A 72089-nucleotide genomic window follows, 5' to 3' on the forward strand; every position below is an offset into this window, starting at 1 on the left:
TGGCACTTACATGAAGTTGAATAAATCTGAGCACAAGCTGCATGTGAGGAGCTTCTGGCCTATTGTCGAGGATTCATGTAGAGGCATTATAGAGTGGTTAGAAGCATATAGAAAGGCATTCTAGTATATGGTTAAACTCATTGCTTTTGAAGTCAGACTGCTTGGCTTCATATCCTATCGTCTCCACTAATTAGTAGCTCAAGCTCACTGAAGCTCAGTTTTATCATTTGTAAGTGGGAATAATTATAGGTCCTGCTTTAGGATTTTTTAAAAACTTTTTTTATTTTTAAAAAACTTATTTATTTTAGGGAGAGAAGGAGAAAGAGAGAAAGAGAGAGAGAGCAGGGGGAGGAGCAGAGGAGAGAGAGAGAGAGAGAGAGAGAGAGAGAAAATCCTCAAGCAGGCTCCCTGCTGAGTGCAGAGCCTGACCTGGGGCTTGATCCCAGGGCCCCAGAGATCATGACCTAAGCCAAAATCAAGAGTCAGATGTTTAACTGACTGAGCCACCCAGGTATTCCTGGATTATTCTGATTACAAATGAACTGATATATGTCAAGTGTCTGATTCATAATACACATTCAATAAATGTGCCAGTTATTATTATTACATATTAAGAACTACTGTAGATTATCGACATTCATGGAAAAAATATTTGCTAGGAGACTTTTGGTAGTCCACAAATTTGGGAACAATGCCATAATATAGCTTTGGTAGCAAATTTTTCTTTATTTTACTACAAGTTACTACTTTTGGGAGGATGGGGCAACTAAGTCTCAATGAGATGCTGTAGTTTCACAAACCCACTCTCCACCCCATAAGGCAATGTTTAAATTTGCATTTAGCAAATGACAGATTGTTTCTTGCCATGGACTTTTGGAGTTAGACAGGAAAAGTGAAAAATAGGACTATTATATTTCAGACAATGTTGAAGGTGCTTAAGACAACAAAGCCACACAAGAATGCCCATTTGCACAGGAAACAAGAGGTCGGGGAGCACAACCCAACAATTCTCCTGTGATGAACTTGGAAATTCAGCTCTGCCCCACTTCCTAGGTGAGATGGGCATAGGTGGGGGTTTCAGGAACGGAGGTGGGATGGGAAGTGTTTAGCTGGCCCAAACCTGAGGCTCAGTTAGGCTTGGCATTCTGCGGTGACCCCCATTTTTCTGAGATAGGTGTTTATTTTAAATGAATATAAGCGGAAAATTTTGCACACTTAAGAATGGAAGGGTAAGGTAAATTCAAGGCAAAATAGAGATCCAGGCCCAGCTGCCCTTCAGTGCTCTAACCTCTTTTTTTACATCTGCTGAGAGCTCCCTTCTTTCTTAAAGGACTCCTCACTCTTTCCTATCTGTGCCCTTCCTTTCATCAATTTCTGCTTCAGCAAAAAAATTTGACATTAGCTGTTTATATTTCATAGTGAATTCAAGCCATCATGTTACCTCTCTCAGAAGTGCTTACCCTGTAGCCTCAGGTATGGGTGGCAACTGATGTTATGTTGGTTTTGACTTTACTCCTACGCAAGGTGCGGTATGCTGGGGGCTCCATTGTAGAATTCAGTGGAAGAAACTTCAGCCCAGAAGCAGTTTTAATTCACTGATCTTACTTTGGTCAAATAAAATGTCACTTGTACTGGGAAAAGGAACAATGTTTGTAAGCAAATCAAGAAAGACCCTCTACCCAACAATGGGTGGGGGCTTTTTTTTTTTTTTTTTTTTGCTTGGGATGACAAGCAAAGGAAGGAAGATAAAGGAAAAGAAGAGGAGAAAGCAGAGAAGGAGGAGGAAAACTGAAGAAGAAAGACCAGAAGGAAGAGAACGAGAGGAAGCATCACCACCTTCTCCTGGCAGGTAAGGACAGAGAACCCAACCCAGATGACAATATGGCGACGAGGTGCTGGCAGGCGTGAGAGCTTCGTGGTATAAACAGGTGCCATGGAGAACAACTGAGTTTAGAATTCCTTTCCCTTTTCTTTGCTTTAAAATAAAATCTTTGCCTTGTAAAGGAATTTTAAAAGCAGCTTACCACTCTTACCACTTTTCTCATTTCTCCCATTTTTACCTCAACATTTGCTAGCTTAAAAGACACACCAAAAGCAACATGCACATACACACACTCCATTTGAAGACTTTTTTGGACTTCCTTGTTTGATTTTTTTCCTTTCCGCTCATTACCTAGTCCTTGCTCTTGCTAAATGATTTATTTGAAGATTTTAAAGGTCAAAGTTTGTTATATTGTTGCCTCTAAAATGTGCATTAAAAAATAGAACCAAGACCATCCTGAGGAAGTAGCTAGGTGCTGTGCACAACCTGGAAGTTGCTTCAATCTCTACTTGCAGGATTTAAAATTTTGCTTTTTACCAAAGATAAAGCTGGGGCGGGGGAGGGGGGCGGGGAGAAAAGAAGAACAGAGCATTGTCAAAGCAAAGGAAAGAAATCTGAAGTGTCCAAAAGTGTTGTGTTAGCTTTTCTTTTTGACAGATTAAAATAATCCAAGGACCTGAGACACAGCAACCTTAGAGATAGGGTGGTGTTGGAAATGATAAAATAGTTTAAAAACGGTTTTCCTAAAAAATAGCTCTACTCATACTTAAAAGGGCAAACTGATGCTGTTGTAGAGGAGACGGAATGTGGAGCTTGAGGGAACCTGGTACCCGAGTCACAGGTCAAAATGAAAAATTTAATGAGTTAGTGGCTTGCATCCAACCTGATGTAGTGTAGACTATGATGACAAAAATGCCACTGATACAAGTCACACCTTCTAATCAAGTAATCTGGGGAAGGACTCCACTTGTCTGCTAGGTGCTACTGCTCTGAGGGGTGGAGGACTTGGGGTTTCTCCCAGCATAATGTTGGTCACCAGGAGCCTGGTTCACCTGGCATTAGTGGTAACTTTTCTCCTCCCTCCAGCCCTGGAGGCTGACCCAGAGATTTTTTTTTAAAGAGGTATGGCTAAACTTTGTTAGAGAAAGCATGGAGATAAAAATTCACATGACAAGAGCCTTCTGCTGCTCCTTGTTTCTTCCTAGGTGCCAAGCTCCGGACCTGGTGCTTTATTCATTTTCATGATCTCTCACCCTTGCAAGTCAGGTAACACAAACATCTTTAGCCTAACTTCCAATCTGTGGAGGGAGAAAGATTCTTTCCTGTGTAGACTTCAGGTTAATCCTTGTCCCTACCCAAGGCCTTTCCTTGCTTTAGGGAACCACTGGTGATGGAGCTGACAGTGGGTAGGAAGGTAGGGGAGTAGGGACGCTAGCTCAGTCAGAGCCTACATATTAGGGTCCTAGGAGGCAGTGCTGAGGTCACACAACTAACTCCCCAAACAATGCGAGCCAGCTGTACAGAGTTCTGTGAGTTTCTGCCTTACATTGGAGCTCTCTGTCTGGGAAACAAATGGAGACTATAAAAGCTATACTGGTTTTGTCATGTGATGTGACTAGTGCAAGAGGGTCCTCATGTACTCTCCTCCTGGGCCACTCATAGCCACTGGTAAGTAGAACTTCGAGGTGGTGCCTGGAAATGATCATGCGGGTAGGGTCTGTAGTTAGTCACCTGGATCTGAACTACAGCTTGACCCTTATCAAACTTGGGTGGATCATCTAACTTTTTTGAATCTCAGGAATTCCTCTGCAAATGAGTATTGAATGAGATGCATATATATACAAAGTACTTAATGTAGTGCCTGGTACTTGGTAAACATTTAGGAAAAGTTACTCATAATTATTATTCTGACCATCCGTCTGAGAGCCTGTATATAGCCTGTGCTACATGAACTACATGCTTCTGATTATTAACTTTGTTAATGTTGTTGTAAATATATGATGGTGCTGAATATTTTCCTTTTATAGATATGCTGTTGCAATGGTCTCATCCTTCACTTATATTTTCATTCTTATACTTTTTAATACTTTCTTAAGATATGAATTTTTAGGCAATTTCATATAAAAATAAAAATACTAAATTAAATATACATATACAATGACAATATAATACATAATATAAATATATAAGTAAATATATGTACATGCCTAGATATATTTGCATTAGAATATGAGATTTTATCAAGCTTGTCTATTATTTTTGTTGACCTCATCAAATATAATTGTTTACAGAAATTGTTAGTTTATTATAATCTTTCTTTGTGCACAGGGATGCCTGGGTGGCTCAGTTGGTTAAGTGGCTGACTGGATTTCTGCTCAGGTCATGATCTCAGGGTCGTGATATTGAGCCCTACATGGGCCTCCACTCTCAGCAGGGAGTCTGCTTGAGATTCTCTCTCCCTTGCCTTCTGCCCCTCCCTTCGCTTTTATGTGTGCTCTCTCTCTCTCTCAAATAAATCTTGAAAAAAAAATCTCTTTTGGGCACAAAAAATGGTAAACAATGTGGCAAATAAAGCTCATAATCCTTATTTAGATTTATCCATGTGCTGTGCTACATATAAGTGTGTGCAAGTGTGTATATGTATGTAGGTGTATATATGTAAACATGTATGATGGCCACCTTAAATCAAGAAATTTAAAATTTTAATTTAGTCTTAAATTTCTTGGACAAAAATAAACCAATTATACATTTTTTAATGTCATTCACATTGCAGAAAACCTATTCACTAGTAATGTAGTTTTTTTTTTTAATTTTTTTTTTTACTAGTAATGTAGTTAATAAAATTATTTCTGAAATTTTTCTGTATCTAGAGAAGTGGTTTCCTCCCCAAAATTTGCCATTTTGTCATCTTATTTGATTTGGTTAATTTCCAGAACTCTCTGTCTATTGATGAGGTAATTTAAATAGGATTTGTTATCGTAGAAGGAAGACCTTTCCCTAAATTCCCTTCATGAGAAAGTTGGTGAACTATTTTCTTTGAGAACATGAATTATTTTCCTTTGGGGGACTGTTTTCTGACAAAGGGGAATTTAGCTTTTCATGCAGAACCTCCAAATTTGTTAAAAACTAGTTTAATAATCTTCACTTCCTGTGTCAGTGTGAAAAAAGTTTTTGAGTACCATAGTTAATCCATGGTCCACTAAATGCAATGGATTGACCACTGTATCAATAGGAGGTGCACTTGGTATTTTTTGAAAAAATGTTGAGCCTACAGAAAAGTTGAAACAGTAATATAATTTGATAATCTTCACCAGATGCAATGATTTTTTAAAAAAAAATTTTGCCACTTTTGTGCACACACACACACACACACACGCAAACATTTATGTTCTTTGACTTGGATTTGTCTAAAGTGTTTCCTCGTGATAAGATTCAGGCAGCACAGCAGACATTGCAAACCTTGTAGGTGAGATAAGAAGATGACAATTGTCCCCTTTTATAAAAGTAATGAAGAGGGGCAGAGGTCATCCCTCAGGTCAGGTGACAGGGGGTGACTGTTGCATGTTTGGGGAAGGGCCTAGGGAGTTAGTCACTTAGGGAATTAGTGGATGAAAAGGGCAAGATAGGTCTAGGACCATACCACTCTGAACACACCAGATCTCACCCAATCCCGGAAGCTAAGCAGGGTTAACCTGGTTGGTACTTGGATGGTAGAAAGCTGACACAGAAAGAGGGTGGCTCCTGCCAACCGGTGCATTTAAATATTCTAATATTCTTGAGTCTAATACGCATGCATCATTAGTTCATGAAACTGTCCCCCTCCTATGTCTCCAAGGCAAAATCTATGATGCTGTCCCTAACATACCATTCACATCTCCTAGATTGACCTTCCGAAGGCTTGTTTTTTCCCTTGAAGGGTATCTTTGATAGTTATTTACATCATGCATGACTTAAATAAAAAGATTTGTGGATTGGGGTAAGGGTAGGGGAGGGAATCATACTATGATTGCTCCAAGCCTTGTACTTAACTAACGTCAGCTCGAAACTTTTTTTTTCTTATTTTAAAATTGCAATTTTCTAGGGGCTGGAAGTGGGGGATTACTTAGGAGGAGAGTTGAGAAGAGCATCTGAAGAAACCATGACTGAAATCCTTCAAGAGGAGATGAAATCAAGATGAGACTGGGGCCAAATGCCTGAAGTCCTAAGGTTTCTAGGAAATATTCTACACAATAGATTGTTCTCCTTAAAGTAAAAATTAAACAGTAAATGACAGAAAAATAAATGATCAACTTCAGACAACTTTCCAGATTTATCTAGTGATTTTTCTTATTCTAAGCTTTTGTGCCCTAGGGAATATCACCTCTGCGGCCAAGATCTTAGAAAATTGATTGCAAAAAAATAGTGACTCAACTCTGAAAAGTAATGGCAAACAGCTCTCACATAAATACAGGGAGGGCGGAAGGCCCTGTGACTTACTCTCACACTGTGTCTGAGTCTCTGAGCCAGATCAGAGGACACAATGGGAGCTACTAGGATTTTTTCCTCTAGATGATTCCTCCGTAGGCCATGGGCACATCCATGTGACAACAATCTGGCCACCTCTGGCGGTGCTCCAGGACCCAGAATCTCCTCTCTAACAGCAGAAACATCAGAGGAGGGGGGAGACACATTAACGAATTCACTGAAAAGATTGAGTTGCTACTTTCTGCTGTTGTCAATGGCTTTTTGAAGGTCACGGCTGAGTTCATGGGAAAAGCGGCACAATGGCTGTGAATTTATTACTGATATAATTTCCATCCCTGTCTTCCTGTAGCCCCACTGGCAGGTGGCTTCTGCAGAAGTCCTAAAGAAGTTCAGCCTCAGGATGCCCTGGTGGGGTTGGCATGATGTGAAATGAGCTACATACCCCCCAACACCGTCCTTATCAGTAGCTTCGATAGAGCAGCATCTGCCCCCACAAAAAGTCAAGGGCAAAGGTCATCTGGCATTCCAAGGGAACTCTTCGCTGCAGGGAGCCTCCTAATTGGCTGGTATTGATCGGCAAATTGTGTCCCTGCTGTGATTAATTCTAGCCCCCCCCAAACTCCCTCAGCATGAGCGTGATAGGTCAGGGTTTGGGGCCTCTAAGCATCCTTTACAAATGGAGCTGAGGCCCGTAAAGGTGCCAGTGAAAGATTGCAGCTTGTTAACTCTCTCCCGGCCGCTAGTGCTGAGCCAGGAAGCCAGCTCCATTCAGCTTGCTTTCCCTAATAGCGGCTTAATGGGATGCTAATGTGAGGAACAGAAGTTATCAGATGGCTTGTACGATTTATGATGGATTTATTACCACTCTGAGTTCCCTCGATGTTCAGTGCATCCTTTGCCCATCCATCCCTGTTATTGGCCTTAGCAAATGGTTTCATAATTAATTAATTTTTTTCCTGAAGGGGGTTAAATTATTTTTGCCCTGCTGCTTTTCCTCCCTATGTAATTCCCTGTGGATGATCCTTCTCTGTGTGCCCATCAAAGGTGGAGTGTTCTAACTCAGGGCTGTTCTCTCCAGCCTCCTCTCTTTCCTACCTTTCCTGCCAGCCAAGGCTTATACTCTTCTTTCTAGAAATAGGGGTTCTCAAACTTGATCCTTCACTGGAATTACCTGGGAGAGCTTTTGCCTCGATCCCGTTCCCCAGAGAGTCTGATTTACTTGGCCTGGGGGTACTGCCTGGAGTTTCGGAGTTTGAGAAGCTCCACAGCAGATTCTAATGTGCAAAGATGGGAACCATTGAAGGAGTAGATAAATTCCTCTTAACTGCTACCTCCCCCATGACGCCTTTTTGGTGTCTATCGATGGACATGATCTCTCGCCCTTGGAATCCGTGTAACACTCCGTATATGTCCTTGGAATCTATACAGTACTTGGAAATTTCCAGTGACGACATCTTTACAGTTTACCTGTCTGTGAACTTGTCTAATAGTCACTATTAGACCATGAGCTTCCTTGGGCAGGTCAGTGCCTGAACAATCTTCTTCCTGGTGTGATGCCTTGCACTGAGCCGGAACTCAGTAAACAGTTGCCCACCTGAGTCTTACCAGTGACAGCACTCTGTGGGAAATGTGCCCCCAGACCCCAGTCTCACACACATCTTGGCCGATAATGAGGGGATTCTTCTATGAATTTGAAGATAGATTTTCCCCGCCAGTGTGTCCCTGCTGCCTTCTACCGTTCCTTCTCACTAGGGTGGCTACATGTCCTGGTTTGTGGGGACAGTCACTGTTACGCCTTCTCTCCCAGCATCATTGTGAATAGCACCTCTTTTTACTTTTTAAGGTGTTCCAGTTTGGATGACAAATTATATGGTTCCTCTACTTCTCACCCTCCTCCTGCCCTCTTTCTTCAAGTCAGCCTAGAAAAGACAAACTTCTCCAGGGCTTAGACCTTCTTTACATGGTAAGCTTAAGTAACCTTCAGAAAGGTCTGTACTGATACCGTATAATTCCATGTGTAAGAAATGATAAAACAAGCAAAACTAATCTCTAGCATTAGGAGTCAGGACAGTGGTTTTCTTTGGGGTCTTCCAATGCTTGGAATGGGACACATAGGGGGCACTTTCCAGATGCTGGAAATATTCTGTTTCTTTAGCTGAGTGTTGGTTACACAGGTGTGCTTGTGAAAATTCATTACATGGCAACACTTATCCCATTTTCTGTATGCATGTTATACTTCCATAAATTTTTTTAAAGGGAAGGCTAAATTATAATTAGTGCAGAACTGCAAAAAATCAATACCTATCCTTATTAATAAATACAATCGCCTTGATTGAAGATTTCTTGTCAAGCACCAGCCAAGTGCTAAAATAGACAGAGCAGCCAAGAAACCCGGCGTCTCTCTTCTCGGAGGCATATGCTGTTCTTGTTTTATTAAGAAAATGTATGTTGCCAATCACTGACTACAATGCGGTCTTGTTTATTATATAATTCCTCCAATGACTCTATGACCTAGGTGGGTGTTTTCTCATATTACAGATGAGAAAGCTGTCACAGAGCCGATGAAAAGTGGGCTGAGTTTACATACGGGCTGAACTTACTCATAGTAAATTGAAAAATCAGCAGGATTTTCAGCTGTCTTGATGACAGAAGCAGATTAAATGTATGGCCTATCTTATTGATTGGGCAGAAATCAAGTAAGAGAGCTTAAAACAAGACAAAATTAAACTACAACTAGAATATAAACAATTTTGTGGCTTTAAGTAGAAAAGACCACAGACTCAGTAGCTAAACTGAGATTAAGATTGATAGCTTTTGTGTTTCCAGAAGGCATTATAAAATTCCAGGTACCATGAGGATCTCGGTCTCAGATTAGGAGAATTTGCTGAGGGTTCAGCACAAGCCCTGCCTGTGTTTGAACACTGTTCTCCTAGCCCAGAGCAGAGGTGTGCCAGCATGGACCCTTCCCAGAGAATCCTTAATGACTGTCCCCATCTCCTTTCCATTCTACTCCCACTAAGCAAGACCAGGAGAGAAATGTCTTGCCTTTTTGGATGTCACTGATGTAGGCAAATGAAGTGAATCAATTTTCATTATTATAGGTAATATAATAGGTGAAATAAATAATATATGGAATACTGGGCTAAAATGTGGCTCAAAACACACAAAGCTGGGTAAAAACAGAAACTAGCAAAAATAGAGCATGTCAGAGAGTTATCTATTCAAACAAAAATAAAGCAGCAAAATCCTGGGGCCTCTTGTACTGTACTGAAGTGAGTTTTAGCTACTCATGCTGTGTTAACTGTTGATGAAATGTCATTGAGCTTAAAATAAAATAAGTCTGTAGTCCCAGATACCACTCTACAAGATCAAATAATATCAGGCCACTATACCCGGTTATATGAAGAAATAACTCATAGCAATGTACCAATATGTCAAGATTTTTCATAGGAAGCAATATGAAAACTAGCTGGATGGTGTCAGGCTTGTTTAAAAGCTCATTTGCTCCCCTTCATCACTGTCCTTTCACCTTTATATGTCATATATCCTGGTCTCTTGTCGATGTGGTTGTCAAAGTACCAGCTTAATAGTGCTACTCCCTCCACAGAGATGTGTTAAATGTAAAGATGGCAAAGTTCCCTGCCGAAAGGGAAATGCAGAGATCTAGAGCCAGCTGAAGTCATGAGATATCTGGTGACAATGAGACTGTGTCATTTTATGACACGTATCCCTGAGGTACCAATGAACTTTACACAGTTTTTTTTTTTTCTGTTTTATTATTCTGACATCCTGAAAAAAAAAAGAGGACGAGGAAAGACATTTCCATTCTACACAAAGGGAGTTTGGGGCCCAAAGAAGTGAAGTGAATTGCTCTGGATTGCTTCAATTTTGGGGATTTCCTGGTTTCCGTAAACAACCACCAATCTGCCTGCACCTCTCCCACATGCAAGCACACACCTCTCTCCACAATCCCACCCCACTCTGTGCTCAGAGGAGCAGAGTTCACGTCTGGGATGGGAGCAGGGCTGTAGGAGGTCAATGAGAACGCCCACAGCTTCCTGCCACCTGAATTGCCTCAACCTTGCAGATCATTCACAGGATCCCCACCCTGTTGCCAACGACGAGTGTTTGTTTCATTAAACTCAACCTGTTTGGGGTTCTTTTCCACATCCTGAGATTTCACATCTACAAGATCCAATTAACATCCCAAAGTCATAGGAGGCTGTCCAATGAGACTACACACTTTCCAGCTTTTGAGTCATAAGACCTGAGTTCCACTTCTACTTCTGCCCACTTAACTAAAGAGAAGACCTGTGTCTGTCTTATTCTCTCAAATGGTCAAATTGAGTAATCCCTTATGGCTTCTGATTTCTTCTCTAAAGGAGATTTTGGATAGCTATTTTTTTAAAGGGCTAATTTTAAAACAGTCTAACACAGGAGTTGTCAAAGTACAGTGTAGTGTGCCTGCTGCTGATTTATGGTAATAAAGTCTTACTAGAACACAATCATGCCCATTCATTTAAGGTTATTATTTATTTATTGCTTATGGTTGCCTTTTTGCCGTGTCAGAGTTGAGTAGTTGCTACACATAATAGGATGCACTATATATTAGTAGCTTAATCCTTTTTGTTGTTGTTGTTGTTTTTTTGGTTGGTTCTTACTCCTAAATAGGTGCTACCAATTGGTCATTCTCTGATCATCCTATCCTCCCCCAGAAAGGGACTGGCTACACTTCTTTTAATAGTTGTTTCTTAGAGAGTTTGACTTCACTTTGGGAGCTTCTACATCTTCATGGTAACAGGAAATTCATCTGGAGTGGATGGAGTTTGTGTGGAGTGGGGAACAGGAGGGAGTGGGAATCATTGTATTCCCTGCTTCTTGAGTGGGTTCAGTGGGGGGACATCACAGACATCATGCCAGCCTCGTGTCTCTATGTATTTTGCTGGTCAAGGTTTCCATAATTTGATTTTTACTATTGAAATCTTAAACAGAATCAGGTTTGTTTGTTTGTTTGTTTGTTTTAAAAGAAGAGTATGTGGTGTCAGGATCAAGTCTAAATTTTCTCCCCAAATTTCAACATTGCTTAAAAAAAGAAAAGGGGCCCCTGGGTGGCTCAGTCAGTTAAGCATCTGACTTTTGATTTTGACTCAGGTCATAATCTCAGCGTTGTGAGATCAACCCCCATGTTGGGCTCTAAGCTGAGTAGGGAGTCTACTTGAGATTCTTTCTCACCCTCTCCCTCCCACATCCACTCATGTTCTTTCTCTTTGGGGGAAAAAAAAGAAAAAGAAAAAAAAAGGAAAAAAGGCCATTTTTGGGGGATTACTTTGTGGGAAGGATACAGTAAAAAGAGGCCTGCTTTGGGAGGTCAGAAAATGTGGGTCCAAGTCTAACTTCATTTTGTTTTTTTTAAGAATTTATTTATTTATTTATTCATGAGACACACACACACACAGACACAGGCAGAGGGAGAAGCAGACATGCAGGGAGCCCGACGTGAGACTCGATCCCTGGTCTCCAGGATCACACATACTGGACTGAAGGCGGCACTAAACCGCTGAGCCACCCAGGCTGCCCCTCATCTTGGTTTCATTCTGTTGGGCAAGTCACTTAATTTCTGAGTATCAGCTTCATAAAAAAAAAAAAAGGGATAATAATAACATACTTGTTTCACTGCATGGGCTTGAAGCATAAAAGATAATGCAGGTAGAAAGCTTTGTAAAATGTAAAACCATCTATAAATGTGACCCATATATATAACAAGATCTGTTCCAGGGTATCTGATTATTTTCCTTTGGTTTATATTTTTCTATTTATATCAGATTCACAGTTTTAATTATGTTTACATAAGGTTCTGGTATTTGACAGGATTGATCCCTAAGAAAGTGTTTTGCTAGTTTTTCCTGTTTAGAGTATCAAGACCCTGTTTTAAGGTAGTGCATCAAGCTTGAGCTTTAGTGTCAATTCTTTTTTTTTTTAATTTATTTTTTATTTATGATAGTCACAGAGAGAGAGAGAGAGGCAGAGACACAGGCGGAGGGAGAAGCAGGCTCCATGCACCGGGAGCCTGATGTGGGATTCGATCCTGGGTCTCCAGGATCGCGCCCTGGGCCAAAGGCAGGAGCCAAACCGCTGCGCCACCCAGGGATCCCTATAGTGTCAATTCTAATGACTTCCCCAGAAAAGTCCTATTTCGGTTTTGGAGGGAATTATTTTAATAATAAGGTTAAGAGGTCTTGGCATCTTTACATTGAATTTTTCCATCTAGTAAAAATGTAGCTCTTCCTATTAATTATTAAAACCTCTCGATGAAGTTTTTAAAAGTTTTAATCCATTTCTCACTGAATTTGTAGGTATTTATATTTGTTGCCATTGGAATAGCTTCTTTTTCCATTATATCATCTCTCTGGTTACCGCGAGTACATAGGAATACTATTACTTTTCAGGTATTTCTTTTATTCCAATCCACTTTATGGCTCTTTATTAATTAAGAACACTTTTAACTAACTTACTTGGTTTTCCTAGTTATAGCCTTATGTGATTTTTGAGCATGTCGGTATTTTAATTCACCAAACCTAATCCTTTTGTTTCACAGCTTACTGCCCTAGCCAGAGAATCTAAAGTGTTGATAATAGAGGATAGTCTTTGTGTTTGTTTGTTCCCGATTTTGGATATTTTCAGTGTTTGCCTATTTTTTTTTAAAAGACTTTATTGATCTACTCAAGAGAGACACAGAGAGAGGCAGAGACATACGCAGAGGTAGAAGCAGGCTCCCCTGGGGAGCCTGGTGCCAGGGCCCTGGGATCACTCCCTGAGCCAAAGGCAGATGCTCAACCACTGAGCCACCCAGGTGTCCTGTGTTTGCCTACTAAATATAATCTTTCTTTATTTTAAGCTGGTAGTACCTTTATCACATTCAAGGGTCCTCCTCCCAGTATATTTAATTGTTGATCATTAGGAGAAGGTGTTAGTTTTATCAAATGCAGTGTCTATGAAATTATCACATGGGTCAGTTATTATTGAATCAGTGAATACTCGGTGAATTATTCTTTGGTTGGAAATCAATCTCTGTGGGCAGCAGGCTGGCTCAGCGAACAGTGGCAAATGTGTCAGCTGTGCCACTGTGAGCTTGAATACCTCGGTGTTCACTCAGAGCACAGAGCACGATGCTCAAGAAAGAGGCCGACCTTGAAGCAGAGGTCGTGGGAGGGAGTCCCCCTGACTTTCTCTCCTTGGGCACATTCTCCAAAGTAGATAGCTTTGAACAATTCTTTCAGGCAGTGACAGCTGACGTCACAGTGGCTCACACTAGGGAAGAAAAGACATTAGAGGAGGCGGTGTGGAAAATGTAGAAAGAGTTCAGGACATGTCACCCCAAAATATGCGACTTTGCCATGTTGATAACTTCCAGCTGAAAACAGCAGGTGCAAGAAGAGCAACCTGACATTACTTTTTTCTTCCTAAAAGCAGGAGGTAACATTCCCATGTGAAAGTTGCCCTCCTGTGTCAGAAGAAAGAACCAGTTATGGTCAGAGATGGGGAGTCCAGGCTAAGAGAAATTCCTACAAACAGACTCACCCTCCTCTATTCTCCTGCTATGTTATTATTTTTTAAAGATTTTATTTATTTATTCATGAGAGACACTGAAAGAGCGGCAGAGACATAGGCAGAGGGAGAAGCAGGCTTTCTCTGGGGAGCCTGATGTGGGACTTGATCTCAGGACCCCAGGATCATGACCCGAGCCAAAGGCTGATGCTCAACCCCTGAGCCACCCAGGCACCTGTCTCCTGCTATATCATAGCTACTTTTCTACAATTGCTACTCTCCGCTCAACCTAGTGCATACACCCGTAGGCCTAGTCACTTGGGTCTACGTCTTTCCTGTGGGGGCTCCCTTTAACAACATGTAAATAAAATATATCTACTTTTCTCCCAATAATCTCCTGTTCTCTCTTCCCAGCTGGAGACAGTAGGAGGGTGGAGGCGATTTTACTTCCCCAAGCATGGGAAGGAAACTCGGGGTGGGGGGAGTGGGGGGGGGTGGGACTGCTCAGGAAATACGAAGTCAGAAAGTTGTCAAAAGTGGGGCCCAGTGCACCTCTCCCTCCAAGTGAAGTTGCAGGCTGTGCTCCCCCGGCCAGGCCCGGCAGCCTCTAGTCTCCCTGGTGGAGTCTGCTGGTGCCTCTGGGTTTCGGACGAAGAGTGGAATTTCCGTGCCATGGCTCTTGCATTTTAAATGCCAAGCCCCAAAATAGCCTCTAAAATGTAGACAAATGAACTGCTAACATCAGTGTCTACACCAGGTTCTTGCTGACACTCTGGCCACTTGTATGACCTTTCAACAAGGCATTTAAAAAAAAAAAAAAAGAGCAGTGTTTTCCTCTTCTCCTGGCAGCTCAGAATAGCTGTTTCCTTTCTTATAAACAAGTCATATCTCTGGGAATTTCTAAAACCTAATGTTGTCTGCTCAGAAGCCATGACTCACGCTGTTTCCTGGCAATCCTCACAAATTCACGAACACCTCTTGAGGAAAGAATCCCAGACAACGAGAGTGGTCGCAGAAAGCCTCTGATTCCTTCTTTTCAAACACAGGAAGCAGAGAGACAAAGGAAAATACCACCAAGAGTCCCTGGCCAGGGCAACCCCCACCCCCATTTGGCTGAGCTCACATTTGTGGCTGTCAGAGCAGGAAGGGGAAGCCCGCCTGGAAACTTGTCCCAGCCTGTCTTCAGGTCACCGCCCACCCGGCCCCCCTGCTCAGGAATCCACCCCCTCAGCTTCCTCTTGAATCCCGGGGTAAAGCTTCTCCGAGGGGGGACTCCCCAGGGAAGTTACCAGGAGGGCACACATGGGGAATGGGGGGCTTCCTAGCTGCTTTTAGCAGGAACCCTCTGGCAAAAATATCTCCTTTCTGCACATTCTCTTCCCAGGGCTCGTCTTCCTCCACCCCCTGCCCTGTCTCTCCAATTGTTTAGTCCCTCTGGAGCGCCCCATCATTTTCCTCACACTTCCTAAATTGTCCAGAAACAAAGCCAGACACATTTTATCTGGCCTCTGTCAATCTCAGCAGTATAAAAACCTGTGTGAGTGTGCATGAGTGTGGTACGTATGTAAATAATAAATGCAAGGGCCTTGGCTGAAGAGACAGGGGCAGAAAGACTGAAAATGCTCTAGGTCAACAGGATGTTGCTTCAGTTCCACTCATTTCTTGACTTTATGCTGATGAAAGGACCAAGGATTGATCTGTTTATGACCCCAGCAAATGCAGGAAGTGTCCATCACTGCGTGATCTGTGAGATAATCATGCTTAACATATAGAAAGTGTGATGGATGTGTCAGACATTTTCTCAATTGTCATGACCTAATAGTTTGGTATTTCACAAGTAAGGAAGCAGTACTGGAGAAGTTTAGTTATTTGTTCAAGATTTTTAAAAACGTCATGGCAAAGCTGGAACTCAGATCTACCTGGAAATTAGAGTCTGGTTCTAAGCCAGTAAAATAGGATGGGAAGGGAGAGAGAGAGAAAGAGAGAGAAAAAGAGAGCGAGAGGGCAAGCATGTATGTGAGTGTGATATAGCAATTGATAATGACAAATATATATTTGGTCTTCATCCCCATTTCTGGCATAGAGCTCTTCTTTTTTTGAAGTTTTTTTTTTTTTAAAGATTTTTGAAATTTATTTATTGAGAGACATAGAGACACAGGCAGAGGGAGAAGCAAGCTCCATGGAGGGAGCTCGGTGACTGGCTCCATCCCAGGACCCCTGGATCACACCCTGAGCTGAAAACAGATGTTTAACCCCTGAGCCTCCCAGCTGCCCCTGGTATAGAGCTCTGAAAACCTTAGAATTCCCTAAATGATGAGAATGAGTGGATCCAGCCTTGTGATTGTAGAGCTTGAACTTTTACTCCTCTCCTGCACCTCCAGGGAGGAGAAAGGAGCTGGAGGTTGAGTTCCATCTCCAATAGCCAATGATTTAATCAATCATGCCTCTGTAATGAAACCTCCATAAAAATCCAAAGGGATGGGAGGCGGAGTTGGAGAGTTTCTGAGTTGTTGAATATATGGAGATTTAGGGAGAGTGGTGGGTTGGAGAGAGCATGGGCACTCCATGCCATCTCCCTTGTACCTTGCCATATGCATCTCTTCCATCTGGCCATTTCTGAGTTATATCCTTTTATAAGGAACCAGTAATCTAGTCAATAAAATGTTCCTCTGAATTCTGTGATCCGCTCTAGCAAATTAATCAAACCCAACAGGTTGTTGGAACCTCCAACCTATAGCTGGTGGGTCAGAAGCACAGGTGACAATCTAGCCTCATGGTTAGCATCTAAAGTGGGGGTGCAACTTGTAGAACTGAGCCCTCATCCTGGAAGATGTGATGCTGTATCTCTGGGTACGTAGTATCAGGTTGAACTGAATTGTAGGACACCCAGCTGAGATTGGAGAGTTACTTGGTGATGTGAGAAACATCTCCACACATTGGAATTGGTGACCAGAATTAAAATGAGTATCACACTAACATAATTCACTAACTTCATTTCTTCCTCTTCTTTAGGGTAATCAAGTTATCCAAGTTTGCCTGGGACCTTTCCAGTTTTAACACTGAAAGTCTCACATCCCTAGAATTCCCTCAGGCAAACCTGGACAGTTGGTTGTTCCACTGATTGCCATCTGGAAAATTTCTGCTACCAATCACATGGATCATTAGAAGACAAAGGCAATCCATTTATGACCTGAAAGAACATGGGTTATCGGGGGATACAATTGAAATCCACGTGTACTATGCAGAACCTGACTCTAAACCTCTTACAGAGATGGTATAATTTGGGACATATAAAAGGCATGGCATAGTTGACTAGATATATAAAGATCATAGTAGTTCATGTATCAACATTTGTGGGATGAGCACAATTGCAAATAATATAATTTTAGGTAAAACCAAATCTATGAACAGTGAAGTTTTTTATACAAAGTCCCTGTTTTCCATATAAATGTGCAATTTCTTTGAACCACACTAAATTACATATCTTGACTATTTTTTTTTATGCCTGAACTTAGGAGTATTCACTTTTTATAAAAACTGTGTTTCTAAAAGGTACTGTGAAAAAGTAGAGTTTTGTGAATCATATTTTTCAGTGCATTAGGGATGTCATTTTATAGAGTCCATATAGCCTGGTTGGTTTTGCAAATGTTGGTTTTAGACACACAGTTGCTATGTTAAGTGAAAGTGGAAAATACCTGTGCCAAAACACTTTGGGAACAATAAACTTCCAGGGTAACATGAAGTTGGTGGATCTGGTTCTGCCCTGATAGATCGGTTTAAATCCTCAGCAAAAAATAATTTCCCATTTTCTCTGGAAATAGAAGCGACTTCCTTTTCTCTTATGGCTGTCTCTCTCACCCCAGTCTAAAACCTCCCTTAGTCAGACACCTGCTTCCTCTTAACTTACAAAGTTCTCTCAGCGCCTCATCTTTCTGATGTGATGTGTCTGGGCTCTGTTTTGTTTTACAGTACAGCTTCCAAAGAACATCAGGAAGTGGTTTGAGCCAGGTAGGTTCTTGATACGGTGAGGAGGTTTCTCCTGGAGTAATGGTCTGGGGGTGACCAAAGTGGCATCGGTAACAAGCAAACCCTGAAATATGATCAACCTATAGCTCAGTTCAGCTCAGCTTTCTCCAGTTACTTGATACGACCTTCGTTCTTCCATCTGGAAAGAGTAACTAAGACCTTAGATACCCTCCACAGTCGAAGAAACTTGGTTTCCAGTGGCAACAATCAAAAGGAAAAATCTGGGACAACCCCCCTTCTCATCCTGCTTTCTTAAAACGGAATAGAGATCTTGGGAAATTCATGTGGACTGTAGTCACTGCCTGGGTGAGAGTATCTGCTGATTTCTCTCAAGGGTCCTTCCTTGGCTCTCCTCTTCCAAACATTCTTTTTTTTTTTTTTAAATTAATTTTTATTGGTGTTCAATTTACCAACATACAGAGAAACACCCAGTGCTCATCCCGTCAAGTGTCCGCCTCAGTGCCTGTCACCCATTCCCCTCCACCCCCCGCCCTCCTCCCCTTCCACCACCCCTAGTTCGTTTCCCAGAGTTAGGAGTCATTATGTTCTGTCTCCCTTCCTGATATTTCCCAACATTTCTTTTCTCTTCCTTATATTCCCTTTCACTATTTTTTATATTCCCCAAATGAGTGAGAACATACACTGTTTGTCCTTCTCCGATTGACTTATTTCACTCAGCATAATACCCTCCAGTTCCATCCACGTTGAAGCAAATGGTGGGTATTTGTCGTTTCTAATTGCTGAGTAATATTCCATTGTATACATAAACCACATCTTCTTTATCCATTCATCTTTTGATGGACACCGAGGCTCCTTCCAGAGTTTGGCTATTGTCTTCCAAACATTCTTATCATTGCTTTAAAGTTCTAGATTTGGCTTGACCCAAGCTGGGGAAGGTCATCTTTCTTTTTCACCTTTCCTTCAGGTGAAAAACAAGACTGATATTTATGGAGTTCTGTTGCTTCTTTAATGAATGACTCCTTGGGATTATTGGTTCACTGACTGGCCTCCTTCACAAAGAGCAAGGAGAGACTGAAGAAACAGGCTGACTTCTCCAGACTGACAGGTGGCAGGATTAACAAGCAAGGGGATTTACGGAGGAGGCTTGAGTAGATCTCCATACCCCGCCTTAATCTTAAAAGTTTGTATAGAGGCCCTACCTGGGTTTCGTCACGTAGACCATCCAGATGGTCTCAACAACACTTTGTGCTTCAAGGCTCCATCCTTGGAATGGTTCCCACTGTGGGAACAGGGGGCAAAATAACCATTCCAAGGACGGGGAGGCCGTAAGGAGGCTCCAATTGCCTGGGTCCGGCTCCAGGGTCAACCAGTGGTCATGTCTTCCTGATTACCTCCCCTAAAAGGAATGCAATTCCAGGAAAAAGACATTTGGAAGAATAATGTCTCAGAAGGTGGTGACTGGACTGAATTAGCTATTGTGGTGAGAGATACTCCGCATTAGGCATTTCCAGGAGGCTGGAGGTGGTAAGAAATGCTCCTATTGATTCTGTCCACAGAAGTGTGTATGTGTTGGTAAAATGCCTTTCATGGACATTCATAGGACTTAAATATAGAGAGAAATGCTCTTCCTCTCCATTGTCAATGCTGGTTTATCGCCTCAAATGGACGTTTCAGAGTAGTGCTGAAACAAACCAGAGAACTTGTACTTCCTCGACAATCTGAAATACTTTTTGAAGAACAATTCCCTCTACTTCTTCCAATGACGCCTTTTATTTCTCTTGAGGGAACAGGAAATAATGACTATGAGTATTTCAAAGGGTGTTGGAAGAGGAAGGAGTCTTTCTGATGAGACTGTATAATGCCCTCATCTTTAGAGATGAGGAAAGTAGGCCCAGAGAAGTAAAGGAAATCAACTAAATCTCACAGTGAGTTTGCATGTGTGACTCAGGCCAAAGCTCAGTTTCCCTTTCTGATACCCTATAATTAATTACCTGGGAAAAATCTCAAGATGACGTGTTCCAAATCCTGGAACCAAATGCATCAGCCCCTCCTTTTTCCTTTTGTTCGCAGCTTACCTGTGCTTTGTTTGGTAACAGCCCTGACAGAGCTGGTTTGCCAGGCGTTCCATGGGGTCCTCAGGGAGCATTAGTCATGGGCTCTTGTCTCAAGGGCCCTGATTCATTTCTAGCCATGATTGCATCAGTGTGCATGGGTGTCTCTGTGTGAGAGATGTGGGTATTTCTCCAGTCAATGTGTGAGAGTTTTCCTGAACTACAACCATCCCCATGCCCTACCTCCTCGTCATACCCCATCAGCTATGGCTAAAGAATAAAGCAAAGAAAGCACACCCACTTGGGACTTCTTAGAGACTAGAGATCCAGTCCTCTTAAAGATTATAAATGCTGCCGTAGGAAACATTAAGAATTAAAATCATGATTATGTTGGGCGTTTGCTTTGCGATCCTTACTAGCATTTTGAATCAGGAGATAAAGTGAGGTTGGCATTTTAATTGGCCCCTTGCAAAAGTGGTTGGGCAGGGTACTCATGCTTGTTGGAAAAGTGCATGGAGATCTTGAGATAAAAGGTTTTATATGAGGGAAAGGTTATTGCTATTATTTTGAACTTTCAGAGTGGTTTCCTTTTTGCATATTTATGATATTAATATAATCTCAATAGAAGGCTTAATGTGCAAGTTGCTAAGCACATTGCCCAATGGAAAAAAATAAATTATACAACTACTGCAATGATAAGGCAGTTTTCAACTACGTTTAATTATCTCTTTCTTAAGTGGAAAAACTTGATGAAATCTTAAAGTATGCTGGAAAGGTTTCAAGAATGAAAGGGTTGAATTTTAAGATTTATGTCTTAGGTAAAAACCAAATAATATTCTCTCTACTGAAAAAAATAAAGGTGAGATTGAAAAGTTTCATGATTGTGTGATATATGTCATCAGAGAAATTGGGTGAAGAAATGGACAAAGCTGAAAACAGAAGTAGGTACATTCTTTAAAACAGTGGGAAAGAAGCAGAGGATTTGGGGGTCTTTGGTGAAATCAATCTGATGTTGACCTAAAACCTATCTTAGCACTAGGCTTTGGGGTAGGCTATGCATCACTTAAATGGAAAAGTTGGGTACCATTTTCCCTTAAATGGCCAGAGTTGTGGCTTTGGCCTTGGAGATCATGTTTTATCAATTCTTAAGAAATGGAGATGAGGTCCACAGTGTCCCTGAGTGGAAATTTTATTGTACAAGCCATTTATTTCCCCGTAAGTCTGTTTCAGACAACCGTGTGATCTCCAGGTTTTGCTGGGTCCTCATCACCACTCATGATTCTATGCTACATTTTCCCAAGAGAAGATTCAAAATTGTCACTGTTCTCACTCTGAACAATCTCACACTTGGCTTATGATATTATCTCCTAATTCACAGAAAATGTATAATCTGTCCAGCAAGAATTCTCAATTTCTTGTTCCTCTCACTTAGAAACAGTGACAGCTACACTTTTTTCCTCCTTCCCTTCAAACTCCTCCTCTGTTCACACTCAGGCCCTTTGCGCGTGCTCTGGGCTGCAGTCAGGCCCACTCTTGTGTCTTTAGGGGGCTCACTCAATCACTCCCTTTCTAGTAGGTATTTTCAATAAATCTTAAAAAAAAATTTTCTTTTTGGCCTAAGCACATACACACATTCAATTCTTTCCCATCTTAAAAAAGCATTTACAACTTTCCCTTGACCCAGGATTTCCTGGGTACCAGAGTCTCCTTTCCGTATAGTCACAAGAGTAGATTATACTAATTACCTTTACTTCCTTAGGCTTCATTTGTTACTTAGCTCAACCTTACCTTCATCTCCACCCCTCCTCAGGAAATTCTCTCACCAAGATCACCTGGCATCCTCTGAAGTCCAAATCCAACAGCCTTTTGGTTAGGCTTTGTATTCCCTGACATTCTGTGGTAGTTTCTTGGGGTCAACTCTGGTGTCATGATGACTCCTCTCTTCCTCTCACATCCTACAACCTGTCTGACAGCACATTCTGTCAGCAATACTTTCAAAATCTATCTAGAATTCCACTGCTTCTCACCATCCCACTGCCACCTGGTCCAAGTTACTATCACTTCTTGCTGGGTTATTGCAATGGTTTCTTAACCGGGCTTCCAGCTCTGCCCTCACCCTCCTACAACCTGTTACCAACTGCAGCCAAAGAGTTTATTGCTTAAGTTAGATCATGCTGTTTCTCTCCTCAACACCCTCTAACGACTTCCCATCTCACACTGAGTGAAAGTCAAAATTCTTCGTAGAACACACAAGGCCCCACGTGGTCCTCCCTCGGGTACCCGTCTGCCCTCATCTTGTGCAACCTCATCTGTCTCCCCAGAGCCAGGACTAGCATGAGGCAAGAGGGGTGCCTGGGGTGCGAAATTGAAGAAGGCTCTCACTTTCAGGATCACGTGACACCACTGACAACTTCTTAAAATCCCTCTCCTTAAAGCTCTCTTTTCCTTGGCTTGTTTTCTTTCAACTTCTAAAGACTTTGCCCTTAATTCCAATACCACCTCCATCTAAACGGCATGGTCAGATTTTTACCGTGCAAAATCCGTGGTATGGGATTGCTTGAGTTTCTGCTTCTAGAACAGTGTGGTCATAAACAAGTTATTTAAACTTTCTAAGCCTCAATGTCTCCACCTGCCAAATTTAAATAATAATGCCTTCCCCATTTTATTGTTGTGAGAGTCAAGCAAGTCATGTAAGCATTTAGCACAATGCCTGGCATACAGCATGTGCTCAAAAAGTATTAGTTATTATAAAATTAATAATTATAATTACCTCTGGGTGCATCCGCTTAAAGCCTACTGTCCTCTCTGGTGAAAACTGAGATTTTACAGAATAAGTGCAAAATAATTCTTGATACAAAAGCAAGTAATTTGGTCTCTAAAGGTAGAGAAGAGAATGACATATTTCACATTCCTTTCCTGTAGGAAAAATGTTGCAGGTCATGCTTTTGCCAAGAACAAAGTTAATTAAAATAATATTCCTAGAAAGAAAGAGGCCAGGCCATTAGCAAAATTTCCTCATCACATCATATGTTGAAGTCACAAAATATCAACAACATATAAGGTGGAAGAGAAATTATAATCACACGTGTCCTCAGAGATTTATACTGGCACATCAATGGGCTGAATCTTGGCATACATGTGGTATATATAAAGCATATAAAGGTAAGTGCTTGATGACTTAAAATTATATTTTTCTAAAACTCTACACCACTAGGAGAGAGAATTGTGTGTGTTAACAATGATTTTGTGAGTTATCCTGTTAGATGCAGCTTTAGGAAGTATACTGAGGTAACACTAGCTAAGGGCTCAGCAGGGAACCAGGCTGTCCTGTCTGGAGTCCTCTGTCCTCAGATTCCAGCAGGGCCACTCAGGGCCAGCTCCTTGATCACCCAGAGTCAGAACACCCCACCGTCATTCTTCCTTTCACTACCTTGTTTTATTATTTTCTTCCACGGCTCTTATTGTCCTGAAATTATTTTGTTTACTTTTTGTTTCATCTTTTAACATCTGCCCTCTTTGTAAGTTCTATGAGAACGTGGATCTTGCTGTTTCTAGAAACTGTGACGGTGCCTGACCCGTGAAGACATACTGCTTGCTGAATAAAAAAGGTTACACCTGGCTGCCAAACCACAGGTAACTTGATTCCCAGAGAAAAATTGGTGACCAACAATATGCCGTCTTCACTTATTGTGTGTTGAAGGAAATAGTAAAAATTAGTGAATCTGATAAAATCATGGTCATGTTGTGATTTCAGGATGCTGTGGAAAGAATGTAAGACTAGTTTTCCTATGAAAACTGACTCAGGCCCTCATGGCTCATTGCCTGGAATACTGCAGTCTCTTATCTAGTCTCCCTATCTCCAATCTGGTCCGTTTCAGTCACCCGTACTACTTCCAGAAGGACATTAAAAAAATGCAAACCTCATTTGCCGACATTGTTGAAAATCCATCCATGGTTCCCTATTTTTTTTTCCAAGTAAAGTAAAGGCATTTTTTTTTAACAGGTCCTGAACAATCTCCTTCTTGCCTGTATCACATTTCCTAACATTTTTTTGGCTAGTTAAGAATTTAGGATGCATGTGAAATGTCCTGTAATCCCTTGAACCCATCATGGGTTTGTAGTTACCTTGCCTTTGCATACGCTCTTCCATCTGGAACATGATCTGTCCTTCAAGTTTCTGTGTGGATATCATCTTCTTGGGGCTCCCTCTCTGATTACGTCAATCATCACACATTCACTCTGTGTGCTGGACCAGGAGAGCTCCTAGGGAGTGGGACTGGAATTGCGTTAGTGTCTGCTTTCTTCAGAGCCTAGGTCTAAAGACCTAGGGTGTGAACCTCCCGTAGGTCACACAGCTACAGAGGGACAGCCAGCAGTCAAAGAAGCGGTGTAGCCCTCTTTCTGCTTCCCTTCTAGTCTTACTGTCTCACATTGCTGACCTTGCTTGCCGACCTCTCGTGTGTTAAAGCTCAAGGTAGGACTTAGTAAATGTTTAATGATTTCTCTTCTTCGGGATGCATCCATGGCTTCTTTGGAGACATTGTTGGTGCTCTCTTACCTGGAGTTTCTTTAACATAACTGAATGAATTTCTATTGTGACACTGCATGGGAACCTCAACCTGACCCCACTGCCCTCCTACAATTAAAAAAACCTGGGCTAGCCTCCTTTTCTTGCTCTTTCAACCCATTTTTCAAATAAGCTTGGGAAGTCTGCCTTGCTACCCTCAGAAATCTCATTATTTAAGTAATAAACTTCTTGATACTCCTCTTATATAGTGTGGTGTCATTGGTCTTGACATGAGAACCAAATTTTGGATGGGAGTTCATCCTATGAGGGGCCAGCAATAATTCGTGCAGCAAGCAGGGTGATCACATTGTTTATATCATCTGATATTTAGTAGAGCCATCTAGCTCTCCGTGGTCACTGTTGTCATCATAGATTTTTTCCCCTCTTCTTTTATTTTCAATTTCTGTATATCTTTCAATTTAAAGTATGTCTCCCATAAATGGAATATAGTTGGATCTTGTTTTTTTTTTAACCCAATCTGATGATTCCTTTATTTTGACTGAATTATTTCATTAACATTTAAAGTTAATATTGATAGGATTGGTTTTACAGCTGATATTTTGATTTCTTGTTCTCAGTGTTTATCTTTTACCATTTTCTACTCTATTATTTCTTTTTTTAAAAAAATCAATTTTACTTTTAAAACACTATTAGAGTTATAGAAGGACTCAGAAGAGAATGGAGTTCCTGGGCCCATATCCCACTGCTAATTTCCCCTATTATTAACTCCTTCCACTAGTATGGTGTATTCATCACAGATAAAGAATCAGTATCAACATAGTAATTAAATGCCATAGTCCATTGAGATTTCCTAGTTTTTAAAAGATTGTGATAAGATATATGTGTCATAAAAGTTACCATTTAGCCATTAAAAAAATGTAGTTAGTGCCTTCGCTTTGCTGGGCCACCCTCACTACCACCCATCTCTAGAACTCCGTCTTCCCAGGGCGAAACTCTGTACCCACTGAACACCAACTCTTCAACCCCCAACAACTTTGGCAACTGCCCTTTTATTTTCTGTCTCTGCAGCTTTGTCTAACTAGCTACTTCATGTAAATGGAATCATACAATATTTGTCTTTTTGTGTCTGGCTTCTTTTACTTACCATCATGTCTTCAAAGTTCATCCATGTTGTAGCATATGTCAGAATTTCCTTCCTTTATAAGGTGGAATAAGATTCCATTGTATGTTCATACTACATTTTGTTAATTCAACCATTGCTGGAGAGTTGGGTTGTTTCTACTTTTGGCTATTATTGTGAATAATGCTGCTGAGAATACGGGTATACAAATACCTGAGTCTCTGTTTTGACTCTTTGTGTATATAACCCAAATTTCCTTAGTTTGTACTTTTTTTTAAAAAAGATTTTATTTATTTATTCATGAGAGACACACACACACAGAGAGGCAGAGACACAGGCAGAGGGAGAAGCAGGCTCCATGCAAGGAGCCTGATGTGGGACTCGATCCCGGGTCTCCAGGATCACACCCTGAACTGCAGGCGGTACTAAACTGCTGTGCCACCTGGGCTGCCCACCTTAGTTTGTACTTAACACTTTTTTTCTTCCAGGATCCCACCCATGATACATTACATTTAGTTTTCATATCTCTTTAGGCTCCTCTTGACTGTGACAGTTTCTCAGACTTGCTTTAGTTTTGACGATCTTGACAGTTTTGAAGAATACTGGTCAAGTATTTTGTAGGATGCCCCTCTATTGGGATTTGTCTAATGTTTTTCTCATGGTTAGACCACTGTTAATGGATTTCTGGGAGGAGAACCACAGAGGTCAAGTGCCATTTTTATTACACCATATCAAGGGTATATATTATCAGCATGACTTATCATTGTTGATATTGACCTTGATCACTTGGCTGAGATAGTGTTTTCCCACCATAAAGTTATCCACCTCCCCCTCCCTGCCCCAATTCCACACTGACTCTGAAAGTATGTCACTATGAGCAGTCTGCACTTAAGTAATGAAGAATTATGGTTCCCTTATTAATGGTGAAATAGATATCTACATAAAGTATTTGAAATTCTCCTGCCAGGACATTTGTCTTTTCTTCCCATTTATTTATTCAATTGTTTTTATATTAATATGGACTCATGGGTATCTATTTTATACTGTGGGTTACGATCCAATACTATTTTATTTATTTTTGCCAAAATTATTCCAACTTTGGCCATTGGGAGCTCTTCCATTTGTCTCCTGTATCCCTTTGGCATATCCCTATCAGAGTGGGTTTTAATATTTTTAGTAGTTTATTTTCTGTCTTTATAAGATGTTCCATGCTCATTTTGTGTATTTCCTGTCTCTGCCCTTGAATCAGTCATTTCTCCAAGGAAACCATTTCTTTTACTGGAAAATGGTATTAGAAACCAAGATCTGTGAGCTAGGTGTGCTCGTTACTGTTGCTTTTCATGTCTCGCAATTTGATAATATGTCATAGCAACTCTACATGCTCATTCCTTCCCATCCCCCCCAACTTTGCCAGAGATTGGCTTTGTCAATTGTTTACTTATTAGGTGACTTGACTGAACTAATCCTGTGACATCTTTCTCCCACCATGTGCAGCCTCTAATGCCCGTACTTACATTGTTTGCCCCTCTCTTTTGCCTTTTAGCCTGGTTACCTAAGGGTCATCTCTGGGTCTGGGTTGGCATAAGCTACTTATTGGTCACTGGTTTTACTTAGCCCTTTTAGCCAGTTAGATTTTTGCTCTTTACCTTTTGATGTGTGTGTGGCTTAGAGGCTGAATCACAGTTCAGGGAATTTGTGTTTATAGCCCCACATTCAGCCAAGGACTAGTACCTTGGAACTTCTCTGATTCCTCCCGAGAGGGCTCAGCCTTGGGCATGCCCATAATCTTCCAATTTGTCAGGGGTGAGTGTGATTTTATTTTTAAACCTGGCTTCCTAGGAGTCGTCCTTGGGTCAGAACTCCTTATTGTTCACTGTCTGGTCAGAAATCATGTTTAAGCCCCTTGTGCCAGCAAGACTTGCACCCTGGGTTGATTGTGATCACAGGAGGACTTTATCTGGCTGCTCTTTCACAGTTCTATTGAACTTCGGGATGCTCTGCAGTCTTTCTTGTATCCCAGAGCTTTCTGATTCTTCTTAATTACTCGCTGCCAAGTTCTCCAATGTTTTCAACAACATCCTTAGGCACAGTAGAGTTCTCTACTCTGTTCTAAATACACAGTCAAAAAAAAAAAAAAATACACAGTCAGCAGAGGAGCATTTCATCCTTAGGGGTCTGTATCATGAGCCTGGGAATGGGGACCAGGAGCAAGTCAAGGCTGAAATACCATGGACACTTGCTGTTTGTACGAAATTTAGTAGATTATCTTCAATAATATTTCTCCTTTTGCTCTATACTCCTAGGACAATTTCTGGAGAATTTGAAAGACACTGTTTTTATTTTTATAATTGTCACCAGGTAAGTTGTTGTTTTCCTGAGAGGAGTCCACCAGAAGTCCTACCCCCACCCTATTTTAATATCCTTTTACACCAACAATATGTTCCCTACCATGAATATGAGAGATAGCTTTTCAGTGTTGTGTGGCTGACGCTTTGGATTGCCTGGTGGGGAGTTGGGGCTTGAGAATCAATGAGAATGGAAGAGCTTAGGGGAGGACACAGGAAAGAGCTGGCAGAGCCATTGGTGAGGAACGGGTGCTGCAGACACCCAGGTTTTACTCTCATCAGTGGCCTCTGATTGTAATTCAGGTTGATGATTATCACCCTGGTCTTACTACATTTATTCCAGCCTTCCGGGGATCCCGATATAGCCATCTGATGTTTCCTCAGGCATCTGAACTAATATCAGCATCAAGTAGCATCTGTTCACTGTGAGGAGAGAAAATGCACTTTAATTGCAGCAGGAGGAATTTGGGCTAAATGTGAGGAGATAGCCCCTGATCAAAAGTGTCAGCCTGAGAGGTCTTTTTCAAGTGTAAATCAGATCATGCCACTCTCCTGCTTCAAGCTCTCCAATGGCTGCCCAGTGCAATTAGAATAAAGTCCAATCTCCTAACCAAGACCTACATTTCATTTCACTATCTGTCATTCACCATGCTCCAATCACTCGAGCTTTCTTTCTGTCCTTCAAATCCATCAGGCCTGTTCCTGCCCCAGGACCCTTGCATTAGATAGTGCGGGGGATGCCCTTGTTCAGATTTCTATATGGCTGTTAGCAACAGTCTCAATTCCAAGGTTACCTTCTTAAGGGGGCCTTTCTGGGCCACAGTATCTAAGGTAGGTCTCCTTACTCCCAGTCTTCATTGTTCTCATTATTATTCATTATTTGTTATTAACCTGCCTTCACTATCCCTGTCTCCCCCAGAGTGTAACTTCTAAGAGGCAAGGATTGTGATTTTCTTATGTTGTTTGCTCTCTTCTAAGTACCTAGAAAATAGTGCTTGTCATCCAGTGGGGATTTAATCAATCCAAAGGAAAAATGAAAAATAAAAACATAACATGGAATGAATGTCCACAGTCATCTTTTTAGGTCTTAAAGAAGAGAATAAGATACTCTTTTGGTGAGGTGTCTCAGCAGCAGAGGCATCGATGAGATTATATGTTGAGGTCTGGCAATTTGGGGATTCATTTTACTAGTAGAAGAGTGCTTTACAGAAAGTGGCAGACACTGTTGTGTTGTCCAGGGGAATGAATCTTCCAAATAAGAACAAATCAAAATATATTCAGTTGTCTAGATCCTGATTTGACCCCTGCTTGAATAATTTCATGTACACCTGTGCCCAATTTTGGTTACAACACCCAGAGACTGGCACGGCAAGAATGACAGCACCACTGGGGAGCTCATATACTTGTGACTGCAGTAATAGCTTTGAAGGTGATGACTCGTAAAAGACACTGAAACCCCCTAAAATGCTGGCTTTGCCGATTTAAACAAATCCTGGCTCTTCTCTATTTCATCAATCAAATGAATGTCCTCTCCTCCACCACAATGATTAAACCATGTATTTGGTTCCAAGATGTATTTTCTATATCAATTATTGTGCCGAGAAATTCTTTCATCTTAGATTTAGAAACTAATCTTCTTATGAGAAACACAGGAAAATAACCCCAGTTTTAACAGGTCTAGGACTCTGAAATCTGCATTTTAGAAGGGTACGGAAACATGGTATTTGATCAAGGGAAGTGAGGGAGAATTACATAGGCTCTGTCTAATAAATAATGAACCAGATACATTCCATACATGAAATATTGTGTCCCTGATCTGTTTGCTCACCAAACTCTTAGCAAAGATTACATGGAAAGAATAGTGATCACACATTTCCTTTGAAGTGATGACTAAGAGTACAGAAAAAAAAAAAAAACCCATGGTGCTCTGAATAGGGCACAGAAGCCAGATTTTCAGATATGCCCTCCCACTCCCTACCGACCCCCAAATCCTGAAGTGAAAAACACGAGTTCTCCGGAGCCCATGCTGCTAATAGTGTCAAAAGTTGATGCAGGAAAATCTGCATTTCAAAAGTTCTTTTATCTTGACAATTTTCAAACATACAAAATAGTTGAAAGGATGGTACAATTGTTTACCCATATACCTGACCATCTAGATTCAAAAATTGCTAATATTTTACTGATCATTTGAATGTAATATTTCATATTTAAGTATTTCAGGACGTATCTCCTAAAAAAATACTCTTCCATATAATCACATTTAGGACCATCAGCAGTATTCTGTAATGCTGTCTAATACATAAATGCAGGTTTCCCCAATAATCCTTAAAATATCTTTTATAGCTGTTATTTTTCAAACCAGGACTCGTTCAAGGTGGTGTATTGTCTTTGGGGTTTCTAGTCTTTTTTAAATCTTCAACAGCTTCGTCCCTGTTTTTTTGTTTTGTTTTGTTTTTGTTTTTTTAATGATATCATACTTTTTTTAAGAGACTAAGCCTGTTATTTTGTAGAACTTCCCACAATCAGGAACCCGGATTTTTCTTACCGTGTATTGTGGCATTACCAGACTTTCCTTCTATTTTCAGTATTTCTTATAAATTGTAAATTAAGTCAAAGGCTTGGTTCAACTTGGGTTAAATATTTTTGTCAAGAATTCTTCAAAAGTGATGCTCCATGCTCCATGCTCCATAGTGCATGCTATCAGGAGGTGTGTGAGGCTAGAATATTCTACTATCAGTGATGCTAATTTTTAGAGTCTTTTAACTACATTGTTTCCATTAGAAAATAGCTTCTATTTTGGACAGTAGAGAGCTATTTTGTACTAAAATTAAGATGATTTGCAGCCTGCAATATGGTTGCAGGCAACAGTTTACAGGAATAGTCTAAAATGGTGACTCATTATTCGTTATTCTATCACTGAGGTGGGGAGCTACAACTGGATGTCAAAGGGACTTGAGAAATAGTTGGAGTCAGGCTACCTCTCCCCAGGAGGATGAACAAACCCCCATGTGGCCCAGATCTTGGTAGTAACTTTAGGGAAGTAGATTTTGGGGTCTAGGTGACATCAGGCAAAGGGCTTAGGATGTTGATGGTAGAATTTAGCCACCATCTCTCACTGCTTTTCCCCTACATTTATTTTAGGCAGGAATTAAATAGCCCACGTGGAAATTCTGGCCCTGGCGCTTGTGCTGCTGTTATTTCAAGTGCAACGACTTTACATTTATCTATTTGATTTAAAAAATTGGTCCCTGCTTTAAAAAGCCTCAGGGCACAAGAACAGTAAAATTGTCCAATAAAATACTTAAATCAATCGACAGCACCACGCTTAAAAACACAGTGTATCACAAAGCGACATAAATGCCATACCCAGTATGAGATTCCCTTTGGCTACACAAATTTTTAATGGCACGTTTTACACTGGATTTTAAACATGTATAAACCTGGGTTTAGTTGAACCAATAAAGGCAGACGGCATGATAGAAAAGCATGTCCTTCCCCCGATTTAGATGGGCCAGGTGGTGAGCTAGAAACACACTCAGATTGGTCATTAGGGCTAACTTTCATCTCCTATTTGCTGTGCGCCAGGCACTGGGCTAAGAGACTTTCATTCCATGCAATGTTTCATGATGATAACAAAACTGTAAAGTAGCTAGGACTGTTATCCCCATTTTACAGGTCAGAAAGCCAAGGCACAACCAAGTTAGGCAATCCTTCCAATGTCACCCTAGCTGTTTTATGATAAAATTGGTATTTAAACTTAGACACTTTGGTTCTGAAGCCTGTGTTTTTAATTTTTAAATTTCTACCCTAAAATGACTACGTCCACTCATTCACTCACTTATTTAATGAATTTGTGTGTGTGTGTGTGTGTGTGTGTGTGTGTATTCTACTGAAATGTACAGGCATTTCATTTTGTTGGACTCTGGAATACAGTCAAAATCTAAACACATGAGGCTCCTCAATTTAGCTAACTCCCACCTGGACTGATCTAAAATATTAAGGGTCTTGGATTTGTAGATAAAACCTGTTGAGGAGGCCACATGTCACCAGGTTATGTAATTGTTGGTGGAGGCATTTCAGGCTAGGAAATCTATTCATTCTGACCATTAGATGGACTCTGGGATATTGACATTTACTGGCATGTTGGAGATGTGTTAAAATCAATCACTGTGTAGACAGTATACCAGTATAAGAATGGGCTCAAAAGCTGATGCTGTAGAAAAGGAGAGGGAGGCTCAAGAGGCAAAGGATTTTACTTGAAAGGTATCTCCCATAAGGATTGCTCATATTTGTTGCGTTTTTTCTCAATAACACAAACTAAACATAGTAAGAAAACACTCCACTTTAACTGAACCCATTGATGTTCCTATTTTGGATAGAAGGATTTTTATGAAGAGATGAAGTGGTTTATTTCAGAGAGGTGCTGTTTCAACAATAACAGTGGAAACAGGAGAAACTGCCTTTCATTTGTGCAGTCTAGTTGAAAGCTTATCAAATTTATAAAAGGACAAAGATCATGAGGTGGAAACACACTTGAATTAAAAAAAAACGCCAATGAAACATCACTTTTCATTGGGGCTTTATGGCTTTTAAATCATCTTCAGATATTTTATCAAAAATGCCTGATGTAAAAAAAAAATGCCTGATGTGCATCTCCTCATCCTCATCGGATTCTCTCATCCTCACTCTCTCCCAGTTGCGTATTATGAAGGAGCTGCCTCCCTGAAACAGAGGGATTTTATGTGGGGCTTCAGAGTTTCACCAATTGTCATCAACCTGCCACACGCCTGGAGACTCTGGCTCTTTAAACCATTTCCAGACCTGGATGAAATACCGTGCTAAAGGGCATAGGAAAAAAAAAAGGGCATAGGAGTAGACTTTCTGAGTGCTTTCAAAGGGTGAGGGTGGTCAGATGAGACAGTCTGGAAGTGTGGGGCAGTGGGTTCTGTAGTGGGTAAATACTGGCCAGTGTTCCATCCTTCCTTGAAGAGTTGCTTCAAGGTACTGTTTCTCCATGTAAGACGGTTTGTGTGTGTGTTCCTGTGGGTGTTCCTGCCAAGTGACTTGCGGTGCCCCTTTGTGGGTTCACATGAAGCAGTGGTCAATGGGGCAATTCATTAACTTTTCATTTTTTCTCCCATTCTTTTTGTCTCTTTTCCTTTTGCCCTCACTTTCAATGCCCTGGAATTGTACCTTCCAAATAAAGCACCAGTACTTAATCCCTGCCTCAGGCTCTATATTTAAGGAAACTGGGTCTCAAATGTACATTTTATTTCAGTCTCTTCACTACTTTGAAGCAAGGAAGAATGTTATTGTTAGTCATACTTTAAAGATAAGAAAACTGAGGCTCAAAGATGTGAAGTGATTACACTGAAATTGCATTTATTCATTTGTTCATGAATTCATTATTCATTTAGTAGACACTTCTCAGATACCTTCTATGTGCCTTCATGGAACTTAAATTTGAGTTAGGAGGGACAGATGGTCTTCAAGTAGCATAAATGTCTGCTAAAGTAATGAATTAATGAACAAATGAGATTCCTATTTTCCCCATTATAACTAGTTGGGTTAAAAAATATATCAAATTTAAAATTTTTCCCTCCCCACAACCTTTTTTTGTGGGGTGCCATTGTTTTATTGTTGTTCTATACAAAGTATGCTTAAGCTACCCATTGATTAACTAGATATTTGTGGGAGGCCAAATGATTAGTGGACTCCAGGCACTTTTAGGAACAGAGGGAACAACAGATACAAAGACAATGAGGTATAAATAAGCCTAGGTGACTTTAAGAACTAGGGTAAGGAGTAGAGTGTGAGAGGGACAGAGGTGTGAGATGGAGGTCAGAGGGATGGGCAAATGTCCGATAATGCAGAAGCTTGAATATCATGGTAATGATTTTATTATAAGGGCAATGGGGAGCCACAGAAGGATTTTAAGTGATATAATTAACATGATTGCTACATTGTGATCCTAAGCTTAGAGTTCAGGTCTTTTGATACCTGGACCTAAATATTCTATACAAAGCAGGTATCAGAGTTGGGGCTAGTACCTAAGCTCTGAGGCGCCCACTCCTACGATGGGGTGAACTCAGCTTTGTAATGGTGGCTCATAATATCAGGCTCTCAGATGATACAACAACATGGAATCACATCCACTTAAGCTGGCCTTTGTTGTTTCATCTCTAGATTGGCGATGATGTAACCTCTCATCTGGTGAGCAGGGGCAGGGGCAGGGGCAGGGGCAGAGACTCATGGGCTTCCAGGACCAGGGAGCATGTAGCCTGGGATTGCTGAGAATCGCCAGTGGTTTCCGTCACTAGGAGTACTCCAGCTGTGAGCTAGACAGTGTCTGTCTATTCATTTAATAAGTGAAAATTGTGATATTGCCTTGTCTAGTGCAAGAGGATGGGGTGGTTATGTGCAGTGACAAGGGAAAGGTCAGCAGGGTTTTACCTTGTTTTCAGCATCATCCAGAAAAGTGACAGGGCAAGAAGGCTGCATACAACCTGATTAGTAGTTTTGTTTTGTTTTTGTTTGTTGTGTTTGCATGAAGAGGATGATGGATTTTCCCACACAGGAGGTCTTTGTAAAGGGTTCTAGGACCTTAATAAAGGGCAATAAGGGCAAATATGGGGGTCACTGTTGTGAAGAGAGCTCAGGACTGGCTCACAAGCTCAAAGCTTTGCTCCCCCCCCCCCCCCCCCCCCCCAGTTTCCAATCTTGTAAAAGAGAACTGCAGTCTGGGGACATGGCTCCTCTTTGCCCTGGGATGCCTCCCACCAGGGCATGTGGACCAGGCAGTCCTCAAGGTCTTCCAAAGTTCACGTACCTTGTGTCTTTGCACCCTGGATGCATTAACCCTCAGCACAGACAGCTCCTCCATCCCCAGCCTGTCCTTTCTTTGAGCCCTGCAGATCCCAGTTCCATAGGTTGCCTTAAGGACATCAGAGACTGTCCCTCTCCGGCTGACCACGAAATGAGATTTTGATGTTAGTAATGTGTAATCATGTGCTCCCTTCCTTCTCCCAAAAGGAGTGGGGGAGGGAAAAGTTACAGAACAGGGATGGGGGTGGGGTTGACCTGTGATCAAGTGGGTGGGGGGAAGGGAGAGAGGAGATTTACTCCGTGGAGCCTGATGAAGCCAGGGAAATGGAGAAGACTCAACGGGAAGCAGGTAAACAACAGTGTTTGTGCATCACAGAATCGCACCTTCTCGGAGTCCACTGTTTCACCAGCCTGCCCCCACCCCTCCAAGCCTGGCGCCTCTTAGCAATTCCCCAGCTGTCAGCTCCCTACCTGCCTGGCTCTGGCTGCTCGGCTCAGAGCTGCTCCCCTGGGCCTCTGGCTGGCTTGTCAGTGGGCTGCGTCAGCATCACACCACACTGTCTCCCGTTGGCCCGGTGATCAACGCCTGACGGCCGGCCCTCTCTCTCCTCTCAGCTGGGGCCAATGGGAGTCAGGGGAAGGTTTTGGTTACAAATGAAAATAAAATAAATAAGTCATACTCCTGCACTCAGGAGTCTGGGAGAAACATCTTCATGGCCTCGTAAATCTTTCCTTTTAAATTTGTCCTTCTCCTTCTAGATGCCCCTCCCAACCTCCCGCCTGTACTTGGCTGCCCCTCACAGTGCAGGGAATACAAATTGAGAGGCTTGGACTTAGGCTCCATGTAGGGAACTAACCCCAACCTAAAGGCATTTGTGGTGTGTGTGTGTGTGTGTGTGTGTGTGTGTGTGTGTGTGTGTGAAGGGAGGAGCCAGCTACATAGAACAAGTGACAGCTTGTACCCACTCCTACTCTTTGACCTTTGTGACAAGTCACCTAGCCCCCTCCCCTGGCTAACTACCTCCAAAGTTCTTGGCTTCTTTATTTCTTCCCACTGTGTGTGTGTGTGTGGGGGGGGGGGGGGGGGCGGGGTTTCGGATGATTAAATACAATGCCCTATTTTAAGAAGCCTGGAAGTTTTTCTTAAATATATATTAGACTAAAATTTATTAAAGCTCATCGACTACACATTGTTTGTGTAAGACCTTGACCTCTGTTTAAAGACACATGCTTAAGGCAGGGGGTGCTATTAATCACATATACCTGAATGTGAAAAACAGTTCCCGAAAGTTTGACCTTGGAATGTCAGGGGAGAGAGCCAGAACTCCTAAAGGCACCAGGGAGGATGAGATCGGCAAGTGGCTGAGGGGTGGAAGCTGGAGAAAGTCTTAGGTTACTTTGCTGGTTTGCCTCGGGTTGTCCAGGGCCTTCTATAAAGAGGATTTGCTCTGTTTGCTAGCAGGGCTGTCCTCTGGGTGGATGGGGTGGTAGCTGGAGGGAAGCATGGGCAGAGGGGCCATGAAATTAGAAGGGTTTTCTTCACCTTCTTGTGAGAGAGCAGCTGCTTGGCAAATCAATACTCCACTGAGGGATCCCCTTTGTCTTAAAACATCTTTTCATTTTAGGCTAGTGTGAGCAATCCTCTTTGGCCACTGCTACCCCACACTCCTCTTCCTACCTCACTCCCATCCATAATGCATGAAGTGAATGGAGATCATCTATCCATTAACTGTGGCCAGAGGAGGTCACCTTGTCAGTATCCTGGGCTGTTCTGAGTTGAGGAGGAATTCGTACCTGATGTGTTACCTTATGGGGTTATGAAGGAGGAAGACACTTTGGAAGGGTTAAATTTAGGGACAAGTTGCTCAACTTTTCCCTAATGGGAACAGTAGAGGCCCCGCATAGCAATGGGGCTGCCCCTCTGAGGGATATCAAGATGGAGCCATGGTGGTTAGAGGGCAGGCAGCCAGGATGTCTGCTGCCACTTAAATTATATCCAGGAAGATTTCACTGTGTTCAGAGGCACATATATCTCCATCTCTCTGAGCTTTTCTTTCTGCTTCCCCTGCATAGTTGCCATGCTCAGGTGATAGTGAGGTTTTCATAGACTATACTTTTGATGAGTGGAGTGATTTCCAGATTGGGTTGGGGGCCAGATGGAATAGCTGTCATAACAGAGACTCTGGACACCTTGTAGAGGTGGATTTGCTACAAAGCTAGTGAAGTTTAAGCTTTAGGGTCTCTCATTTGCATGGACTCTGCCTATGGCTCTGAGGTTGGCCAATGAATGTTAACACTGGGAGCATTGTCTTCCCTTGGAAGGAAATGGAAGAGGCTTAAGTAGGTCCCATATATTTGGAACATGTTCAAGAAGTGGGAGACATGGGCTTTCAGCCTACATTTATCCTTGACCCCATAGACTCTTTGCTCTGTGTAGAGGGACGGGAGCAAAGGGACGAGGAGCAGAATGTAGCCCTGTTAAGTGCAGATTCCATCTTGACTGGGCTAAAAGTGATTCCAATAGTATTCCAATAAGATGCCTAAGATTGGAAGTATATGTGTGTACAAGGAGTGAAAACATTCCAAATGTGCCCAGCCAGAAGCTAGTTTGTGGAAAACTCTTCCAAATCCTTTATTTCATATGTATGATAGAAACCTGGTAAAGTTTCCCCCCAATTTGGCAACCAGACTAATAGTTTACATGATAATACTGAGAATGAGGTCTGGAGCTGAAAATTTTTTCTACACTCTGAATAATAAAAGGCAAATTTTAATTTGCCACATTAGAGGGAAAATGGAATTATCCTTCTGTTTTCTCTATAGGAAAAATATGACAAAATCACTATCATGTAAAGAAGCCCTCAAAGAACAAGCAGCCCAATGTAGAGGAAAAGTGTTATAGGAACAATTCAGAAAGTTAAATAATGAAAATATTACTGGGGCCCCTGGGTGGTGCAGCGGGTTGAGCATCTAGCTCTTGGTTTTGGCTCAGGTCATAATCTCAGGGTCATGAGTTTGAGCCCTGGATCAGCCTCTGTGCTCAGCAAAGCATCTGCTTAAGCCTTTCTCATCCTTTCCCTATTCCCCTCCCCTTCAAATAATAAATAAATAAATCTTTGAAAAAAATACTATTGTGGGGGGGGAGTACTTGTTATATATGTGGTGTTTGTCCTGTCTTTAAAATGAGCTTTTTTAATTTCCTCATTCTAAATTTATATTCTTTTCTATTTGTAAAGAATAGAAATTTTACATTTGTGCTTCAGCATTTTTTTTTCTCAAAGGGTCTTCCAAGTTTTATAAACTTCAGGCACCACAAAACCTGTACCAATCTCTGAAGTCTTAATTTTTTTTGGGTAATGGTATTCAATGTCCCTCAGGGCAGAAGGGAAAGAGGGAACTAGTGTAACCACTTCATGTCCTCAGTGGCTTGGGCTCTGTTGGCTGAGCTCAATTTTAAAAATGCTTATGAGATTTGAGATGTTTACCAATCTTGCAAAGTCATATGATCTTGAATAATCCACTGAACATCTCGGGTTTTGGATTCTGCATCTATAAAGTGAGAGGGTCAGACAAAATGCTTTCTAGTTTGGTCCCCAGCACCAGTGTCTTGTGCTTTTCCCACTGAAAACTGGACTCACTATTAACGACCGGAGGTGGCGGGACACTCCAATATAAGCTGAGACTGTTGGTAGCAATAACTAGACCCCAGATAATGTCTCCCCTAAACAGCATCCAATCCAACAACTTCTTCAGATAGCGCTACCTCAATAAAGGGGCGACATGCAATTTACACAACATACATGCTTTTGCAAAGTCATATTTTTCTGATTCGGAGCGCATAGTGGATATATTCAAGAGTTAGCTTAAGAGAGAGAATCTATCATGAAATTCTCATTAGTAAATGTAAGAAAATGTGACTTTATAAAAGGATTCTTCAAGTGGATTCCATCTATGCAAAGAAATTCACACCTCATATATAATTTCTTAAAATTCATATATTCAGATTTATGTTATGTGAAGCCACATTAGCAACAGGCAAAAGTGACAAGTAGGAGAGCCAGCTCTGATCTTAGAATGGGGACAATGGGATAAGATGGGGAAATCTGAGGTCTGGAAGTTGAATGTATGGGTCGAATAGGGCCCTGGTAGGGCCCAAATGTCTGGGTGATACCAAACTGAATGATAGCTCTTGGAATGTGTCTCAGGTGCCACACTTACTCCTACTTTGGCTACACCACCCTCTAGCATGAGAAATAGTGCCAAGACAACTCCATGCGTTACTATAAATGAGCCTGTTCATGCATATTGTGTATAATATGTTCAGAACCTACAGCATTCACATATGTGCCTAACTAGAAGATCCACCCAGTAATGCAGCCAAAAGGCCTCTGCCCAAAGGACTTATGATCTCTCAGCTCTAACAAACAAATAAAACTCCCCGACTCCTTGCAATTGTTCATTCTCCCCCCTTCTTTTGCTATCATTCGGAAATGATAGGCACTACCCCTCCACCCCCACCCCCACGCCCCCAGCCCACGTTAAAATACACACTAGCTGGGTGCACACATTATTCCGAGGCAATAATGGCTCTGAGTATACATTTATTCATTCTGCTGTGTCATTGTCTCCCTGGATCAATATCTGGTGTGGGAAGTGCTAACTTGGAGCTGAAGCTCCTTTCTCCTTCGTCTTGCAGAAGAGCAGGGTCTCTGGACTGGGGCAAACACCTGCGCATTCACCATTTCTCATTTTCTCCTGTTTCCTTCTTCCTTCATCAGCTGAGGCTGTTTTTAAGGATAGATTTAAGAATGGAGGACTTAGATCTCAATTTTTCTTCTTTCTTCCTTGTACAAAATTTCATTTTAAAATAAAGAAATAAGGGGCACCTGGGTGGCTCCGTGGTTGAGCATCTGCCTGCAGCTCAGGGCGTGATCCTGGGGTCTGGGATCAAGTCCCACATCGGCTCTCCGCAGGGAGCCTGCTTCTCCCTCTGCCTGTATCTCTGCCTCTTTCTGTGTGTCTCTCATGAATAAATAAAATCTTTTTAAAAAATGAGGAAATAGAGACTCTTGGGTGCTTAACCAGTTAAGTGTCCGCCTTCCGCTCAGGTAAGGATCCCAGGGTCAGTGGTCCAGCCCCTCGTGGTGGGGGCTCCCTGCTCAGAGGACAGTCTGCTTCTCCCTCCCCTTCTGCCCCTCCTTCCCACTCATATACTCTCTCTCTTAAATAAATAAATAAATAAATAAATAAATAAATAAATAAATAAATAAATAAAATGAGGAAATAATCTTATTTGAACTCTCATCCCTTAGCCAAGGCACTGTCCTATAGGGTTAAAGTACATGGATCTGGGGAAAGATTGTGTTCCAGTATTTCCAGTCTGTGTGTCCTTGGGCAAGTCGACTAACCTTTTTAGACCATAGTTTCACAATTTGGAAAATAGGGATTAAAAATGTACTTCTCTGAGGAGTTGTGGGATTAGATGACATAATGTCAAGGTCTTAGCATGGCCCTGACAGATAAGCAGTTAATTCTCAAGGAGTGTTAGTCTGGATTACTGTGCTCATGCCTCCTTTACATTCTGTACAATCCTGGATGGGCTTTCTCTTTCTTTTCTTTTCTTTTTTTTCTTTTCTTTCTTTCTTTCTTTCTTTCTTTCTTTCTTTCTTTCTTTCTTTCTTTCTTTCTTTCTTTCTTCTTTCTTCTTTCTTTCTTTCTTTCTTTCTTTCTTTCTTTCTTTCTTTCTTCTTTTTTGTTGGTTAAGGCTTCTGCAGAAGGGGCAAGAGACTGGCTTAGATTTCTAATATTAGCTTTTTGGCATTGTATTGTGTATTTTTCATTTTCTTTCTTTCCTTTTGAGTTCTCTCTTCTGGACCATCATCTTCTTCACCTCCTTACCCTCCATACCTTGATAGTGAGTTCTCAGTAGTTGATAGTGCATTTATGTCTTATCCCCAGCTCCTGACTTTGGGATATGTCTAATAAATGTCTTTTAAGTAATTTCCTTTCTATATTCTGCTCTGATTCTTGTCTTGCTATATCTTTTTTTTATTAGAGTCCTACATCCTGAACATTTGCTTGTTTTGGCAATAGAGTCTATGTTTATTAGATATTCTAGTAAGACTTTGTCCTAAAAGATTTCCCAAAATACATATGACTTGCAGGACCTAGCTGAGTGGGAGATACTGGGCGAAAAGATGTTTGTGGTTGCCTGTATCCCCTTTGGTACTTTGTGAGAAGTGGACGTTTATAAAGAATTGTCTGGTGAGGGGGAAATGACGATTTGAGAGTTGGAGGAGACCCTCAACAGAGGGTCTTGTGTGATCTTTTGTACCTATGTACCTTTGTACCTGCAGAGATGATTTCTAGGGAATCTGTTTCTGACCCAACTTCCCTGCCTGGCCCCCTCCATCTGTCAGCCATGGCCTCCCTTTTTTCAAGCCACTCTTCTCTAACCTCCTAAATATTTGTAGGCAAGGCTCAACTTTGGTCACCAAGATTAGGTGCCAATTTCAACCACACTTATTTTCTACTTCTTCCCTTCCTTCTAATGTCCAACAATGTGGTGCCCCTCCCCTAACCCTTTCCCATTAGTATTTGCCCCCTAAAAACGTAATTTTTCGCTGGCCTCTCCACGAAGGTGGGTCATGGTAAATTCAGCCATTTTAAGCTAACCCCTAGAATTAAGAGTGATTGGGAAGCACTGATCTACGGTAGTGATTCATTTTTCCTCCAAATTTAAATTAATGTTTATTTAAAAATATTTTTGATTTACAAAAAGTTTTAGTGTAGAGTTTCTATATTCTCCTCATCCAGTTTCACTGTTGACATTGTATAGTACGCATGCTGGCTCCAAATGAAGGACCAGCACTGGTATATTACACTGCTATTAGTTAAATTGCATACTTTGTGTAAATGTGCTCGGTTTTCCTCCAATTGTGTCATTTCTGTTTCAGAATCCCATCCACGATACCATATTACATTATTCATCATATCTCCTTAGTGTCTCCTGTTTTTTGACAGTTTCTCTTGTATTTAATGACCTTGGCAGTTTTGAGGAGTACTGGTCAAATATTTTGTAGAATGTTACTCAACTAAAAAAAATAACAACTTCATTGAGAGACAGATCACCACCACAGAGTTCACCCAGTAAAGTATACATTTTTTAGTATAGTCACAGATGTTCACAACTATTACCACAGTCAGTTTTAGAATATTTTCATCATCTCAAAAAGAAACCTTTGGCTATCACCTGTCCATATCCCCATCCTCCCTCATCTTAAGCAACCACTAATCTACTTTTTATCACTAAGGATTTGCCTATTCTGGACATTTCATATAAATGGAATCATATAATGTATGGTCTTCTGCAATTGGCTTCTTCCATTTAGCATGTTTTCCAGGTTCACCCATGTTATAGACTCTGTCAATACTTCACTTTTTCATGGTCAAATAATATGCCTTTGTTTGGCTATACCATACTTTATTTATTCATTCATTGGTTGAAGGACATTTGGGATGTTTTTACCTTTTGGCTATTATGAATCATGCTACTATAAATGTTCATGAACAAATTTTTTGTGGACATATATTTCATTTCTCTTAGGTATATACCTAAGAGTAGAATTGCTGGGTCATATGGTTACTCTATATTTAATCATTTGAGAAAGTGCCAGACTGTTTTCTAAAGCGGCGTTTTAAATTCCTACTGGCAGAGTATGAGGGTTCCAATTTATCCATATCCTCACTAACATTTGTTATAAGCCAGCTTTTTGATTGTGGCCATCCTAGTGGGTGTGAAATGGTGTCTTCTTGTGGTTTTGTTTTGTATTTCTTTGAGGATTAATGGTGTTGAGTATCTTTTCATGTGCTTATTGAACATTTGAACATCCTCTTTGGAGAAATATCTATTCAAACTCTTCGCCTCTGATTTTAAAATTGGGTTGTCTTTTTCTTAATGAATTATAAGAGTTCTTTATATATTCAGGATACAATTTCCTTATCAGATACATGGTTTGCAAATATTTTCTTCCATTCTGTGGGTTGTCTTTTCACCATCTTGATTATGTCCTTTGAGGCACAGCTATTCTAAATTTGAAGTCTAATTTACCTATTTGTTTCTTTTCTTGCTCATGCTTTTATTATCTATCTTGGAATCCATGACCAAATCCCAAGTCATGCAGATTTGCTCCTATATTTTCTTCTAAAATATTATTATTTTCGTTTTTACATTTAGGCCTTGGTCCCATTTTGTGTTAATTTTTTGTATATGATATAAGGTAAGGATACTATGGTATTTTTCTGCATGTGACTATTCAGTTGTCCCATTTGTTGAGAAAACTACTCTTTTCCCATTAAATGGTCTTGGCACCCTTTTCAAAAGTCAGTTGGCCAGAGACACAGGGGTTTATTTCTGAACACTTACTTTTATTTTTTAATTTTTAAATAATAATTTTTTTTTGAGAGGGAGAGAGAGAGAGAAGGGGGGTAGTAGGAGAGGGAGAGGGAGAGAAAGAATCCAAATCATTCTCTATGTCCAGTGTAGATCTCCAGGTGGGACTTGATCTAATGATGCCAAGATCATGACTCAAGCTGAAATCAAGAATTGGATGGTTTAACTGACTGAGCCACCAAGGCACCCCTGAACTCTCACTTGAATCTCATTGATCTCTATGTTTATCTATATGCCAGTATCACACTGTTTTGATTACTGTTGCTTTGTAATAAGTCTTGAAATTGGAGAGTGTGAGTCCTCCAAATTTTTTATTTTTTGAGGTAGATTTGACTACTCTGATGCCTTCCAATTCTCTGTGAATCTTAGGATCAGTCTGTTAATTTCTATGAGAAGGATATATGGGAGTTTGTTGGTATATAAGTTACATTGAAAATATAGATCAATTTGGGGTATATTTCTATCTTAACCATATTAAGTCTCCCTATTTATGAATATGGAATGGTTTCCCATTTATTGAGATCTTCACTATCTTATAATAATGTTGTGTAGTTTTCAGGTTATAAGTTTTTCACTTCTTTTGTTATTTTTATTCTTAAATATTTTTTTTTTTTCGAGAGACGAGAAGGGCAAGATATTTGTATAGCCTTTGTTATATTAAGCTTGGTTTTTAAAATTCCTGATTCTTTGCGTTTGTTCTTTTGAATCTTTTGAAGAATTACCATCTGAAACTTTCCTTAGCCCCAAATAGTTTTGTTCCCACCCACCTCCTTTGTGCTGTTACTGGCAAATATATTACTTTTCTATACGTTGTAGGCTTGCCAGTGTACTACATGAATATTATTTTATGCAATTGAGTTTAAAATCAGTTGAGAGAAGAAAGGATAAAGAAATATGCATATACAGTATTTTTTAAAAAGATTTTATTTATTCATCTATGAATGACACAGAGAGAAAGGCAGAGACATAGGCAGAGGGAGAAGCAGGCTCCATGCAGGGAGCCCGACATGGGATTTGATCCCAGGACCCTAGGATCACGCCCCTAGCTGAAGGCAGATGCCCAACTGCTGAGCCACCTAGGTGTACCTGTATGGTATCTTTTAGAATTACATAATAACTTTTACCAGTCCTCTTTATTTTCTAGCATGGATTTGAATGACTGTTTTGGGCCATTTGCTTTCAGCCTAAAAAATGTCCTTCGGGGGATACCTGGGTGGCTCAGTGGTTGAGCATCTGCCTTTGGCTCAGAGCATGATCCTGGAATCCCAGGATGGAGTCCCACATCGGGCTCCCTGCATGGAGCCTGCTTCTCTCCCTGCCTGTGTCTCTGCCTCTCTCTCTCTGTGTCTCTCATGAATGAATAAATAAAATCTTAAAAAAAAAAAAGTCCTCTAGTATTTTTTGTAAGACAAGTTTGCTAGCAACAGTATCTTTGTTTTTGTTTATCTGGGTCTTTATTTTGCCTTTGTTTTTGAAGGGTTGTTTTGCTGGATATAGGGTTTTTGTTTGAAAGGTTTTTATTTGAATACTCTGAATATGTTAGCCTACTGCCTTCTGACCTCTCAGAAACCTTTTGAGAACTCAACTCTTCATCTTTTTGGAGTTTCCTTATATATGATGTGTCATTTTTCTTTTTCTGATTTCAAGATTTGTCTTTAGCTTTTAGCATTTTTACTAGTTGTGGATCTCTTTGTGTTTATCCTAGGAGTTAATTGTGGTTTCTGGATGTGTATAGATGACATATTTTTTCTGCTCCTTTTCTCTACTCCGCTTCTGGGACTCCTATTATGCTTATGTTGTTGCAGTTAATGGTATCCCACATTTCTCGGACACTGTTCATTTTTCTTTCTTCTTTTTCTTTTTAACTTTCTTCAGATTGCATAAACTCTATCCATCCATCCTTAAGTTAGCTCATTCTTCTGCCAGTTCAAATCTGCTATTGAGCCCCTCTAGTGAATTCTTTATTTCAGTTATTATGCTTATCAACTCAAGAATTTTCATTTGTTTCTTTTTAAAAAAATAATTTCTATCTTTTATTGACATTCTCTATTTGACGCAATATTATCAGTCTACTTTTACCTATTTAACCATAGTTTCCTTGTTTTTTGAGCATATTTATAATAGCTACTTTGAAATCTTTTTATATCCAACATCTGGTTACTCTCAGTCCATTTCTGTGCCTGTTTTGTATGAAGCACTTAAGGATATACTTTATTGTTTATTTGCATATATTATAATTTTTTGTTAGAAAGCGGGTGTTTTAGATAATGTATTGTACAATTCTAAGTGCTAGTCTCTCCAGGCATTGTTATTTTTATTTGTTTGTTAACTACTTTGGTGATTGGCTGGATTATTTTAGTGAGATCTCTTCCCACTATCTGACCCCTCCTACAGTGTCAATGCTGCTCTTTTAGGGGAGCAATGCTTACCGTCATTCTGGGATGACTGGTTTTGGTGGGGCTCTCCTTTACTCTCTTTTCCTGACTATACTTAGCTATTAAATTCAATTAATTGCTGGCTGATTGCTCTGTTGTTTTCAACAATGCCCTGAGGCATAAATCGCTTCACAGACTAATCCAATCAAATTCAGGCTCCTTTGAAGGGAAAATTCCGAGGTCAGGTGTTTGCAATTTGTTCTTACCCCAGAGGGTAAGATGTCTCTTTCACTCGGTTCTCTACAGTAAACTAGCTGTCCTGCAGTTTACTCTATGTCTCCAACGACTCTATCAATCTTCTCCCAACTACCTTTCTCCATAACTTCCACTATTTTGAGAGCAGCCTTAGGTTTAAATTTCTTCACACTCTATTGCAAATGTCTGCGTCTTTGGGGAAAGATTTGGAGCTCTATGTTCTATGGTCTACTACATCTCCCAGGCAAAATCTGTGAGCCATAGTTCTGGTGGTGGAGGCAGGGACCACGGTGTGCTCCTTTCTGAGGGATAACCCTACTTTATATGCTGAATACTTGATGGAAGGGAAGGGCAGCAGCCCCAGATCTCCTCAGCTTGCCTCTCTTGGTATGGAACCGAGCCAGAGAAACATGGCTGGGGACACATGATTCTGAGCAGCACTGTGACCAAGGTAGAGCCCCTATGCCATGAGTTGGGGCTGGGTAGAAGAAGGGTACCCATAACTCTTGGCCATATTCACCTGGTATTTAGCTTTATCAACGGTGGCTGAGGGAAGGTGAGAAATGCCACAGTCCTGCCTGTCCCAGGGAAACAGTCTCTGACTGATAGCTGGAAGGAGGAGGAGTCCTGTGTTCTTGACCATAGCAGTCTGGAGTGGAGTCTACCTTACTGGGCTGGGATATGGGAGGAATGATGTGGGTCTCGGTTCAAATACTCTTATCTCTTATAGTTCTTACAGAGTATTATTATATCTTTATGAATGAATTTTTCTTCCTTTGCTATATACCAATAGAAACATTTCCCCAAACTTTAAATCATGTTCTTAAAAATAACTTTAACCAGTTTTGCCGGAGGAGTAGGTCTGCAGAGCTCTTCACATTGTCATGCCTAAAGTGGCATTCCTTAACTTTAGGGAGTGATTATCAGTAGGAGAGCATATCAGAATGCCCTGCTCAGCAACAGGGAGAGTAACCTGTGCATGAACCATGAGTATCAGTGTGACATTTCCCATGGCTGTGTTGGGATGGAAAGAAGGCTAAATATGACTGGGGTTCTTTCCTGCAATCAGGAAGGTGCTTGCAGAGAGAAACAGATATGCTGCCTATGCAGTAAATGCCCTTTGATCCCAAGTAGATGAAGAATATAGTTTTTTTTTTTTTTTTTTTTTTTTTAGTTAAGGTTATGTATTAAGAGCACAGCTTCTATGATCAGACTGCCTGGATTTTTCTTCTTGGCTTTATCTCTTCTTTGCTGTCTGACTTTAGGTAAGATACTTAACCTTCTGTACTTCTGTAAAATGGGATAATATAATAGTTTCCACTTTAATAAATGTCAGCCATCATGCAGGTCATACACCTTGTGGGCTTTTGAGTTTTGCTGGATAAATGGAATTGTCTAATGATAAACATGGAATATCAATTTTCAAAGAAATAATTAATAATGTATTCAATTATGATCAGTATAGTTAAGTGTTTCTGGGGGTGATTCAGAAAGCACTTAGGCATTTTACAGGAACCCAACATCATGCCTCTGAAAGGAAGAGGTGAGGGAGATGGATGGAATCCAATGTGGCCCAGTGACATCCCCCAGAAGTTAATTTTGTAATGATCCCTTAAAATCTACTTAGCTTACTTACTCTTTCTCTTTTCTAAAACAAGATGACAAGTGTATGAAGGGAAAAAAAACCTCTATTGTTTGGATGCTTTGTATATGGCATTTTGCTGTGTTATAAACACAACAACAGGTGTCAGAGCATTTCCTGAGCAGTTAGATTAGATGAACTATAAGGTGTCCTCCCATCCTGAGAGCATGTGATGTTTTGTATCAGCATCACCAATACTTCTCCCTCCCAAGTCTCATCACTGTGCTGCCAAGAAGCAGCCCCACAGAGTCACTTTAGTGAAATAAAGCTTACTCTTACTCCTTCTGTGATCATTATAAATTCATCATTTCCAGCTGCTCCTGAACTCATTTCTACCTTTCTTTTTTGTGCTTTACAAATTGTGTAGCTTGGGGGTGGAAAGGGGATAACTTTAGTAAGGAAGCTATTGCCAAAAACACAAAATGAAAGAACCACTTTTCTTTGTTTCAAATCCACCATCTCAGAGGATTTCTTTCTTTCTTTTAAATTACATTTCCTAATTAGGTCATGCCACTGGAGGTGACCTACATTTCAGAAGCCAACAAGCAACAACAGAGAAGCAGGGAAATGGGTGGGAGACAAAAAAGCATGGCTTCAAAATGGCTTCAAGTGCAGATTTTTCTTATGTGATTTACTTGTGATGGAAGTTTCCATAAATTTGATCTTTAAGTGAGAGATATGGAATATGAGCTATTGTTGGCTCAATGCAAAATTCTGAAAGCTTATCTATTAGGGTACATAGTATTGAGATAAAATTGTTGGACATGGTAAAGGGTGCAAAGAAACATAAGAAATGATACCTGCCCTTGAAAAGTTTGCAACCTGGTTGAGAAGTAAAGATTTTCCCAAGAAGAGTTAAGAAATATGTGCTAGTATATGATAACGAGTTGTATTATTTATCTAATGCTGCTGAAAAAATTGCCCCATCACCTGGTGGCCTAAAATAATAGGTGTTTATTATCTCACATAGTTTCCATGGCTTTGGAATCCAGAAGTAGATTAGGTAGGTGGTTCTGGTTCAAGGACTCTTACAAGGTTACAGTCAAGATCTCAGCCAGGGCTACAGTCATCTGAAGGTTTGACTAGGGTTAGAGGATATGGTTCCAAGTTGGCTCACTCTCATAAATGGGGAGTTGGTGATGACTGTTACCATGTGTACTTCTCCATAGGGTTTCCTGAACGTTCTAATGACATGGCACTTGGCTTCTCCAAAGACTGAATGGTCCAAGAGAGCAAGGCAGATGCTGCAGTCTTTTATGACCCAGCCTGAGAAATCACACATCATTTCCATCATATGCTATTGGAATGATTAACCCTCTCAGTATGGGAGGGAGCTACACATACACATACCACGAGGTGGGCAGCACTATGGGGAGGCTGGCTACCACAGGCCAAATGATTTGCTTAGAATTTAGGAGCTATGGAAGTTGAGAAGAGAGGGTGACCATGAATAGGAGTGGTGGAGTAGTTTCTTAGGGTTGCCATAACAAATTACTATAAATTGGGTGATTTAAAACAGTTGAAGTTTATTCTCTCATAGTTCTGGAGACTAGATATCTAAAGTCAAGGTGTTGCGATGTTCACTCTGAAAGCTCTAGGGGAGAAACCTTGTTTGCCTCTTTCCTGGGTTCTGATGAATGCATCTCTGTGTTCATCTTCACATGGCAGTCCACTCTCAGTGTGTCTCTATGTCTTCACATGACATTCTTATAAGGATATCAGGCATCGGATTTAGTGCCCATCCCATTAATATCATTTTATCCTAACTAGTTACATCTGCGAAGACCTTATTTCCAAATAAGGTCATTCACAGGTACCAAGGGCTAGAACTTCGACATATATTTTTGGAGAACACAATTCAACCCACAACAAGTGATCAGGAAAAGGAGTCATGAGGAAACCGGATGGGACTGTCATGTGTAGTTAAGATTTGGATGGAAAAAAAATAACATTCTAGGTGAATGAGATGTAATTGCAAAAGAAGATGAAAGAAGAGAAGGGGAAGAGGAAGATAAGAAGCCATGTGTTTTATTCAATAAAATCAAACACAAGTAGGTCAGTCTGACTAGCAAGGAGTAGTTTGTTTCGTTTTGTTTTAGATAGGCTTCCAATGCAGCGCTTCAACTCATGACGCTGAGATGGAGATCTGAGGCAAGATCAAAAGTCGATGCTTAACTGACTGAGCCACCCAGGCTCTCCTAGAAAGGAGTTTTTACCTGAGGAAAGTGGTGGGACTTTAGTTTGAAAAATTAGGCTATGAATATATTGTGAAAGGTCTTACAAGATATGCTAAGAAATTTGAACTTTACCTTGCGGGCAATGATGATTTAAGGTTTTTCTTTTTTCTCTCCCCTCCCTCCATTTTCTTTCTTTCTTTTTTCTGTCTCTTTCTTCTTTCTTTCTTTCTTTCTTTCTTTCTTTCTTTCTTTCTTTTCTGTTCTTTCTTTTTCCTTCCTTCCTTCCTTCCTTCTTTCCTTTTCTTTTTTCTTCCTTCTCTTTCAGAAAACTGTAACTGCACTTATTTATTTTTATTATATTTATTGAGAAAAAGACCTACACATATAGAAGTGCATAAATTACAATAAATGTTTTTTTTTTTTTTTTAAGATTTATTTATTTATTTATTCATTCTTCAGAGATAGAAGGAGAGACAGAGCCAGAGACACAGGCAGAGACAGAGCCAGAGACACAGGCAGAGGGAGAAGCAGGCTCCATGCACCGGGAGCCCGACGTGGGACTCGATCCCGGGTCTCCAGGATCGCGCCCTGGGCCAAAGGCAGGCGCCAAACCGCTGCGCCACCCAGGGATCCCACAATAAATGTTTTTAATGCACACATATGCACACATACACATTCATGTAATTATTTCCATGATTAAACTATAGAACATTTATGGCATTCCAGAAAGTGCCCTTTGTGATTCTACCTAAGTTACTATTATGTCCACCACTATAGTCTGTTATTAAATTTCATATAAATGGAATCATCCTGTATAGACTCTTTTATGTCTAGTTTCTTTTGCTCATTGTTGCCTGTGAGAATTATCCACATTGCTGTGTATAGCAGTAGTTGGCTCTTTCTATTGTTGTATAGTAACCCATTGTATGAATACATCACATTTTATTTATATTTTCTGCTACTGATGAACACATTTAAGACTTTTTTTTTTCACTTAAGACTATTTAAAGTGTGGAATGGGGGCACCTGAGTGGCTCATTGGTTGAGTGTCTGCCTTGGGCTCAGATAGTGATCTTGAAGTCCTAGGATGGAGTTCTGCACTGGGCTTCCCGCAGGGAGCCTCCTTCTCCCTCTGCTGATATCTCTGCCTCTGTGTATCTCTCATGAATAAATAAATGGAAAAAAAAAAAGTATGGAATAGCTCAATGAAAAGCTTTTTGTGGCTCATATTGTTGGATAAATGAATACACTGTAGGTCAGCTGAATTGATAGAAGAGAGTCTCTAAAACTTTAGGGTACACAGGTATCACATGGAGGAAGCTTATTGAAAATTCAGATCCCTGAGAGCCAACGCCAGATATTTTAAGATAGAAGTCTGGGGTCTGGGAATTCTGCATTTTTAATAAACTCACTTGGTGATTTTCTCAGAGGTGATCTTCAGGCTACCCTTTGAGAAATACTGAGGGAGAATTTGGGATATAGGAGATAGGAATTGTACAAATTATTATTTTTTTAACTGATATGTCTCAGTGATCACCTGAACTAGGATGCTGGCCTTGGGAATGGAAAGGAAGGGAGGGCTATGAGATGGAAAAGACAGAAGGAAGACTCAACAGGCATTGTTGACAGACTGCCAGTGAGGAACGTGGGAAACAGATGAGTCTAAAATGACTCTGAAGTGTCATGCCAGGATGACTGAAAAAGAGGTGACATCATTTACAGAAATAGGAAAGTCAAGTTAAAGAACTCATTTTGTGGAGCTGATCGGTTCAGGGCAGCTCTGTTGTTTGAGTACATGATGTAGACCTGTGATGACATTTGGATGGTCATTGAAGGTCACTCTTATTTTCTGATCAGACTGCTACCCTCTTGTTGAGCTTCATGGTAGTCAAGACTCTGAAACTATAGTTTTTAGTGGTACTCCTCCAAGTTCTTTTGGTCTTCTCTCTGCTGCTAACCAAACCAATCCAGAAAAGAAACCAGATATAATTTTGCTCCAAAGTTTATAGGCAGACTCAAGCATTCTTTTGGAATTTGTTAGAAAATGTTCTGAGTATCCTTGTAACTTAAAAATTCAAAGATTTAAAATTTTTGTTAAAATTGTAAATTAGGTATATCTAGTTGTTCTTTCATGATCTTGCTTTTATTTCCAGTTATCTCATGGAACCCCTGGTTGCACATATTCCTTCACATACAGGGTTGAGAGCCCCCCTCTCCTACCAATCTTCTCTTCTTCTTGAGGATATATGAAGCCAATTCCATTAGTCTTTCTGTGTGGGTCCAATTTCCCAAACCTTTAATCATTTTTTGTGCCTCTCATCTGGAAATATGTGATTACATGCTTGACTAAGAGAAGCATTTGTTTTCGCAATACTGCATTGGCATTACTAGAAGTGCTGGAGGAATGTAATCTACAGGGGTAGCTCACTTTCTCCATGGATATGTTCCCTAAAACGTGTGGATGTAAAATCACCTTTTTGGGGTGAAATTGAATGGTACTTTCACCTTTGCTCAAATTACAGTCTCAGCAATACTTTTATTTATTTATTTCTTATTGACCTTCTCTGAGCTCTAACTTCCAACACTTTAATTGTGAAGTATGTTCCTCTTTTTAAATTGTTAATGGTCATAACTATCCTTCTGCTCCTATAAAAACATGATAAAAATATGTATTAAAATTGCTTTTTACATGATGTAGCAATTATCACTTCTTCCAAACTTGGATTTATCTAACTGGGAATTTGTAAAGTCACTTTAAGTCAAGGAAAGGGAAAATACCAGAGGGTCAAAACTCTGGCAAGTCTGGGTAGCAGCTAGAGGTCACTGATTAAAAAATGAAAGGATACTGAGAATGACCCAACTTTTTCATAACTCAGGAGATTTGTATGCCCTACCCCATCTCTTACGGAAGGCAGGACTCAATCCTCCTGGTGGAGTTGGGCATGGCTTATACAAGGAGATGGGAAGGAGGGCACAGCAATCAAGGCTGGCCTTCATGTTCACAGAATCACTTAAGTTTGTGAATGGTCAAAGCAATGTACAGGCATCTTTATCCTGATTCTCTGAGCGTTTGAAGAATGATAAGGGCAATTTCACTTGGCACAGTATTTGTAGCCCAGAGAGGTTAAATTAGTAGTGCAGATGACATTACAAATAAGTAATAGGGTTAGAAGAAGAACTAAAGATTACAGATCTAGTGTGTTCTTGCCAGAAACCAGAGGGTCACAATCATGGTAATGTCAGGCTTGATAAAGATATTTCTCATCAGCACAGCATGGATGCATGCCAGAGTCTTGTCTTTCCCCGAAACCATCAGCATTTCTTGCCTCCACTTAGAGAAAGCATTACATACCCATTTTTCAGGAAAGTAAGATAATTTATAGAGGATACAAAGAGACAACAGAGCCAGAATTGGGAATGACATTCAGTTCTCCTGCCTATTCCTGCTGGATGACAGGGTATTTATCTATCGCCTCTTCTGGTTGTCCATTTTTATACCAGCGTTTGCCCCCAAATCCCAATTTCAGCATTGGCTTTGTTTGCCCATTTGTGAATTCCCCTGTCTTGCTCACCAAGGAGATTCTGGATTCCATGTAGAGCAACCGTCTGGGTGAAGACGGCAGAGCTCCATGTTCCCCAAGTGGAATTGGACCATGATACATCAGCTTTGGTACATTTCTTGAAGAAAGTTTATGCCAAGTAAAAAGGCTGAACTTCTTAATTCTGGCAGCAGAATGAGAATTTTGCTTTTATAACATGCTCTCAAATCCGAGTCATGCTCAGAGGTAGTTGCAGAGTTGTTTTTTTTCCCAACCAGGTCGTTTTGCCAAAAGCCAGCAAAGGCTCTTCTAGGGAGTGAGGCTGTCTACACTTTTGGCAAACAGTTCATCTAACTAGAACCATCCCCTCCCAGGAATCCCTGGCTGTGTGTGACTCGGTGATGGCTAAGCTGAATAAACACACACTAGAGGACATTTGGCTAAGAGACACCATGGGCTTTCCCTTTCTTTGAGTGGCAATTTTTTGTTTACCACACAGCATGAGAAGATGAGGGCTCTGCTCATGATTGTGAATGCTTATTTTCTTGAATCTCTCCAAAATACAGAGGGCTCTGCTCTCTTGCTCCCCTACTTGAATCCTATGCAGCACCTTACGTCAGCTTTTTTGGGAAAGAGCTATCTTAGTTGTATTTTTATTATTACTTTTTAAGTAATATTTTTATTGAAGTCTAACTTACAGAAAAGTGCAGAAATTCTAAGTGTATAGCTGGATGAATTTTCACAAAGTGAAACCAGATTATATAAGCAGCCCACAGATGAAGAAATAAAATATATCAGGCTCTCAAGAAGACTCCTCATTACCCACCTACCCACCTCTTTCCCCCATGGGTAACTGCTATCCTGACCTCCAACACCATAGATTATTTTTGCTTCTTTTAAAACCTTACAGAAATGATTTAAATCCTGTTCCTCACATGTGTGGCTTCTTTTGCCCAATATAGGAGTGACATTCATTCACGTTGCGACGCTAATAATAGTTCATGCACTGTAATTTCTACTTAGTATTCCATTGTCTGTATACAGCACAATTTATTTACCTAGTTCACTGTGCATGGGTATTTTGGTGGTTTTAGCTTAGGATTTTAGCTCTCTCTTTAATGTGCCTCTGTCTGTGCACACAGGGTGTCCACAGCTGTCACATAAGTGTGTGGGCATAATGTGTGACCTCATTCTTTATAGAAATATAGCAGCCAGAGAGCATTGACTGCAGAGCTTATACCTGATATCAAATATTCTGCTTTCAGATATACTCACTGTCCCATAAGTATGCTTGAACTCATCAAATCAGTCATGCCAAGTTTCGGTTTGGAGAAAATGGTTTCTGTAGATATAAGACATATAAATATACTCATTACAAAAACCTGCTCTTGTACATGGATATTTTGGTGCTTTGTGATTTTCAGCTGTGCATTAAGTATGTATATTTAGAAAAAGGTTGAATTGCATATAATCCAAGTTACTCATATAGAATTTTAACACAGCATACTTTTGGATGGCTGACATAGGAAACATTTTTACCTAAACTATGCTTCTTACTTGGGGTCTTAGTTGGGGGTCATCTTGCTAAAGTATATTCTCTTTATTACACATTACTTATTTTATAAGATTAAGCATTTGCTTACAAAAGTGAAGAGAAGCATTTTTTTTTTTTTTGGAAAGAGCACAACTAGATATAATGTATGTGACTAGTTGTATGTTTATGTAACAAGAGATTTTTACCTTTCATATTTTCAGCCATTAGGAATGAAAAAAATAGTTCATCTTCTTCTCAGTATATGTAAAAATAAAAATATTAAAATTTTAAACTAGATTAATAACTACTTTTTCCTGACCCAGCTTAACTCCTAAAGAGTCTTCAATTATGTTAGCCAGTATCACGTAAGTAGCTGTGATAAATTATCCTATATGCCAACTAGAAGATGAACGTAATTCTTCCCAGGACAAAATGAGGCAAGCAGAGAAATTACCAAGAATACGTTTCTCCCTAAAATTACAAGCACTTTAATGGATTCAAATATGTGAACAAACATTTGGAGAATAGTTGTGTGTATTTGTTTTGAGTAAAAGCATGTTTACAAGAGTCACCAATGAACTACTAATGTAGTAATTAATTTACTATGCAGCTCTAGTTGGGAAAATGGCTTGAAATTGTAAAAATGTCTTATAAAGAATGATTTAATTTAACGATTTAACATCGAGTATTATCCCCTTTAAACTCAAATTTATGGAAAATCCTTCTGTGTTGTCACCACGTGCCTAGCATGGTAATTTAGCGAGGAAAGGAACAACTTCAAAGGAGAGCCAGACCCCTCCACTTGGGAGGGAAAGGTAGAAGGACACCACTCTTTGACACTGTGTCCCCCTTTGCTTTCGTAAGCATTGTCCTCACCCATCTATCCCCACCTCTTACAAGAAACTGAAAAGGTGGCTGGAGGAATGCAGGTGTATGTGCACATAACTGTCTTCCACCTGGGCCCCAAGGGAATTATGAGAAAGGGGATTTATTTATTTTATTTTATTTTTTATAATTTTTTTGGAAAGGGCCATTTATGAGTATGTTTTCATTTGTGTCAACGAGCAGCTCTTATGCTGAACATTCTAGTGGAAAAATCCTGATATACTTCCATTTTCTTGGATTAGTCAAATAATTGGCCATGTGCAGCATGAGTTCCCTCCACCACTGAACATGACCTTGGACAAGTCATTTAGTTGGCTTGATTCTAGAAATGGAGATAACCACTCCTCCCTTCATTGCCTTGTGAAGCTCAAACAAAATAATATCACTGGAAAGCTCTTTATAAGAGTAAATCATTATAATTTTTATTATACTTGAGTGAAAAGTAGACTTTTTTCCCCCTAGCTTGAATTGTTCCAACTCTTCTGGCTCATTTGCCTCAGGTCCTTCATTCAGTTTGTGGAGTGTCGATTTAGCCTATTTGTATTATGATATTTTGCCTGTTTTTGGAATGGTAAAGATTGTGTTTTCTATGGATTATACACGGTTCTTATCCAGGCACTGTGGAAGAGCTTCATGTATTTTTAAATAAACAATAACAAAAAAATTACTATTTTAATGAGCCAACACATGGTCTTTACGTGCCTACTATGGATTCAGCTTTGTAACGTTTCTTTTTCTTTTTTAGAAGCAACAACAAAATAAGAGAAAGGCTTCACAGTTTTGCTTCTATAAAGTATAATAGGAATTTCACCTGGCTTCCAGCCAAAGGATGTAGTTAGGTGCAAATTAAGAGTAAAATAGCTAGTCTGTGTTTGATGCCATTCAGGTTCTCTTCTGTGGCTCCAAAAAGGTGTATGTGGGAGCAAGGAGAAGGACTTTGTTGGACTTGTCAATGTTTTCTCCCTGAGGTTTCCATGTGTCTCATGTGATTCCCATATGAATCCAGCTGATTATTCTAGGAGAACCTGCCCAGCTATGTTTAGAGGCCTGGCTTGGAAGGATCTATATTAGCTGGAAGCTCATGCTTTCAGCTTGGGTAGCAACAATTGCTGTTGGGATGTGACTGTGGTTTGCTGTTCCCCCTCACATCCGGCAAGAGTAGAGTCTTGCACCACTTACAAGGCTTCTCAGGACAGGAGCACAGGTCAACTGCTAACCTATTTAAAAAACAGTCATAATATCATCCACCTGGTTGTTCTGAGGATTCAGTGAGATAACACTTATCAAGCGATTTGTGCACTGTCTAGCTAAGGTTAGCTTTTTAAGTTATTGCTCCCGGCCTCTCGTCTTTGCCTGTTAAGTCCAAGTTCCAGCACCCTCCTCGAGTAGCACCAGCCTTTCTTCTGAAGCTGCGGAGGACTGGTCCCACTGGGGCGTCACAGGAGAGGGATAAGGCACCACCTCATCCCCACCAACTTTGCACGATCCCCATCTTTTGTCTTATTTCTGCTCATCCAGACTCATCTTCTATCTCTATCAACGGATTCATTTTTGTGAGCAGATGGTAGTTTCCAAGAGGCATGAGCATAATCTCCTATAGAAACCAGCAGCCCCATTCTTTGAAGGGATGGCTGAGAGCATAGTTTAAAAATAAACAACAACAATTACAGTCATTATAGCAATAAATATTGGTCAGCCTGGGTTGGTTTTCTTTCTTGTACATATGGCAAGGGGAAGTGAGTGAAAGAAAGAAGACAAAGCTTTGCTTGGACCTCTCCTATGTGGGTAACCAGGGGATCCTTTCTCAATTGAAAGGAGCAATGCTACTTGATCCTGGGTGAGACCCAATGTGACAGTAACATGCCCCCAAATTCATAAATGTTGGAGAAAGTTGACAGCTGGTATTTTAAGGGAAGCTGATTTAGTGGCTAATTTTATTTATCTTGCTTCTTTTGTCAAGATCAGCTGCTTCTTTGCCCTGTGCCATTAAGTCCCAGGGGGTCCATAGGCAGCAATTTACAAATCTTCCCTTCCCGTGGCTAGGGTTCTCTCTACCACCATGGATTTTTCATAGACAAAATAGAGAATCTAGAAGCCATACAACCAGAGCCATCTTTAATGTTTCATCAAAAGCTGTCCTACATGAGCATTTATTTATATTTAGCCCTGAGTGAAAGGTCCCAGGAGGCTGCAGCCTGAGCAGATTTGGTTCAATATCTGTAAAGGAGTTTAAATAGGCTTACCAATGAAGAAATCTTCCTACATGAAGACAAAAAGTGAAGCTTGTTTCTGGTTGACCTTGGGATAAAGACAGGCTGGAAACCACTCAACAGTCAATAACAAAGCCGAGCAGCATGTATGCATGTCTTTGTGAGTGTGGCCATGTGTAAACTGAGTGAGGGGTAGAGTTAAGAAAGCAATATCCTCAGGCAGTCTCCATGATTATATTAGATTGATAGGAGGAAGTGCTGTTTCGTTTTAAGAGTGGATTTTAAAAATCAACATTTCAGGGGTACCTGGAGGGTTCAGTTGGTTAAGCGGCCAACTATTGGTTTTGGCTCAGGTCATGATCTCACAGTCATGAGATAGAGCCCTGAGTTGGGCTCCACACTCAGTACAGAGTCTACTGGTCCCTCCCCCCACCCCTGCTTGCAGACGCTCTCTCAAATAAATAAATTAATAAAATATATTTTTTAAAATTAACATTTCAACAATTTTTGACAATCTGGTTAAATGAAATAATAATAGATAAATATGAAAATGATATTGTTAGAGACTAGCCGTTGCATAATGGATATCCTGCTCTACAGCATTTATGAATAATGCACCATTATCTATTATCTTTAAATCTATCCAGGATTAACAGCTTTGCAGATTATTTAGCACCTAAGATTTAAGGGATAAAATCAATATATATATATATATATATATATATATATATATATATAGTGATAATCAATGATAACCAATTCATTAAAAACAAACATGTAGCCAACGTTAGTTAAATACTTAGAGAGTGTCCTTATTCTCCGATGGTGCTGGTTTATTTCTGAAACTGGTGCTGCCACGCTGGCATTTTAGGATGATGCCTTCATAATCTATGTCAATGTTGAGGGAAAAGAAAAAGAAAGAAGGAAAAAGAAAAAAAAAAAACCCTCCAGATCTAAGCAGGGGAAAAAATGAAAAACCTTCTCCAGGAGTTTCAATCTAAAGGAACAGAGCTTTCTATTGTCCTTGGGGTTTTGCTGCTGCATCTCCTGGTGCTGTGGGCTGGACAGTGATTGGTTTCCTTTGATAAAAAGTGCTACGGAAAAAGAACAGCTGAGTCAGAGAAGGCTACCAGGCTGTGTGACCCAGCAGTGCCGGCTTGGGGGCAGCGCTGGAGAAGTACAAAGGAAGAGAAGCCGCTGCCTCCGGTTCGTGCTGTACTGAGGGAAAGCAGCTGGCCTGCAAAAGGTGGCTTTCTGCTGCTCTCACGTTTGGAATGATGGCTACTTCTCTCCATTGCAAGATGCAGGGCAGGGTAGAAAAGGGTCTAGCTTAGCTTGGTGACAGGGTGGGAGTCAGGAGAGATCCCCCATCCCCAAATCCTGTCCTAGGCCTCTTTGTCCTTGCGTGCTTCTTCTCAAGGGAACACTACACCCTAATTTCAATGGTCGTTCTGTCTTCCTCCCCTTCCACCTTTCCCTCCCTCTCACTTTCTCTGTAATGCTGTGCTTTTGGCAAATATAACAAATACACAATCCATTTGCAGCCAGAACGCACAGAGTTTATGTGCATGTTGATTGTTTCTGAGGAGAGGATTGAAACCTCAGCCTCTCCGTGCCCTTGAGCAAGAAGCTGAGCAAGTGGTGTGTTTCCACATTACATATTGTCGCAATAGCTAATTTCTGAGTTGCAGGATATTGTCATAATACTGGATTCCGGGGCTACAGTTTAATTCACTCTCCTTCATAAGCATCACACACACTGTTCTGACCGAGTCGCAGCTTTTTGTTTAGACCAATAGCTGGTTTCATAGGGGTTAGAAGCTTGTGTTTGAGAAATGTGTTTTGCATCGATTAAAATTTCTTAAAGGACATGCTGCAATTGAATGACAGGCTATTTTTAAATTATTTACAAGCTCGACATTTTACTCAAAGCAAATTGTCAACTAAATCTAGTTATCATTTTATCTGCTGGACCCATTCCCCTTGAGCATACCAACCACGAAAAAGATTATCTCCTCAATTTATTGCTTTAGCAATTCAGTGACATCTTCTTGGCACCCCCTCCTAGTACTAAATGGTGATAGAGAGACATTGATGAGTTTGGGGGACATTTGTTTCCGGAGGTCCCCCAAACACAATTTTTTCAATTGCATTATTGAAGAAGGTCATGATACAAGAGCTTTTTTCTGGATTTAAATTTTAGCATATTTCACACTACTATAGAAAAATTAGAGATTACTTTTCCACTTACTTACCTTTCCCCTGTGTTGTTAAGACTAAAAGTTGACAGTCTTTCCTTTGTACTTTTTTATTGGGTTCATATTGCTTTTATTGTATCATGAATACAGTTCCAAGCTCTTCATCTCACTGCTTTTGCACTTTCATTCCCTCTGCTGAGGATTTTGTTCCCACTGATTTTTGCTTGGCTCTGTCTTTATTATCATTAGGTCTTAGTTCAAGTGTCAGTTCCTCTGGGGATCTTCCTAGACTACCCTATCTAAAGTCTCCATGCCTTTTCAGTGGCTATCATTACCACATTACCTACTTTATATCATTTATCACTATTGAAAATACTCCTATTTATTAATTTACATGATTGGTTTATTTCTCTCAGCAGAAAATAAGCTCCATGAGAGCAAGGATCTCATTTTCTCTTTAATTACTATTTCCTAATACCTATAACAGCTCCTGGGATATATAAGGTACTCAATAAATACTTGTCACACAAATAAAGGATAAGTGTATGATTGTAACCAGGAGACCAAGCTACATTTTTGTCTGTACTTATGGTTTTCTGCACGACTCTGGACCAATCACTTTCCCTTTGGACCAACTGATTTTCTGCAAGCCTGTAAAACTCTAGATGTCAGGACCAAAGATATCTTAAAGTTAATGCAGTCATTCTGTTGATGAGGAAGTGGAAGCCCAGAGAGGTTGAATCACTCAGCTACTAAGTGGCAAAAATGGGGTTTCCTTAGAGAAGTGGTTCTCAACTAGGGTGGTTTAGTCCTCCAAGGGCTTCTGGCAATGTCTGTGGACATTTTGGATGTTGTAATTCAGGAAGAAGGGAATGGTGTGTTACTAGTAATTAGTGGGTAGAGGCCAGGGATGCTGTTAACCATCTTTGAAGACATATGACAATCTTTCCCAACAATGAGTTATCCAGCCCTAATGTCAACAGTACTGACATTGAGAAACTGATATATGCAGCAGTAATGCAACTTCTCCTTTCTAATTGAGGATGAATGAAAGTCCATACAGAATTGCGTTTTTCAGGATTTCCTAATTTAGGGTTGTCAGTTGGCATTTTTTTTTTTTGCACCTAAATTTTTGAAAAATTCAAAACAAAAATAGCTTTACTATTTTTTGATTGTAGAAATAGTACATGCTTATTGTAAAAGAATTCAGGCAAAACACAAAGGTATTAAAAAGAAAGAGAAAATCGTCTATAATTCTAACACTTGGAGATAGACATAGGAACATATTGGTGTATACTTTTCAAGACTTCTTTTCTATGCATACATACATGCAGTTACACACACTTTTGAAAGAAGTGGAATAAAATATTTAATATATAGTATTTTGTAATTTGCTTTATCCACCTAACAATATTTTGTGGGCGTCTTATAAATATATAACTATGAAGCTATGCTGTAATTCCTAAAGATTTCATAATGCTTTGCTCTATGCATGATCCAGTCTCCTATTGATGAGTTTTTGCTGTTTTAATGTTATAAACAAACTTCCAGTGAATATCCTTGTTCATTCATTCTTTGTTCATACTCAATTATTTCCTTAAGATGAATTAGTAGAGAGAGATTGCTGGGGCAAAGGAAGTGGGATACACGTTGCCAAGTTGCTTGCCTGAAGGTTTGCCCAATCACTAAGGGGAAGCAAATAATTAGAAATCTCCGTATGCTAGAATTCTCTATGTCACTTCACTTTCAGATGAGAGATGCGATTCACAAGGCAAAAAAATATTAGGCTTTTAATTTTTTTGTTTTACACCCTAGTATCAGAAAAATTTATTTCTGTCTCCTACACTCATTTAAATTTGACTCCAGAAAAAAATGTTTCAGAGAAAGGAAAGGAACATTCACTGAGTTCTTCTATGTGCTGTGCCCTATAAACTAGGAATTCTCATTCTTCCAACAACCTGAGTGCTTGCAGATGGGAACACTTAGAGTCATATACTCTCCCTCAAGATCACAAACCTTATACCTGACAGAATCAGAATTTGAATGTAGTCCTTGCCTTTAAAAAATTTATAGTCTACTGTAAGGCAAAATGTTCCAGGGACACTTTATTTCATCAGTGTCATGTTTGATAAGATTCATATTCAAATTTTGATCTTAAGGATCCTAAGATTTTTTACCTATAAAGAAATAATCAGCTATATTCAGGATATTGTATTTACCAAAGCAAGAAAGTAGATTAATATATATATCTGAAAAATACTTTCAATAAATAATGTTGAAAATGAGAAATGTCTGATCTCTCTTTAGTAACCAAAAAATTAATCAGTTAATTGAAGTTGGTACTTGATAAATCTCTTATTTGAAAAGACCTCAGGATGCTTGCCTACCATCAACATGCAAGACATACTGCTCAAGTCAATAACTATGACATAAATATAATTTCTTTTAGAAAGCTGAGAAGCCAAGAAGAAAATCTTTGAGAGAGTATTAGAGAGTTTTCTGGTCTAAACGTTTTCTTATGTCCTTTTATTCCCCCTCATCAGAATTCTTAAGTCTTCTCCTTAAGCCTATGTACTCTGGTTAAGCTATGCTAGGGTCTTCACAAAAAGGAAAATTGGTAAGGCTCAGGCAAAGAAAGTGCAGACAATTAGTTTCAGAATGAGATTTGCAAGATGGGAGAAAACCCATCTGAAAAAAAAAAATCTTTCCAAGGCCTTTGTGGTTCAAAACTCTCTGCTTTATCCCATGAATGCCCTTCTGGGTAATTTATTAGGAAATACTCAAAGCTGTAGAAGCGTATATTCATTCATTACTACACTGCTTTAGGTAGTAAGCAGAAATAGTAAATGGTCATCACTAGAGGTTAGACATAAACCATGATATACAATACAATGGAATAATATGCAGCAATTAAAAGAATCTACTCTGGATATGAGTCTTTTGTTAAATGTATTACTGTAAATATCTTCTGTGGTTTTCTTTTTCACTCTCTTAATGGTGCCTTTTGATAAACAGAAATTTTATATACTATATAACTTGTATCATAATTTGTAACTTGTTTTACTTTATACTTAATCCTTTTTGTATTTTGTTTATGAAATTGTTTTCCTCCTCATGGTCATTATGCTATTATTCTTTATTTTCTTAAAACAATTTTTTAAAAGATTTTATTTATTTATTCATGAGAGAGAGAGAGAGACAGAGAGAGAGAGGCAGAGATACAGGCAGAGAGAGAAGCAGGCTCCATGTAGGGAGCCCCACGTGGGACTCGATCCAGGGTCTCCAGGATCATGCCCTGGGCCAAATGTAGTGTTAAACCGCTAAGCCACCTGGGCTGCCCTTCTTACAATTTTTTTAATTGTTTTACTTTTCACATTGATATGGTGTGAGATAGGGATTAAATGTATTTTTTTTCCCATATGAATATCCTTTTGGCCCAGCATGGTTTACTGTAAAGACATTTTCTTCTCACTGTTCATCACTTTTGACTTTATCACAAATCAAGTGATCATATATGTGTGGAATTTCTATACCTTTACATTGGTCTGTCTATTCTTATGCTATTAATACATTGTCTTAATTTACTGAAGTTTTAAAATAGGCAGAACACTTGAACAGTTTTCATAAAAGAGGATACCAATGTTAGATAGATTTACTAAAAAGTGCTCAACTTTATTAATAGTTAGGGAAAATATATATTACAACCATAATGAGATACTTCTGCTTATCTACTGGAATGGTTAGAATAAAAACCAAGACTGACAAACAATACCAGGTGCTGATGAGGATGTGGAACAACTGGAACTCTCATATACTTCTGAATATACATTGGTGCACTCATTTTAGGAAGGTGTTTAGCAGTATCTTCCAAGCTGAATGTATATGTGTCTTATCACTTAGCAATTTCAGGCCTAGACTTATACTCAATAGAAATGCTTACATGCATATACTAAAAGATATATATAAGAGTGTACATAGCAATTGTATTAATCATAGCACCCCCCCAACCAAACATCCATCAGTAATAATGTGTTATATCCCATCAATGAAAATTACAAACTATTACTATGTACAAATCATATGAATCTTATAAGGAAAATGTTAAAAGGAAGTGGACACCAAAGAGCACACACTCCATAATTCCACTGACATAAAGTAGGCAAATAGGCAAAACTAATGCATGATATAGAAGTTAGGTCAGTGGCCAGGGGCTAGAAACAGGGAGAAAACATGAGCGGGGATTCTTTGGTGCTAGTAATGTTCTATTTCTTGATTTTGGTGCTCGTTACTGGGAGAATGTTCACCTTGTAAAAAGTCTTTGAGTTTAACACATAATTTGTGCTCTTAATGTATATTACATCTTTAATGTATATTAAATTCAATAAATGTTTATTTTAAAATAAATCAGTTATTTATATATTGTTGAGTACAAATAATGAAAGGCTTTATTTAGTGCCCTCCAAATAATACCACATATTCTTCATGAACATATGCATAAATGTATATATATTTTTGGGGAGGATATTAGAGGTTCAATATATGCTGGCTCTCTAGAACCAAAGCAATTTTACTCGACTATCACAATTTTTCTGGCATCAGTGTTGTAATCAAATTGGAGATGAGATCATTGAGTCTATCCAAGTTTCCTAAAAGAGGGACTCTTAACAACAGGGGTTATCAGGAAGGTACTGTTTTTGTAGCACTAAATTGAGTTGAAATAATAAGTTGACCAAGAACTGAAGCATCCTTGAATACCAGTTGACTGTGAATAATCTCAAATATTGTTTACAATACTTTAACACTAGCTGTCAACTTTAACAACAAAACAAAACCACCCACATTTAAAGCCAAATATTCAAAAGGGCCTCTACAGAGAGAACCTACAAAATTCTTAAAAATGCTTTTTTTATATAGGTAACTAGGGAAAATACAATCATATTAATTTTCAGGTACGTTGGGGGGTTAGACACTAAACATGGGGCCAACATGTACTTAAGAACTCCCTATATCTTGGCTATTTCTTCTATTGATAAGATACAGACAATGAAAATTTCCTATAAAAAATGTGGCAGGCAGGACAATCAATTGAGAAGGGGTCTTTTTGTGTCTTTCTGTAGCTTTAGAAGGTAGGAGGAAAGCTATGCCATGTAACTCTTTAGATAGGCTTTGGAGAACAACAAAGCCAGACATCCTAGTGAATGAAGTCTGCTGTGGAAGTCCAGGTAAGGCCACAGTTGAGCACCTTCCCACATTTAGATGGCTTCTTTTCTTAGAGGAATTTTGGGGCCAATCTGGGAGATCTGGCAGCAGAGGAGAAATGGGATCCAAGAGCAATAAGAGAAGCCCTTTAATACCCGGCAGAGCGAGGTCAAAGGGGCCTTTAGCTCATCTGTAATTTCTTTTGTTTGATTTGTGGAGGAGAATATAGCCAATGCTGTCACTGGTGTAATTAATAAATAAATCCCTCTGTTAGTGTAAGGGTTTGGAGTTGGTTCTTTAGTCTAAGGTGGTGGAGGCTTTGGCTTAAACGTCCATATTGGAGAAAGGGCCGTCTTGTGTAATGGAACCAGAGACCTGCAGAGGGTAGAGTGTCTTAGAGCTCATGAGTTCTCACCCCAAGCCCTCTGTTAGATTCACCTGAAGGACTTTTACAATGTTGAAACTGAATCTCCGGGACGAGGGCTGGATATTAGCATTTTTCAAATGCCCTCAAACATTCTGATACCTGATCTGTTCGGTCCATTGACCTTCATTTCTCTGGGACTCTGTGGCATTCCAACTGTGATGCTTCACTTTATTTGCTTTATGGTTTTGCAAAGATCTTGTTTGAAGGCAGGGTTCCACTTCTAAAGGCTCAAATATTAAGGACCACTATTGCAGTCTCATCGGCTTCCAGACGTTCCTCTTGCTTTACCTGAATTTGTCAGGTTGATCGTTTGGTTGCAATCTCATGAAGAGGTGGAAGTATGTAACAGCTGTCCCAGGACTCTCTAGAAACAGATGCTGAGCTAGACTTTCTGGAACAACATGCTCATCAGATCTAGTACCTGTGAAGGGTAGGAACTGGAAGGAGGACCTGGCAGAGGAAGAAGCCAAGCCATGATGCACGTCCTGAAAGGCCTTGGCCAGTGTGGCCAGAAGAGCTGCTGTGAATGCTGCCCATTGGAGCCATGCCCAGTGGGCACCTCCTTCAGCAAAGGCTGTGGGCCATCGGGAAAGAGTGTGACCTTGGGTAAGGAGGGTCTCTGTAGCTAAGACAGACCTTGAATAGTTGGAGGAGGACTATGGCAGTCATTCCTCCCCTCAGAACCTCCCTTGAAAGGGAAGCTGGCCGGCAGGGCCATGGGTCTAGGAGATGGGTATGTAAATTCAGGAGTGGACTGATATCTCTCTGATTCAGGAAGAGGGACAGTGCCAGTATCACAAGACAGGTTCGTGGCACTGGGACCTGGGAAAGGCTCCTGAAGCAGCAGGGAAAAGTGACCCAAGTTAGAGAAGAAACAGCATACCTATCCTCTTCTTGGGACAATTCAGGCAGTAGACATCCTTCTCATAGATTCTTCTTGATGATAGAGTGAGAATTTTATGCCTGAGGTAGGGTTAGATAACATTCCAGAGAATACCCTTGACGTCTTGACCTTTGTCTGTTACCTCTGTCTCTAGAAACAGACTGACTGCCTTTAGAATAAAGGAATTTCAATTATTGTGAATCAGATTTCGCTGCGTGTACTGATGACCTCACACATACCACCTTCTAATCTGGGTATTTTTGTGTATGGTCCCACGTGCCTGTGTTCTCGTCTTCATCAATTCATTATGAAAATTACCCTTTGAGTGACTTTCTTTTCATTATTCAACATACCCACTTGTTTATTTAAAAACTAAATGGAGAGGACATCTTTTTCTGAACTAAAAGTGATGGAATTCCTAGAATTTTGTTACTAACGTGGCAAATCATGTTCTCATTGTGTTTAAAAGATACACAGTTATTAATGCTTTAATTATACTTGTAAAATAAATCTGTATGAGCAAGACTGCCTTTAGCTGTTTTCTTAATTTTAAGAGATACAGCACAGCCCCTCTATAGTGGTTAAGTAGATTAGATCTAAAGCAGTGAACTAATACTGAGGTAATTATCACAAGATTGGTGGTTTCTATCAAGCTCCTATGACAAACATAGATTAGAAGGAGTAAACACACATTGTCTTCTACTATAAACCACAAAGTTCAACAACACAATTCTTTTTTTTTTAACAACACATTTCTACAACAAACTTTAATTTATGTGGTTTCCCATAATGAACATTTATAGTTTTAAGGCTACAGGATAATAGTTCTGAGAACTATCGAAACACACGTTTGAATATCATAAGAAATCTCTTTGCAGTGAAAAACAGGCCTAGAAACCAGTTTAAGATAAAGTATAGACACTGCATTGATGCAGCTTAAGTAGGGTAACTGGTATGTAAATATTCCATAGTAATTTTCCCAACCATTTATCAAGATGTAATTTCTAACTGAAAGATTTGTCTATTCAAACACCTGTGTTGATTGTCTCCCAAACGTTCAAGGTTTCTCATTAATCTGCTCACTGAAGCTTGTAACTTCTGGCTTCAGTTGTAATTTCTATCCAGAGGTATGTTAAAGGAAAACAGAATATGAAGACTATGATGCCTATTAATTTTTACTGCCACACTAACAAGACGTTGAGTTTTGAATAAGTTATCTGTTATGCATATTTTTATTTTGGCACAAGCATCAGGGCCTGTGGCAGTGGCCTCAAGGAGGGCTGGATGCTAAGAAAGCTGTGTGGGTGGATGGGCATCCCCCAAATTGACAGATACCCTTAAAACTGACAGGCACCCTCAAAGCCAACCATCATCCTATATTTCTGATCAGCCAGTGTAAAGGGTGGGTCAAGAGCAGAGGTAGACAGATGGTGGCAAAAAATGACGGAGGGAAGGACTTTCTTAGAGCTATTTAAGGTGTCACTGGGCTTCCCTACTCCTCTGGCCTCCCAATTACATACAGTGGGCAGTATGATAGCCCTGAGCATTAGGGATTCCATCACTGCCATGTGGGAACAAGATAGGGAGGCATGTGGATGCACACAATGGGCCACAATATGACTTTTTCAGACCCTGCACCTGTTGTCAGCATGTGGAGATGCTGCCCAGATGTGGTTTCAGAGTTCTGAGGTGAACATTCGGTTCTACAAATTCAACATCACAGGAGCCATGCCAACTACTCTGATAGACCATGAATCTGACCACTTCAGCCTCAGTGGGGAAAAGCCTCTGAAGAGACATGGGTGTAGAGTAGTGTCTGGTGGAAAAGCCCATCATTGTAGTAGCTATTTTTAAGGATATCTGAGATGAAGGCAAAGGTGGTAGGTTCTAGGGAGGTAGCACTCTGGACAACCTGCTGCTGGACAACTGGTAGACCTCAGAGGGAGCTGCATCAAGGGAAGGGGCTGGACAGCTGAAACTGGTGCTTACTCACCATGTCACCTCACTACCCAAACTTCTTGATGGTAAGGCCTTCAAGTCCCCTGCTTCCTATTCACATCCTTTTGTTGAAATAGTTTCCTTGTGAGGCTGGCCCTTTAACATCTTTTTTGACACTAACGCTGAGTAAACAAAACAGGGCATGAGAAACCTCCTTTGGACCTTGAGGAATCTATTTAATTTGTGATAGTTGGCATTTTTGTTTGTGGGAGGAATAAAAACACAACAAGTCCTAGAAAATAACTACTTCATCACATCTTATAATTTATCCCACCAGGAGGTTGGAAGCATGCCTCCAAATTTCCCTAGCACAATCTTGGAGGATTTGGTGGTTTATAGTAGTAAAACTGAAGTCAGTGGAAAATTTCAACATGCAGGAATTATAGTATTGGGTCCTTTAAAACGATGACATGTGCACGCATAGCCCCCAGCATTCCTGAATGCCTGGAAATCCTGATCAGGAATCTGAAAAGCAGGAAGTCAGGATCTACTGCATCGATTGTGTTCCAAGGTATTTATGCAGTGTGTGCTTTACTACCAGAAGATGGTTTGCTTAGCCAGCGTGCTCAGCCTTTTCATTCCCTGAAAGAATTTCCTCTTAACTGTTGCTTCAGAGAAGTCCTGCCCTAAATCATAAAATAACATATAGGAGGTTGATGGCTTGGGTTCTTTTCAAAAATTAGGTAGATTGTGTAGAATGTGATAAAAACGCATTGCTGCTTTTGTAAAATAGCTAAAGGGAAAGAACCCGTCTTTTTTGTTGTTGTTCCTTTTTCCTCTCTCCTTTCTTCCTTTCTTTGTTGTCTAAACAATCATAACTAAGACTAACACTTTAGAAGAGCCTCTATCTTTAGATATCCTTTTTTTTTTTTTTTAAGATATCTATTCTTGATCTCAGATGTCAAACAGATACATCTTATATGGACCTAAAGTGTCTTGAAATCTGGAAACAGGTGTTGGATAGGAAGCTAGGAAGGTGCTAATTTTCAATGCCTGGACTTGCTGTTCTGATCATCTCCATGCTACAATATGTGGCCTAATGCTTTCCCTTCATCCATATCCTGCTTGGAATCACTTTCCCCCATGGGACCCATTTTCATTTAGGATCCATTCCCTTTTCTTCCTTTAAAACCCATAGTTCCCATTCCTGTGGGGATCTAAGTGCAGGTGGGGAGAGGTAGAAACAAGAGGGTTTATAGGATGGACACTAGGTTGGACTTGAGGAAAAGGCTGAGGAGTCAGTAGAAGGTAGAGGGATGGAATGACCATTAATCCAAATCACATTTATTTGGGGGAGGGGAGCAGAAACTGGTGGTGCTAGAAGGATCCCAAATCAAACTGAGCTAGCAATCAGTTAATTGAAGTCCCTCAGAAGAATATGGCATTCTGGTATTGGTACCAGGGGTGCTTGGCAATGGGTATCTCCTTATTCAAACTCCACACCCAGACCATCAGCAAATACTATTGGCTCTACCTCTCAAAGCTATTTAAAAATCTGATATTCTCTCCACCTCTGCCACTAACACCTGGTTGGAGCTATCAGCCTCTCTCACTTGGATTATTAAAATACCTAACTAGTTTCCTTGCTTTTGCCTTTGCCACTCTGACTTCTCAGTCTCAATCTCGCAGCCAGATTCATCCTGTTAAAACTTACATCAGCTTTTATCACCTCTCAATGGCTCAAAGTAAAAGACAAAATCCTTACCAGGGCTGACAGGACCCTATACTGCTCCCTTCCTCTCGTCTCTCTGACATCATATCCTCCTTTTCTCTCCCGCCCACCTTCTGTCCTGATGCAATCATCTGTCTATTATTTTCCTTTTCATTCCAGTCATCCTCCCACCTCAGAACTTCACTCTTTTCTTTGGTTGGGGCACCTTTCCCCCAGAGAGCGGCCTGGACCATTCCTCCAACTCCTTCAGATATTTGCTTCTCAGGTTACTTTCCTGGGGAGTCTTCCCTGACCACAGCTTTAAACATGGCAGCCCTGACTCTGGCTTGCTCTGTCCCTCTTCCCTGATGTACTTTTCTCCATAGCACTTACCATTGTCCTATTTTTTTGTTTATTTTCTGTTTTATTTTTTTCCAGCAGGGTATAAGCATGTTTGCCTTCTAGTCTATCCCCAGAACTTAGAACAGTGTCTAGCATATAGCGAGCACTTCATATATATGTTGAATGAATGAATGAGTTTATTATATAGGCTTCCAGGAATGATAAGGGGAACAGGACCACTCAGACAATGTTGGCAAGAGTCAATGGGATTGACAGGGTCCCAGGTCAGGGCATCAAAAATAGGTTTTTGGGAAAAGAAATGCAAATAAGATAGTCCATGTCTCTCAGGTGATGATAACGGAGGAGGCATGAATAGGGTGTTATTATTGGTCAGAGAATCATCAATGCCTGTGGTTAAATAGGTTGAACATAGCCAGCTGCTGGCATTTCAGGACTTTAGTCCTTCTGGAGTCTCTGTAACACTTACTGTTTTATCCATCCATCCATCCATCCATCCATCCATTCATCCATCCATCCCTCTATCCATCCAGTCTTAAGACAGTTATTCATCCAATGTCTTTCCAAATCCACCTTTGCACGGCTCAGATTTTCTGAGCATCTCTCCTGTAGAACTCTCTCCTGTATCTCTTTGTGAGCAGGAACCCCACGTCGACAAATCTTAAATCCTCCCATTTCTAATGTAATGCCTCGAATGAGTGAACCTTGGATTAGAGATAGTTTCTTGTTCTTTTTCTTTGTAACCCAAGCAAAAGAATAATGAGAATGGATAAATTAATAAATCAACAATTTCAGAATTTTTAAAGTTGGAATTCAAATCTTTCTAATTGGTACTGAATACTCTCCTGATGCTGCCCATTGGCCTTGGGTAATTCAATGTGTGTGCTCTAAGTGAGATGTCTGAGCTCCCCTGATCAAGTCCTTTTGTTTGGGACCTTGGTAAACCCGAAGCTGGTCCTGACACTGGAAAAGAGGCTTTGTTCCTAGTTATTTTATTTTTTAAAAAAGATTTTCTTTATTTATTCATGAAAGACACACAGAGAGAAAGGCAGAGATGTAGGCAGAGGGAGAAGCAGGCTCCAGGTAGGGAGCCTGATGTGGGTCTCGATCCTGAGACTGTGGATCACACCCTGAGCCAGGGGGAGGTGCTCAACCGCTGAGCCACCCAGGCATCCCTGTTCCTAGTTCTTTATTCCAGTAACTGCTAGGGTGTTTTTGTCCATCCTATTGACTACTTTTCTCTTTCTTCCATATTCTACTTGCTATTAAGTAACTCTAGGCTTTTCACATAATAAGACTCTTAAAATGGGTGTGTTAATGCTCCTCTAAACAGATTTTCATTCCCTATTATCTGTCTGAGTCTCCTTAGGCTGCGATAACAATGCGCCACACAGACTGGGTGGGTTAACAACAAAAATTTGTCTCAGTTCTGAGGGCTGGAAATCTGAGATCAGGGTACCAACAAGGTCAGGTTCCAGTGAGAGCTGGCTTGTGGCTGGCCTGCCACCTTCTTGCTATGTCCTCACATGGAGGTACATGCAGGTGGGGTGAAGGAGCCTTCTCTCTCCCACTTCTTATAAGGCCACTGGTCCCATTGGATTAGGATTTCACCCTTAT

This window comes from Vulpes vulpes, chromosome 16 (assembly GCF_048418805.1).
Source record: "Vulpes vulpes isolate BD-2025 chromosome 16, VulVul3, whole genome shotgun sequence".
Lineage (NCBI taxonomy): Eukaryota > Metazoa > Chordata > Mammalia > Carnivora > Canidae > Vulpes > Vulpes vulpes.